The following is a 72,089-nucleotide window of genomic DNA, read 5'->3' as shown; positions in this document are numbered from 1 at the left end:
TGCTTATTATTATTTCATTCATCAGTTAATAATAAAAGGAACTTTGGTTTGTTACATCCCCTTTTCTTCATGTGGAAAGTGTGAGAAGTATCCTGATAGTTGTGATTATCTTCCACCACCTGCTATTGAAAGGAAATATACAAATGATGAGATTGCATCACATGTTGTTGTTAGGGATATTTTGAATGCACCTTGTCTTTCAAAAAATCCCAAAATTGCCTTCATGTTCTTGACCCCTGGTTCCTTGCCATTTGAGAGATTGTGGGATAAGTTTTTCCAAGTAAGATTTTTTTTTTTTTTAAACTACGTATTCTATTATGTCATTATTGTTTTTTTTTTATCAAAAATAGGAATATCCAAACCCGCAACCTTTTAGGTAAGTATAGAAAGACTATACAATTTGAGTTATAATTCATTGGCTATGGTATTATTATTGTTCCTAAGCAATTATTAATCGTTGAAATTCTAGTATATGTCTATAATTATCATGGTTAAGGTAGTTAAAAAATATTATTAAAATTAAAATCATTTTTTATATTTTAATAATATTTTTAACGATATTTTTAAAACATTATAGTCACTATAACTAACATAACATAAATATACTAAAATGATCCTTAATTAATAATTTTACTCTCTTATATATATGGTAGTAGATTATCGTTTTATGATAACGGGTAAACTACTAATGTAGTTTCTAAAATATTATGATCCCTTAAAAGAAGAAAAAGGCATGTGATCCCTTAAAAATAAAATGTATTTAATTAATTTGACAATATATTTTAAAATATAAAATGGCCATTTTCTCAAGCATTATTCTTATTTAAAGTACCATGCATAGGTTATTTCTGTTTTTTTCAAAGGTAAGACTAATTAAATTGTCATCATCATATATGTTTTGTGGGATAAATAATTAATGGTTTATTGTTTTACAAACAAAGTAATTTCCTGAAGTAATGTGTTGTGTATTTTGGAAGGGACATGAAGGGAAGTTCTCTGTTTATGTTCATTCATCCAAGACTAAACCACTTCGTATGAGCCGCTATTTTATTAATCAGGATATACCCAGTGATGAGGTGCATCCAATGTAACCTATAATTAAGATTTTTATAAAGATAAGCTTCTGATAATTGAAATTTAATTGCCTTACTTGTTGCAGGTGCATTGGGGCAATATTTCTATGTTTGATGCAGAGAGGAGACTGCTTGCAAATGCTCTACAAGATCCTCATAACCAACGCTTTGTTTTACTTTCTGACAGGTCAAATATAGCTTATCACACTTCCAATTCTCTTTCTCAAACACAAAATACAAAAACTTATTTATGTATGAAAATAGTATTGAAAAATTATCAAGTATTACAGAAATATTTTTAATCATTGGTTTTAATTATATATATTATAATAAAATTAAGAGTAAACTATATTTTTTTTCTAAAATTTAGTAAAAATTTTAAAAATATTCTTAAGTTTTATTCTGTTTTAATTTAATTTTTAAAATTTTCAATTTGTATCAACTTGAAAACTAATTCAGTAATAATACATGATAATTATATCTGATTTACTTGTATTAAATATTGTTCTTGTGAAATTATTACTAAATTAGTCTTTAACTTTTTTAAAAAATTAACTATTAAAAATATATTTTATACAAATAAAAAAATTTGAGATAAAATTAAAATAAATAAAAGTTAGAGATATTATGTAAACTTTTAATAAATTTTAAAGACGAAAAAAATATATATTATGCTAAAAATTAATGACTAAAATTTTATTAGAATATCTAACAACCTTCCAATAATTAGATACAGAATATTATACTTTTTAAATGGGAATAAAAATCTTTTACTTCTATCTCCCCATGTTTATATTTTTACATTGAGTTCAAGATTTAAAATTTAGGCGAAATCTGATTCTTATTTCTTGAGGGCTCTGATACTTTTAACATGGGTATTGCAGCTGTATACCACTGCACAGTTTTGGCTATATTTATGACTACTTGATCAATACAAATGTCAGCTTTGTAGAGTGGTATGTATTCCTTTTTCATTCTTCGGGTTCAAATATATTTGCGCTCCTTCCTCTTTAATTTGTTATAAATAATTTGGTTCCTTTCATACATTAGCTTTGAGGACATTGGTCCTCAAGGCAATGGTAGGTATTCACGACACATGCTACCTGAAATTCAGATGAAGGACTTTAGAAAGGGTGGACAGGTATATGTAAATTTTTAACTACGTAGTATATACTAAAAATTAATTATTAAATTATTTTTTTATAAAATATATTAAAATATAAAATATATATTAAAATAGATAAAATAATATATATTTATATATAAATATATTATAAGTAATTTTTATTAGTACGTATATGATATGATTGGTATATTTTTTGTGTTAAAAAAATATAGAGTAAAATATATTTTTTCTCATATTTATGTGTTTTTTTAAATATTTCTAATTTTTAATTTTATTTAGTTTTATTTCTAATATTTTTTATTTACGTCAAAATTGTTCTTAAATATTAACTTCATCTAAAATATTATAGATAAAATAAAAATTAGTTAAAAGTAGTTTTGATACAAATAAAAAATATTAGCAACAAAATTAAAAATTCAAAAATATTAAAAACAAAAATAAAAAAAACGTTATAATATTTTAAAAAAATTACAAATATTAAGAATCAAATATATACTTTATCCAAAAAAATATACTGTAGCTACTTAATTACTTGCTTGGAATATTCAATATTTGATAGAAACGTGTGTATTGATGTGGCTGGTTATGCGTGCAGTGGTTTACTTTGAAGCGGCAACATGCTCTTGTAGTTATCGCTGACAACCTCTATTACTCGAAGTTTCGAGCTTACTGTAAGGTGTAGTTTCTGAATTCAGCATTGTTGTTGTCATAAGAGAGTATACTTAATCAAGATGAAAACTTATATGCATTTATTTTTAATTTATGTGAAGTTAATATTGAGAATTTAGATAATAAATTAGTTAAATCTGTTGAATTATCTAACATTTCTCAAATACAAACTTTATATGAAAATAACTATCTATGAATTTCTGTCATTAATCAATTTTCTTAAGTGTTGTTGCATTTAAACATCTAAAGTTGTTTTATGTTTGATCTTTTCTCTGTAATATACGGTGTAGTTTTTGTTTTCCTACAGATCAGAGATAGAGATTTCTTTGATTCATTGGAAAAAAATTGTAGTTTCAACTCTTATTAAAAATAGGATTAAAATATTTATTATGTTGAAAAGCCTACTTTAGCATTGACTTCTATTTTAACATGTTGTCTAAGTAATTTATATATATAATGTGAATATTCTTGAAAATGCAGCTTGGGTTTGAAGGGAAATATTGCATAGTAGATGAGCAGTACTTACCTACCTTATTCAATGTAAGATTTTTTTTCCTTTTTTAAGAATTTAATGTAAGTATTTTAAAAGTAGTACTATTTATTTTTAACAATTTTCTGTGAGCTGATTGGCTTAAATCTTTATAGATTGTTGATCCTGGTGGAATTGCAAATTGGTCAGTAACACATGTTGATTGGTCCAAAAGAGGCTGGCATCCCAAGACATATGGGGTTGAGGATGTTACATACCAGCTCTTGAACAATATATCGGTTAGTCCTAAGTGAAAATGTCATCTTATTTTTTATACATCTAAAAAATCTATTTTTAATTAAAAAAATGGATTGAAAATGAGGTAATATCTAATTTAGTCTCTAAAATTTTTAATGTTGATTAGAATAGTCCTTCACTTTTAAAAATGACCAAATTTGTTTTTGAATTTATAAATTATGAGTCTTTATTGTCAATAATTCAATTGCGGTTAACATAGTGTCAATATGAAGTATTATAATGCCAGCATAGCATCTCTAATATGAAACTATAACGCTTCATGTTAGTATTTTGATGCATCAGTTAAATTAGAGACAACGTAATGGAAATTCGCAATTTGTAAATTTAGAGATGAATTTGGTCATTTCTAAAAGTTAAGAACTATTTTGATGAGCACGGTAATAAATTTCAGAAATTAAACTTAATATTATCTCGATTAAATACATTATTAAAAACAAACAGCATAATTTACTTAATTTATTATAAATGTTTATGCAAGCTTTTTGAGAAAATTGCAAGTGTTTGTCAAATTGACATATTTTGAAGCTTATATATATCATTTTATTAGCAACTCTTTGAAGCTATTACCACTCTTTCTATTTGCACAATGCAGTCCGTTGATGTCAGCATGCACGTTACCAGCAACATGAAGGTATATATATATATTAATAAAATGCACTCATTCATTATATTGTTGATGAAATTAACAAATTGTGATCTCATTCTCATGTATGTTTTACGTTGTTGTTACTACAGAAAGAAATTAAAAGACAGCCTTGCTTATGGAATGGAATTCAGAGGCCATGTTACTTGTTTGCTAGGAAATTCACTCCTCAAACAATAGACAAGTTGTTGCACATCTTTTCCAATTATTCAATCAACTGAAACACCATCATCATCTCATCATAAGAGTCAGCACTACTTCGTCAATAATACCAAATAATTACCTTACCTTCTTTATAGATGAGTGATTTCGCATCTAATTCTAAGGTCGAATTTGGGCCTCCGTCTTGATCTATCATATGACATACATCAAAGTTGTGTTAATTCAAATATTTAAAATACTTACAGCCATCAAATCAGCTAGTATGTATTATTACGTATTAAATCAGCTGAAGTTTAATATAAACTTAACATAATTGTTGAAACATTATGTTAGACTCTATTATACTAACCAAGTCTATAGATATATTAGGAGAGGTAAGTATTAGAAGACTGATATTGTCACTGATGAATTCGATAAAGATTTTTTTTATGTAATTTGTCGAAATTATCTTCTATTTTCATTATTTATTTTATTTTACATTTTGATTATGGAAAAAGACTTTTAAAAGGTTGAAAATAATCTAAACAATACAATACATTATAGAAGTGACATTATCAAATAATAATAATAATAATAATAATAATTTATTATTATTATTATTATTATTGGAAAAATAAAGCCTAGTAGTGCCAAAGATTTGAAATTAAGCAAAAATATTATTCGTATACTATAATTAGTCACTAATGCATTTGTATATAAATATATGTATGATTTAATTTATTTTTAATGTGTATTTATATTTCAACATATATTTTATCCTGATAATTAACTTTAGTAGTTAATTTTGGTGTATATATAGCATAGTCAAAAATTGAAAGACTAGTAAAATCTTTCTTCTTAGGTCAATAGCAAAGTATTAGTATATACTATGATCAGTTTTACTAGGTAAACAATGAGGGTGCGAATAACGTAAATAATGGACTGTTGCACTCCAAGTCCACTAAAACGAAAAACATTCTACCCCATTTATCCATCACAATCCTAGCCTCTCACCTTCCACTTTTCTCTTCTTTTACCATAGCTGCTTCATTCCCCTTCCCTATCGTGCCGTCACCAACGCACCTCACCACCGTTGTCACCTTCTGAAGAAGCAAGGCACTGCACGTCACTGCACCTTCTTCTATCATGCGTTGCGCCGCCCTTGTGCTCCTTGCAATCGACGCCGCCGCTGCACCTTATTTTTTCCTGCGTTGCGCCCCCTACTCTGGATGCTACCGATGCACCTTCTTCTTCTTGCCGCCCCTGTTCTCCTTGCAAGAAAAGCTGCCACTACGCGACTTCTTCTCCCCTCTGTGACGTCACACCATCGCAGAGCCAGAGGCCTTGTTCCACTACTACTTTAATGTTACCCCTTTGCTTTTGCTTCTACGCCGCTGCGTCGTGTCTTCACCAGGCAACTTTCATTGCGTGCCGCTTTGCTTCATTCACCCAAATGGTATAATCCAAATAAACATCCATATCTTAATGAAAAGAATCATCCACATATATAGTAAAATTAACATCCTGTGGAGCATATGCATGCAGAATCAAGCAAATCAAGTAAAATACTAATGGTATACCCAAATAAACATCCACTTTAGAATGAAAAGAACCATCTACATACATAGTAAAATGAAACATCTGACTTAGTTGATAAGAAACAAGTAACAAGAAAGCAGCTGCGGGGGGCACCAGGGTCGCGATACAACGGCGGCAGCAGTGGCACAGGGTTGCTAGAGAGCGATTGCGAAAAAAATAAGAAAGGATTCAAAATTATGATTAAACCTAATTAATTAAAAATTTAATTTTTAAAATTAAAATTAACTTTTTTTAACCTATTATTTACGTTGTTCAAAAAAAGCGTTGTTCTCCTATACTTTCTTATATACTATATAGTAATGTAGTGTGGTAAAAAGCCTCTAAAATAAAATTAGTTGGATAAAACTTTTTGGAAAGGTGCTTGTAAGCTTCTTATTTTACGTTGAAAAATAAAAAAGACAATGTCTTTGTGTTTATAACTTTTAAAAAATAGAAATACTTTTAAAAGCGTCTAATGTGGAGCTTTTCAAATATAACTTGTGCTTATCAATTTTTTTTTAACCAAAGTAGAATTTTCATTCATTAATGAAAATAAGTACAAAAAGTCCATTAAAAACACACATAAAACAAACATATTGAATAAAGAAAAGAAAAGGAAAAGAAATCATAGCATGCATGTATGGAGAAGGAACTCTTTATTTAATTCAACTGTTTCTCTCCACACAAATTCAAGAGTAGCTTCCGTTTTCTCAAAAATTCATTTGTTTCTTGCAGTCCAAATTTGCCAAATAAAAAATGCAATTAAATTTTTTCGATTTCGATTATGAGTCCATCCATTCATCCCCTTACTTACCTCCAACCACTAGACTCTAAAAATTTCCATCTTCTTCTTCTCTAAATATGGTTTGAACTCCTGCTAATTGTCATATTTGCTTTGAGTGTGAGCAAGCTACAAAGAAGTGCATGATGGATTATTGATTTTTATTGCAGTACGAACATATATTGAAAATTGCTGCAATTCTTCTTTTTAATTTTTGTTGAACTGGAAGACTACCGGAATAGCTTTCCATAGAGTCATATAGGCCTTTGTTCTTGAACCGGTCGTCTAGCAACTCAACTAAAGGATGAAACATCTGGAAGGCAGTTTTATATCCCGAGCTAACGATTAAGTCCCCTTCTTTTCCTGCTCCAGATCAGTTTGTCACCTTCATGAATTTGAATTTTGCAAATGACTTGTGAAATCTCTAATGAAAAACTGTTGCCAATCATTTTTGTGTTCCATTCTCCAATTTCTGTCATAAGTTGCGAAACCCATATTAGATTTGGTTGAAATTGGATGTTTTCACTAGCTAACATTGGTCTTTGTTTATCCACCCAATTTTTCTCCCAGATATCAACAGAGCTTCTCCTTCCAATTCGCCAGCAAACTCTTTTTTCAAGAATTTCTCTTCCTTCAAACAGGCTTCACTAGGCCTATGATAGATTACTCCCCACCCCTGTCTTCAAAAAATTTGATTGTGCAAAATATATGCTTTTGAAAACTTTATTAATTAAAGCAATAGGTTTAGTGATGAATCTCCATCCTTGCTTGCCCAGCATTGAAAGATTAAGCTCTTTGAGATCTTTAAAGCCCATTTTTCCTTGATTTTTTGGTCTACACAAGGTGTTCCAACTGATCCATTGCATCCTTCTTTCATTTTGTCTCTGTCCCCACTAGAATTACATTAGCTATCTCTAAATGTCTTCTATGAATTTTTCAGGTAGTTTGAAATAGTCCAAGGTGTAAATAGGGATGGCTGCTCCAACCGTCTTAATCAGAATTTCTCGTCCACTCATCGGCAATAATGACCTCTTCTACTGCTATAATTTCTTTGCGACTTTCTCTTTGACATAAGTAAAAGTTGATGTTTTGGATCTCTGCACTATTGTAGGAAGGCCCAAGTACTTATCCTGTGCTCTAACATTTGGCACTTGGAGTAAATATGCCAGACGGTTCCTCTCTTGTTGTGGAGTAATGCAACTAAAGAAGACAGCTGACTTTCTCAAGTTAAACTGCTGGCCACTTAGTCCTCCATATTTCTGTAGAATACTCAAAACATTTTGACATGAGGTAGGATTTGATTTTGTAAAGATAATAAAGTCATCAGTAAAAAATAAATGACTAATAGAAGGGCAACCCCTGTTAAGTCTCAAACCAATCAACCCATTATTCTATTCTCTTTTGTGAAGCAAATGGCTAAGGCCATCTGCACAAAGAATGAGTAGGTAGGGAGAAAGAATTTCAATATGGCAGAGACATCTTATAGGTTTAAACAAATTCTTTAGTTGTTCATCCACAATAATAGAATAGGAAACATTAGTTACACACTTCTTAAGCTAATTAATCCACCAATTACAAAAACTCAATTGTTCCATCACCTTCTATAAAAACTCCAGTCCACCCTATCATACGCTTTACCCATGTCCAATTTAAATGCCATATCCAATCCCCATTCTTTTTATTCTTTAGATAGTGTATGTATTCATGAGCAATTAATACATTATCACTAATGAGTCTACCCTTATTGACAGTTCTTTGATTGTCACTGATCATTTTATTCATAATAAACTACATACGATGTACCAATATCTTCAAAATAATCTTGTAAAACATCGAGCTAAGACTTATCGGTTGAACCTGGACCATAGTCGAAGCATTAGGGGTTTTTGGAATCAAACAAATATGAGAATGGTTGAATGATTTGAGCATTCTGCCACTTGAAAAAAAACTCATCACTACCTTCATTGTATCTTCTTTGATAGTATTTCAAAAAATTTAAAAAAATTGTGTCGTGAAACCATCATCTCCTAGAGATGAAAATGAATTCATTGAAAAAATAACTTTCTTCACTTTGGCCTCAGTTACTACCCTAGTAAGCATCCAGTTATTCTGTCCTATTATTTTTTCTCATAGTAGATATAACATTTGTAGGGTCCTCCACGACATCTGAATGAAATATAGATTCAAAATACCTCTGGGCAACATTATGAATTCCTTTCGAATCTAAATGCAAAACTCTATCTTCATCTTTTAGGTTCTAAATTTTATTATATCTATTTCTAATATGTGCTTTTGAATGGTAAAATATTGTATTTTGATCTCCATAGTTGAGTCATTGAACTTTTACTTTTTCACACTAGGAGCTTTCTTCTTTTAAGTATGCTTCTGCCAATTCCTCCTCCAGCACCATGATCTGACTTTTGTCTGCTTGAGCACCTTTTTTTTTCTTCTTTAAGGTGTTGTTTGGTATGATTGACTTTGTCAAAGAGTTATTGCCTTTTATTTTTTGCCATTCCACCAATTGGTGTTTGCATCTTTTCAGTTTGGAGAACAATTGGAACATTGGAGACCCTTGTACACCTACTTTCCACCCATCTCGGACAATCTGCCCTACTTCTTCTTCCTCACACCTCCTCTCTTGGAACCTGAAATGCCTTTTTATTTTTCGATGCTCCTCCTTTATGATTAACATGATATGTCTATGATCGGATCTTTGATCATTTAAATGGATGACAACAACTCTGGCGAAGGCTTCCAGCTAGCTTGGGGTGGCTAAACATTTGTCCGACTATTCTCTGACTAAACTTTCTCCATGTTGTCGATTATTCTAAGTAAATCTACATCCTTTAAATTCCATATCCACCATTCCTCCCATGTTTATGAAATTACTAAATTATTCAATAGGCAATCTTATTTTCATTTGCCCACCTTCATTTTCATGGTACGCTGTTATAGCGTTAAAGTCTCCTAAAACCACACATAGTTACCTTCCAAGGTTGTCAATAGATTTAACAGCTCCTCATATTGTTAGTTTCACTGTCCTTCATCACCATAGAAGTGTATCCCAACCATATTTCACACCTTCCCTCCTACCCAATCCTTCCACCTCTAATGAATAAAGTAGTTTTCATACCTCTGCAACTATGTCGGCATTATTCTTCCAAGCTAATACTAAGCCTCTCACATTTTCTTGTGGTTCCACACAATGCATAAATTAAAAATCCCATTTCTTACAATGACTAGTCACCAACAAGTAATTGTTTTTAGTTTCGCATAGAAACAAAATCTCAAAAAAATGAGATCTTTGGATCTCTTGTATGTTGTAAACTGTTAGAGAATTTTTTAAACTCTGACAGTTTCACATCACTGTCTTCATGTGCCTTAGGGTGCCTTATTTGGATTGGCATCCTCTATCCATTTTAGCTAACTCTCATGTTTATTGGATTGTTTCTTCAGCTTTGCTTCTTCTTTCACACCAGTATTTTTTCTTTTTTCACCACTCAATTTACTACTACTTCCCTCTCCTGACTTCCTCGCTAGATGTTTCATTTTCATCGTTCTACGTTTCTGATTTTTTTTCATTGAATTTTTTACCAATATGAAAATCAGGGCTTGCTGCAACTTCTAGATCTATCACCGCCTGTATTATACTTTTTTTGGGATTGGTGGAGCCACAATTTTCTTGTTGGTTGCTTCATTCAATTCAATAGTACGCTCTCCCAAAATCTGACTTTCATTAGAACCCTCCTATCCTCCACTTCCCATTTCTCCTGCACCTACTATTCAGCCAGTTGATAAGCGTTATTCAACTTCTTCTCTTCCTTTACTCTCCTGCAAAGATAAATTAGCAAACTCTTTTAATAGATTGACTGGTGTAGGTCTATAAGACTTTTCTTTCAAGCTAGTCTCAATTATTGGCCTATTAGAATTTGAGTTCTCCTTTTGACCCATTATTCTCTAGCCCATTTGTTCTACTTTCAGCTAGCTCCTACCTTTCTTCCATAACCACCCCCTCCACCGAATCCTCTAAAAACTTCCGACAACTCCTTACTTCGTGGCTTAAATGTGCATAATAATTGCTCTGGAATCTCCCATAATTGTACCCATATCGGAACCAGAAATGTCATTGTGTTCTGTACCAAAGTCTTCAGACCATCTCTTCAGATTAATCAAATAATTCTTAAATAACCAGAGAACTCTTCTTTCAATGCTTAATAATTCAGTTTTTTTTTTCAAAGAAGAATTGAAAGACATTCTTCCCTAAATCCAGTACCTTAAAACTCTCTTGATGAGACCATATTACTCTCATTGCTCCTTTAATTATACCCTCACAATGGCTTATTAGCTGGAACTCTAACTACTAAACTCTTGGCACAAATTTTTTAAACTCTCCTCTACTTTTTTTTCATTAAAAAAGTTAACCCTTTTCTCATCTTTTCGTACAGCATCATCTCTCCCCACATTCCTTCCTTCTCCATGAACATTCATTATTCTCTATTGGAGTACAATAAAATTTGAATTTTAGAAATCGATGTGAGATCGGCTGTGATGAGAAATTCTACTAGAGAAACTCTAGCAGAGCATTTTTTAACCCCAAAGGGCTTTTTAGTAAGCTTTATATGTGATTTTTTGTTGTGTTTATCAAAATTAAAAAATCTAATATAAAGTCATACATTAATTAATATCTAAATTTAATTCTTACATTAATGTCTGTTATGGTATTTTTAAAGTTTAAAAACTATTCTACTAAATGCACTTATTGTTGCTTGTGCTTATTGAAAGCTGTTTTTAATTTAATTTACCAAACATAGATATTACAATGTTTAAAAAACTATATTTTAAAAATTAATTTTTATAAACTATTTTTAAAAAATAAAAACTTTATCAAATCAAACCACAATCTAACAACTAAGAATAAATAGAAATTGTGCCAAGGCACAAGCATCATACCATTTTCTTTATTGTATGCATTATTTTTATGTGAAGTTAATAATTGAGAGTTATTAAATAATAATAATTTAGTCAAATTTGTTAAATTATCTAATATATTCAACCAACAACTTTATATAAAAATAATACTACATATGAATTTTCACTTTTCTTTTAAGGGTTGAAGCGTAGAAAGTAAAAACTTAACTTCTAAGGTAAATAAAAACTTAACTTCTAAGATAAATTAACTACAATATCGGCTCCAAAGATTTAAAATCTTCTTATATTCTCTTTCTTATATCTTTTATTCACCAAAATCCCCTAAAATAAGTGAAATAATTATAATTTCAAAATTTAAATTTCATAAAAAAATTTGGATAATATTATTCGTAGAAATTATTTCTTTTATATTACAAATTATCCAATTATCAATAACACAATGATTAATTAGAAAAATTAAAATATTGTTTCCTCGATTAATAAAAACATTCTTAAACAATACTACTATAGTATATATAAATAAATTTTCTTATTAAGTTTTTGTTTTTACATATAATATGATCATTTTACTTTTTATTTATTAAATAATTTGTGTTATTCATGTATAATCTTTTTTATTTACTTAAGCTACTCTTATTTTTTAATAAAAAAAGTACTATTTATATACTAAAATCAATCACCAAAATTAGCCATCTTATATTTATGTATAAATACATTTATTGTTTATATGATTTTTAATATGTATTTTATATTCTAATATATATTTTATAGTAGTGGCTGATTTTAGTATGCATGTAGTATAGTTGTTTTTAATATTCAAACCTTAAATATTTACTAAAAAACCAAACATCAAACCCAAAATATCTCAACACTTTTGGAATGATCCTAAAATTTTAGCTTCGCACAAATTTGGATGATCAAGTGTATCAACCTAGAGTCAATTCATGAATCTTTGTCTAATAAAATGAGAAAGTACCCATCACTTGGTAACCAAAATATATAATGGCCCATCCATGTAATGAAGATTCTTTTAACGTATCATGTTATATGCATTATAACAAAATCTAGCTAGATATATACCCTCCAAACACCATAGAATGAGAGCCTTTCAGCCATTCCGCAAGTCATGAAATAGTATAATGATTTTCTTGATTATAATTCCAAGGATCACAAGTGTTGTATCAAAGTAAATCTTGGCCATGGTTGCAATTTGATTCATATAAGGCTTAGCATAATTGTACATCTCCTGTCAAGAATTACAGACAATATTGGTAAAATTTCCACCATATAATAATTATGTACAAAAAAAAGGGGGCAAATATTTGTATGTAACTTTATCTATACCTGCATGAATGATGTTGCTGATCTCTCTAACTTGTTAATATCTGTAGGGAAAAACTTCTTGGATGCATAATAGGCTTCAACAGCTTGAGAACTTATAAAGTCAAAGTAAGACTTGAGATTATACATGAAATTCAGCACATGATGCTTCAAAACTGGTATCAGTTCCTTCCAAGAAAAAAAAAAGTTAAATAAATAAATAAAGTGTTTTAATCAAGCATATACAGTGCGTTTAGATTTTTAGTTCTTAACGAAGACTTACAAGGGTAAATAAGATTTTTAGTTCATTACTACTGCATCATGCTTAGCTATAAGAAATTGAAGAAGAAAAGAGGTATAATTTAGATTTATTCATACCTGCATGAAGGGGGTGGCTGCTCTTTGCAACTTCACAAAATTTGATAGTAAAATGTTCTTGGACGCTTTATAGGCCTCAACAGTTTCAGCACTTAGAATATCATAGTGAGACTTAAGATTGGATTTGAATGTACACACTTGATTCTTCAAGAATAGCATCCACTCCTTCAGATAAACCAATAAAAAAAAAAATAAGCAGTGATTATTTTAGTCTTGGAATTTATTGCGATTTACAAGTCATTGACCACAAACTCATATATCATGAAGGTTTAGAAACATTTTGGTCAACCTGGTTCTAACTATAATGAGCAAAACCCCAAATTTTTCCTCAAAAAATCCTTGTGCTATTGAAAAGTTTAGGAGATCGATTTGGTTTTCGAAAGAGTTGCTAAAACGTTAATTTAGTTCTCTAAGTATTTGTGACATCATTTTTTAGTTGTTGAATGATTAAAATTCATTATAAATTAATTCTAAAATTTTTGAACTTTTGGACTAAATCTAACTAAATTGATGTCACATATCTTTCAATGACTAAGTTGAAGAACTCTTCTGATTGAAGTTTTCTAACTTGATATAATTTGGATAAAAATACTACATCTATTATAAAGTAAACTTAGACAATAGATTGGTTAGTCCTGGCTACAAATTTGAAATACGTTTAAGTGTTTTCCTCTTTGCTGTTAGCCTGTTATCACATATTATTCCAAACATCTTAGGAAGGGAGGAATCTCAGAGCAACAATTGTGTTGTTTCAATGTGACCTCAATGTCACGCCGGATTTCAAGTTGTGAAATTAGCCATTAATACTTGCATCAGGTTAGGCTGTTTACATTACACCTTTTGGATGCGGTTTTTCTTGGACCCTACATATACTACGAATGCTATGAAAAGGACTGCCTTTTTGTTCGAAACATCTTAGATATATGAATGAAAATCATTACCATCAAACCAAGTAGTTCATTCAAGAAGGATAATCATATCCCCAAAAAATCAAACAGAAACTAACATACTCAGTGTTGCCTATTAGTTGACCTTGATGAAGGAACAAAAAGATGAAGGAATTAATTGAGTGAGATCAAATCCTTTTAACTTCCATCACCATAAAAATATTGGTGACGCGCATTATATGGTCTTCATTCTAGACATTATGTTATGACAAATACCAGTTTTCCAAGCTTGAAATGAATAAAAACTTCACTCGGACAATTCATATGTGGAGCAAGTAATTAACAAGTATTAAGCCATAAATTACTTACAGTCTTAACCATTTCAATGCAAAGGCCAGCATCCCTTAGCACTTGAGACATTTTCAAGAAGATCTGGGAGTTAACCAAATGGAAAAGAAGAAACATCATCAAATCATGCAGTTTTCAACAACAACAATAACAACAAAGCCTTATCCCACTAGGTGGGATCGGCTACATGGATCAAACGAAACCATTACACCCTATCATGTATCATGTCTACGGTGAGACTATTGACTCATAGATTTCCTTTGACCACCTCATGTATGGTCTTTTTAGGTCTTCCTCTCAAATCATGCCCTTTTCAAGTTGTAATTAAATAAATAAACAAACCATTTGAAAGCATTTGTCCAAGTTTGGCCTCCAATAGTTGTTCCACTCAGCCAATATGAAAGACTGCAGCTTAAGCGATTAATTAGTCAATGGAAGTAAACTCTATTTCTTCATGGCTATGCATACACTACAAGCTAAAAAGCTACCTGAAAATGACTTAAGTTGACATCTTGATACTCAGGAAGCCAACCTTGAAAATCCTGATTAATATATAAATCATGATTAAATTGGAACAAAGTTGCATACAGAAGAAACTCTTCTTGAAGATATGATGCTGATAGTAATGCTTAAATAAGCAATCACTAGTCAGTTAAAGTAGCTCAAAAGGTCAAATGTGTTTAACACATTGATATACTTTAATCCCTCTTTAATCTATGTATAAACTTTCATAGTTGCATTCCTGTTTTTTTTTTATCCGTTTACAAGGGATTCATCATATGTCGTCAACCCAAACTGACAGGGAAAATTGGACAATAATTCGTTCTTCGTGGGAATCAGACCTCCTTGAGCGACAACTAACCTAAACTACACTGATTCGTTAAAAATTTTCTTCTCTTCATGTTGCCTTAGACATTCTAGAACATTCTCAAGTGGCTACTTAACTACTTTATTCTTTTTACATTTTAATTTATAAAATGGTGCAAAAATAAGTGATTGTGCTTGATAGGAAAGCATTGTAATACACAACAAACCTGCTTCTCAGGCTCAATATCTGGAGAATCTAGTCCCCTCGTCTCGCCTTCTTCGGAACCTTTTGGCTAAAAATTAGCAAAGATGATTAGCAATGTAAGTTATCCAATTTCTCTACAGAAAGATAAACCAGTACACTCTCAAAAACATGCTCATAAAATTTGTTTTTTCATTATCATCACAACAAAACCTTACAACTTTCTTTCAATGATAAACTCAGCTAATTATTAGATTTGATTCAGTTGATATCCTTGAGATTGGTATACCATAGCGATTCCCCTTCTTAACCCTGAAGTTCTGGTTAGGTAGTAACCTATCTCTGATTCTTTGACTCACGCTATCCGTGGTTTTTGAATAAATATAGTGCAAGTGAGAAATATTTTTGTCTATACTATTGAAGATTGATTAGAGTTTTCTTAACTTAGTTAGAGATTTAATGAAATGACTTAACCATTTGTACAAAGTTAGTTTCACACTCAATCTATGTAAACATGCTCTTCACTTGCATTACTTCTTCTATTATTAGTAAAATTAAAAATCACATTCTTCAGTTTTCCTTCCATTCTCTAAACACTCTGGTTATATTTCTCACCAGTTTGCCTATATCTCTGAAATATGTACCTTATGTTTTCCTGTCTTTGGATTACAAAAGAAATATACAATTGAGTATGTATAATTATTATTTACATTGAAAATATCCACATTTTACTGTATTGTCTTCCTATGAAGTTGACAGGTTTGACTAAAATACCATCTAAAGCTTCTCATCTGTCAACTTCCAACTGCATGCGTGTGAGTTTTCACCAATGTTTATAATATTTTTAAGGCTCTAGAACATTACTTAATCTGATAAATATACAAAGCCCACCTGAATAGAATCCATCGTATTCTTTATGGATGCAATATTTTCTTGCTCCAAAATCACATTCTCCATTTGAGCAACATCATCCTCCTTACTCTGCAATTCATGGTTAATCTTCTCAATGGAGGATTCTTCCATGATGTAAAATGAAGAATAGATATCAAAACAACAATCACAATTAAGCATGCAATAGAAAAAAAATTAAGAAGAATGCAGATACTATTTGTTTTTAAAGTGCTTAAAAAAATTATTGGCTTTCACATATGATCGTTGCTCGGGTGACAAAATCTGCAGAAGAGGGGAAAAGATTGACCTAAAAGTGAAAGCTTTGAGTTGAGTCGATGAAGCTGAATGGTGAGAGAGAAAAGATGCTGTTGGTGCTGACGCTGTCGGTGGAGTAACATTGTGATGGGTACGAAGGAGACGAATAACACAATGAAGATTATTGAGAGCATGAACGAGGGCGTTGAAGAAGAACAATTTTTCTTTTTCATTATGATGTGAAGAAGAACCAGAAGACGAAGAAACAGAGCAATGAGGCAGAGGAACAGGCAAAGATGAACCAATCTTTTAAAATTTAAATTGTTTTTCTTTTTACAAATATCAAAGTGGTGTTTGAGAATTTAAATAGGTCCTTCCCGTTTTTATATTTAATTTTTCGAAAATTTGAAAATACATTTTAAATTTTTAAATTTTTTAAAATTTAGATATATTAAATTAAATGTGACTCCTGTTGTATTAATTTAGTTGATATATTAGATAAATTAAATTCAGAATTAATATGTTCAAATTTTGAAAAGGTCAAAAATTTAAATATATTTTTAAATTCTCAAATACTTAAATGTTTGCAGGTCAAAACTTAATAATCTAAAAAATATAATAAAAATAATAAAAAATAATTTTATACAAAAAAAATTAACATTACCTACTTTTTGGTGCATATTATTTATTGAATATTTAAAATATTTGTTATTTCACCTCAAGCAAATTAGATTTTTTTGTAAATTAAATTGAAGGGACAAACATAATATAATTATTCAGAATAAATTTGACTATTTATAATTTACTCCACAAAATACGCTTTTAAATTAATTGGCATCTAATATTACAATATTATCCTATTTTAATTATCATTTTCAAATTGTCTTTATATAAATCGATGTAAGTTAAAATGATTAAATCGTTTGAGTTAAATTGATTTGTTATATCCTACTAAATCATTCTAAGATAAATTGACTAATAGGAACATACATTTCTATAGTCATTCAGTTTATCTTAAACCTATATATTAAGGCTAAAAAACATAAATAAATTAAGTGTTAGGTTGAATTACAGTTTGTAAATGAGAGTTTGTATAAAATTAATTTTATAAATTTGATTTTGATAAAAAATAAGTTGGTATTAAAGTGATTTATATTTAATCATTTTTATATCAAAATTGATTATAGTAAAATAAATGTTGTTTGACTTATACTATTCAAAATCACTTTTAAATAAAAAATTACTAAAATAGACCTCAACTTAAATAATTTTTTTATATTATCCTATCATTTTAATTTAGATATTTAAATAGATCTTATTAGTTAATTTTATAATAAAATTAATATTTACTTACTAAAATAAAAATAACATATAAAAATAGATAAAATATATTTTTAAATAAAAATAAAACAATATAAATTTTAGATATATATATATATATATATATATAAAAGAATATTTAATCAAATATGTTACATTTTTTAAGTATTAACTAAGAATGTACTTTAGTATTTTTTACATCGTACTCTTATTCTAGTATTTTCAATAATCTTATTCTTAATATTAATTTGGAATCCAACGTTTATGATTTTATTATTATCTATGATTAATTTTTATTTAATTAATTTTTTTTAATAGAAACATAATCTATATTATAAAAAATTATACTAAAACATAGTATATGAGAATTACAATTATAAAAGAGAATACTAAAAATAATAAAAAATTAAATATTTACTTTATAGTAATTGAAACAAATCTAAAAATTTTTTATGATCTTTTTCTATAGTATATTTTTAGTACTCTTTTTTTAGTATGCTATAATTTTTTACTATTATTATTATTTACAGTTAAATTTTTGTTTAATTTACTTTACCTAATAGAATCAATAGATCATATTATAAAAAAATAATAACAAACATAATACACAAAAATCACAATTATAAAAGTGTATAATATCAACCAGATAGTTAAAAAAAATAAAAAAATAAAAAAATAGAGCTCATATAAATAAAAATAACAAGAATTTTATAAATAATATAATAACATACGTAAAGGATAAATTGTAAAAGATAAATAAATGGTTCAATGGCTAAAAGCCCGTTAAAAAAACGAAAAAGCTAAAAATAGTTGCTTTTTATAAACGTTGGTTTTGGTAGCAAAATCACTTATGGATTCATGAAAAAAAAAAATTACCAAACCAAAAGTTAAAGCTTTTAAGAAGTCTAAACGTATTTTTTCTCTTTCATCGAGTTTCCAAACACACCCTAATTCAACTTAAACCAATTTATTAAGAGGTTCAACGTTTATATAAACTAGTCTACTACATCACATAATTATTATTCCACAATCAATATGTTATACCTAACTAATTAAAAAAAGCATTCAAATTATAAAAAATTATTTAATATTTATAAAACTAATCTAATTCGATAAATACTAATAATATGATGAGACTACATATGTATTTGACTAGAACAATAAAAAATCTTTTTATCTAGAATCATTTAATTCGATTATATCCAATTCGGAAAAATATTGAATGCAATTATTTATCTGTATAAGAGAAAATTTAAATTTTTATTTTAATAAATATAAAATAAGTGTTTTGAAAATTTAAATTTTTTTATGTTTTCTATAAAAAGTTTTCATTAGTAACCTCAATATAAGCCCAAAAAAATATCATTTAAGAAGATTATCACTTAAAATTCTAAAAAAATAAAACAGCCAACAGGCCACTAGTATTGTGATTTCTGTACAATATTAGTCAAGAACTATAACCTATCAACTTTGAATTTTTATTTTTATTTTTTTTTTAATTTTCGAGTGTTCTTGATCTACTTTAAAGGAAATTAATGATTAATTTCCTCTGTTGCGAATAAAAGTGAAAAATGGGCCAGTTTATTCCGTCCTGCCAAAAAATCTGTCATTAAATGGGATTTTCGCTCGGCCTCACTTATTTGAATGGTCCAAAAATTCATGTCCGCCTTGTCTAATGGTTCTAATGGTGGCTGGGCTGACGGTCCAAGCCTGTCACAGTGCATGCGTTATATTTTTCCCCTCATTCTTACCTAGAAGAATAAAAAATTATGAAAAAGTTGCTAACAACAAACCAAATAAAACTCGTATATGAATTCATGAACAATAGTCAAAGAAAAAATAGTAGGAAACAAATAAATAAACAAATGAATACACAAATAATCTGGATACATGAACACAAGTGAATAAAGCTATTTCGTTATTAGAGTTTCTTTCCTTTTTTTCGTTCTATTTTTGTTTCTCTCTTCCTTGTCCTTTAATATAAATGTTACGCATTATGGAGAAAGAATATGTACAAATTAAACGTACAAAATATCAAACCAATAAGTCCAAAATTCATACAAATAATTCGTAGGAATCAATTTCAATATACAATATTTACATAAAAATTAACAAGGTCAGAAGAATCATTATCCTGAAAAGGAACATTGTTAGTGAATAACATTATTTCTTTGAATCAATGGTCATTAGAAGAGTTTTTAATTTAAATAAATTTTTAAACAATTAAGGTTCAATCATTTTTGTTTTGAAATAAAGGCAAATTAAATTTTACGCTAAGTATTAAAATTTGAATAAATATCTAATTTGATCTCTTAAATTCAAATTTTGCATCAATTAAATTCTTAATTTTCGTAAATGACCAATAACGTCGCTTAAATTGAGAAACGTAAATTTACGTTCATCCCTGACTGCACTGTTATGTACTGTGTTTGACATTCTAGTTGTACACTAATGTACTCAAATTGGTCTCCAAATTTGTTTTCTAATATCAAATTAGTCCATTTTGAATTATAAAATCCTGACTCCCCCTTCGCCCCCAATTTTCATCATCTCTTCTTAAAATTTAAGATGGTTAGAGTTTTATAATTTAAAATGGACTAATTTGGGTATTAGAAAATAAATCTAGCGATCAATTTGAGCCAGATTCAACTTTTATCAATTGGAATATCAAGCTGGTACTTAACAGTACACATAAGCTCCGTTAAGTCGACAGTTCATTCAGATTTCTCAATTTAAGAAATGTAGTTGGTCATTTACAAAAGTGAGAGTTTTAATTGATATGCGATTTAAATTTTGAGGACCAAATTGGACATTTACTCATTAAAATTTGTTTTGATTTCCTAATGCACATATGAGAGAGGTTGGAGAGAAGTTGGAGAGAGCAGATGGTGTCGAAAAAAGAGTAGACGCGTGCTTGGTTGACAGTGGTATTGGTGACACGTACGTAGCGCAAGTGATACTGGCGACAGAGCTAGAACGTACCAAAGACGAGGAGTGGAGTATGGTAGAGGACACCTTTCTTTACTCTTGTGGGAAAAAGTTTGAGAATGAGAATAAGCTAAGGATTAGTTTTTTTTCCTTCTCTACAGTATTCTTCCATTTAGCAAGTTAAGGGCTAATCTATTACGGATCTAAATTCTATTTAAAGATTTATCGTTGAAGGTTTGATGCATATATATACGTGGAGTACGAGGAGTACGTACTATTTTAAATTACTCTGTTAGGTTTTTCCTAAAACAGAGTTCATGTGCCGTCTAGGTCAATATTTGACTTTTGTCATGACTGGATAATAGAACAGAATAACAGAAATTTTGTTAGAGTCACTTAGCAATTAGTTAGTAACTAGTTAGTGGTAACAGGTGCAGCTTAGTAACTAGTTAGTGGTAACAGGTGCAGCAAGTCACGTGTCTCAACATATGTATATAAACTCTTATCAGTTGTAGCTGCTACACAATAATCACATTCTCATTCTCTCATTCATTCATCTAAGCTTCATCTCTCTCACAACACTCTGAGTTATCGATACCATTTCATGGTATCAGAGCTCTAGGGTTTATGGCAGAAACGTCTCAAGCCATGGCTATTCCACCACACGTAAGTGGAAGCATTGCTGTAAATCAACCAGCAGCAGTGGTGCACAGTTTTTCAATTCCGATTTCAATCAAGTTAGATGAGGAAAACTATTTTTCTTGGAAGGATCAAGCTGAAGCTTCCATCGAAGCTCATGAGCTTGTGGATTTCATCAATGGAGTGAATGTTCTAACACAATTTCGATCTGAAAAAGATAAAACGTGCTTTGAAAAAAATGGTTTTAAGACAGAACTTTCAACATTAGATATTTGTAAGGCATTACCATCACCCACAATTATTTGCTCATTGCCATTGTAGCCTGTAAATTCAGAGAAGTTGCTTCTGTCAGGAGTCATGTGGTGTGTTGCGCCAGAATCCGGGTACCAATTTGGATCATAAACTGTTGCTTGATTTAGAGGAATGTTGCTCGTAGCAATATTAGCATTAGTTCTGCCAGTTGACTGAGTGCTTCCACCTCCACTACTGTTCTGATTATTGTATCTATACCAGCAATCACGAGCACTGTGACCTGCCTTGTCGCACACTTGACAAACTATTCTATCATAATTTCTTCCATAGCTGCCATAGTTTCCTCTTCCTTGTTACGGATTTGCTCGACCAGAGTTCATTCTGCCATTTTCTCATCCTCTTTGCAAGAAACCGCCTCTATTGCTTGAAAAATTCCTATATCCTTCTCTATCACGATAGGTAGATTCAGAATTGTATCTGCATTGTTGAGACGAATGAAATTGTGCAACATTTGCCACCATTGGTTCTGGTTTCTTGAATTTCTCTAACCACTCTTCTTGTGCCATCAGCATTGCTTCCAATGCTCCAATTTGAAGAGGCGTATCTCTGGTGTTGATTGATGTGATAAAGGAGCTATATTCTTTAGAGAGGCCTTCAAGAATGGCTTCAACATGTGCTGATTCACCAATTTGAGCTCCCACTAACACTAATGCATCCACATTTTTCTTTATTTCTAACAAGTTAATTTGCCATTATACCTTCTTTCTTTGTGTTACTGAGCTTTGCTCTCAATTGCCTGACCTTGGCTTTCATTTGTGCAGCGAAAAAGCCCTGAAGTCTCTGCTAGATCTGATGAGAGGTTGTACATCCTACCATTCTTGCTGCAAATGATGGAGTCTTTGAGGCTAGGAGCCAGGTTTTCAATAAATAATCTTGCCTCTTCCAGATCTTGAATTCTGCAGTTACTATACCATTTCATGTCAATTCCTTTCTTTATTTCTTTTTTTTACTCTCTTCTTTATTCCTTTCCTTTAATTCGCCATGAGAGTTCTTTCATGGAACTGTCGGGGTTTGAGGAGACCCTTGACTAGCCATAACCTTAAAGGGATGTATCGATCCCTCTCCCCCGAGATTGTGTTTATATATGAAATAAAAAACCAATCTCATCTGGTAAAAAGTAAGTTGAGTTCTTGTCATTTTACGGATTAGAGGATTGTTAGTCTGACAGGTACAGCTGGTGAATTTGGCTTTAGCATGGAAGGAGGGCACAGCAGTTGAGATTCTTGTTAAAAAAGAGTTTTTCATAGCTACCAAGAAAATTGATCTTGCTTTGAACTATTCTTAGGGGCTGATTGGAGTACATTTAAATAGCTTGGATGGGATTTGGTCTACCCAATACATAGAACGTTCCTCTTTTGTACATTTTTTTAAAAGATTGTCATTATAGGTGATTTAATGCTATAGTGAGTCTCAATGAGAAGGAATGAGGGGGGTTAAAATCAATTTCATCTATTTCTGAATTTGTGAATTTTATTGATGGTGGTGGACTGAAGGACTTGGGTATGATTGGGAGAAGGTTCACCTGGACTAATAAGTGAGGAGGGCAGGACCAGATCAGGGAGCAGCTTGACCGTGCACTTGCATACGGTGAGTGGATGCATCATTTTTCATCAGCATCGCTGTCTCGTCTCGCAGAAAACGGTTCAGATTATGTGCCTATCCTCCTTAATACAAATCCGGCCATAGAAAAATCTAAATGGTGGTTTAAGTTTCAAGAGAGGTGGTGTGGTTCAGAAGAAACATGAATAATTTTCACTGAACCTTGGAAGGAATGGGTGGATTGCTCAGTAATGTTTGTTTTGGCTAAAAAATTTAAGCATTATAGGCACCATATTGTTCAATGGCAGTGACAAAATAAATTTAATTCGAAGAAGAACATTGATGAACTCACATCTCAACTTGAAATCTTTAAGGAGGAGGGTATTACAAGGGGAGAATAGATTGAAGACTTGAAAAATAAACTTAAAGATGCATACTTTAGGGGAAAAAGCTATTGGAAGGAGAAATCTCGTGTAAAGTGGCTAAAAGAAGGAGATAGAAATACAAGTTTCTTTCACCAATCATTCCAATCTAGAATCTGGAGAAATAAAATTTAAAAACTAGAAAAGAATGATGGTACGCATGCTACCACCCGTGAGAAAATTGCACAAGTAGCTGAAACATACTTCAAGGATATCTTCACATCGATTGACCAAGCTAATCTGACACATGCATTCGAAGATTTTGAAACCAAAGTTTCAACAACCATGAACATAAAATTAATTAGACCGGTCCATTTTAATGAGGTAAAACATGCGGTCTTTAGTGTTCACCCCTAGAGCGCCCCTGTTGATGATGGATTTGAGGCTAAATTCTTTCAATTCTATTGAAGATTAGTAGGGAAGGATATTTTTAAGGCTGTCCGCAGTTTCTTTGTCAGTGGTAGACTACTCAAGAGCTTCAACTATACACAAATCTGTCTCATTCTTAAAATTCCTGATGCAAAGAATATGACACAAGTTAGACCCATCAAACTTTCTTCAGTTGTGTATAAGATTATTTCTAATGTACTAGTCTATCGACTACAGAAATTTGTGACTTTGCTGATCAGCCCTAATCAGAGTGTCTTCATTAAGGGTAGATTGATTTCTGATAATGTCCTAATTGCTTATGAATGTATGCACTATCTAAAGACAAAGAAGAAAGGCCTATCGATTGAAATGGCTGTTAAATTGGATATGAGCAAAGCCTATGATCATGTTGAGTGGCATTTCTTTTGGTTCATTTTGGAGAAACTGGGATTTGAATCTAAGTGGATTGGTTAGATATAGGAGGTGGTGACTATAGTTTCTTAATCTGTCGTTGTTGAAGGTCAACCTTTTTGTTTTTTTTTTAAACTAAATAGAGGTATCCATCAAGAAGACCCTCTATCTCCCTACTTTTTTCTTTTTTGTGCAGAAGGATTATCCTTTTTTCTAAATAAGGCAGAGCAAAATGGTCTCATTGAAGGTATTCAGATCAACTGAAGATGTCCTACTGTTAATCATTTATTATTTATGGATGACTCAATCCTTTTTTGCAAAGCATCAGAAAATAGTTGTGAAAACATTCTCAGTCTTCTTCAGTCATACGAGGGATTCAGTGGCCAAAAAGTTAGTTTGCATAAATCAGCTCTATTTTTTAGTAATAATACTCCTCCTGCTGCTCAATTACTACTGGCTCGGAAATTGAAAATTGCTCATATTGGTGAATAGGATAAATATTTGGATCTTCCATCTATAGTCCAAAAGTAAAAAAGGTCACCTTCAGAGAAATCAAGAACAAGGTGAGAAAGCAAGTTCAAGGATGAAAAAGGAAACTTCTCTCCTCTACAGGCAAGTATGTTCTAATCAAACCTGTTAGGGAGGCTATCCCAATTTATTCATTATGATTTTTTTTATCTTCCTAACACTTTAATTAGGAAGATTCACAACATACTCTCCAAATTTTGATGGTCAAAAAAGGTACAGAGTGAAAAATAGCATGGGTTAGTTGGGATATTATGACAAGACTGAAATCGAAAGGTGGACTAGGTTTTAAGGACCTATGGAGTCAGAATTTAGTGCTATTAGTAAAATAATATTGGAAAGTTGTCTCTCAACCACAATCACTCCTATTTAGACTCTTCAAAGGTAAATATTTTCGATACAGTTCTATAATGAATACAGTACCTTCGTGGGGGGTGGCGTAGCATATTGGAAGGGTGTAAGGTTGTTGAAAAGGGGTTGGTTTGGCAAGTTGGTAATGGTCCAGTATCCGAATCTTCAGAGATCTTTGACTTGCTCCTCCACATCCTTGTGTTGTCTCTCCATCTAAAACTTTCAATCTGTAAAATCAACCACTGTTGATGGTCAATGACTTAATACTTTCTAATGGTCTGTGGAATCAAACTCTAATTTCTGAGGACACTAGTCAGCGTGTGCTAGCAACAACAATTGGGAGTAGAGAAGATAAAATTTATTGAGTCCGTTAATAAAAGTGGATTGTATGAAGTGAGTATTGGGTACCGTGTGTCTTATGGGTTCTCGCATCCTCCCATTGAATTTTGTCCAGAGATTATGAGACAACGAAATTTGTGGCGAGAACTGTGGAAGTTGAAAATCCCAACGAAGATTAAGATTTTTCTCTGTAGGGGCTTCTATAAAAAACTTCCAGTGCTACAAAAGTTTCATCATCACATCTCATTGATTCAACTTACCTGCCAAAGATGCTTACAATTCCCAAAAACAATCAATCAGTGTATTTTCCAGTGTGAAAAATCAAAGGATATTTGGTCAAAATGGGTTTACCAGCTGCTAGAAGGGGCACCGAAGACTCTGATTTCTATGTTAAGTGGAACTCGAGAATAGAGGTCTTGCGTACCCAAACCAATAGCACCTCTCAAAGGATGATGATGGTGATTTTGAGCTCGTCTTTATAGAAGGTAGGAACAAATTCATCTTTAATAATGTATCAACTAGTGTGGAAGAGATAATAGCGTCAACTTTAAAGTTGCGAAAGGAGCTTCAACAAATTCAAAATTTCTAATTGATGAGCATTTTACTTTTTTTATTTTTTTATTAAATTATTATATGATGTTATATCTATAGTAGAACATTAGAAGTCCTCTTTTTTTTTTTTGCTTGTCCTATATATAAACACCTATATGTCTTTTACATTTTATGTCAAGTAAACTAACTATTTGACTAATCTAATTTGTTTTTGAAATTAGGGAAATTTTTTTATTCAAAAGTGGTATGATTAGGTTGTGTTGGTAAATAGAAAAAAAACTAAAAGATAAACAGATGAGTGCCTGCCAGACTTGTCCGCACGGTGCCTATGCCCAAGCTTACGGAACAAGCAATGTAAGTTAGGTAAACAATTATTGTTGGCGGTCAAAAAAATCTAGTCCAACCCACCTTATTAGCGAGTTAAACAGACCAACCCAACTAGTTTACCACTCCTAATGGCAAACACTCTATTTGTAGAGCATTGTTTCTTTTGAAAGATTGTATTAATCATTAAAGGTATAATCATGCATTTATGTTTAGTCGCTATTTTTTTAACTTAGCAACCGAATTAACAACGAAAGTAAAAAAAACATTTTAAAGTATGTTGGTGGCTAAATCGGTTGCTATTTTTAATTTAGCGACAAATATAAAAAACAAGCTTAATGGTAGTTAGGTTCTAAATCGGTCGCTAAGAAGTTGGTCGCTAAATCGGTTGCTAACTGTTAAGAGAGCGACCGATTTAGCGACCAACTATAAAATGTTGGTTTTAAAGCATTTGGTCGCTAAATTAGTTGTTATTTTATAATCTAGCGACCGAATAACAATTGACTTAAAAAAATGTTAATAAAATAGTCGGTCGCTAAGGTATCTGTCACTAAATCGGTTGCTAAGGGTTAATATAGCGACTAATTTTAGCAACCGTAAGAACCGGAGTTTTTCACGTAAAACCGTTTTAATAAAAATAATAATTTTAGTGTCCGTAATAGATTCAAAATTTAAAAGTTTTAATTTGAAAATATAAAGGTGAAATTTTATTTCAATGAATTTTTCTGAGTTGGAAAATGTATATTTTTTGAAAAATTTTTTGTAAAAATGAATACTAGCGCTTAAGCTGGCAATATCGGCTCTAACCTGTCAAGTACTGCGTATTTTGGAAAATTGATTTATTGTTTTGAAAGGACAAAAAAATAATTTAGAATTGAAAACTGAGCACTAATCTTAAAGGCTTTGGCCTAAAGTGAGCAAAACGAACCTAAAACGCTAACGAGTTGGATCGGGCCCAACATATATATGGTCTATTAATGAGCAATCAGCTCATTTTTCACCCCCACATGAGAAAGAGCTCGGATTGAGAGAGGAGAAGTGAGGGTTGGTGACATTATTCATCATCATCTTCCGGGACCCATAACTTGAGCTACGGCACTCCGATTGAGGAGCCGTTTGTGACCACGCAAAACTCTCGTTGAGATCTTCATTTCTATCTAAGAAAATATGGTAAAAAAATTGTGTCTCAAGCTCCAATTTCCAGCCCTTGAATTCTGCATTTTTGGAGTTATAATTTTGAGTAGATTTTATGGTTTTCCTTGTTTAGGTGATCTCTAGTAGTGGGTAATTGTTAGATTTTATCCCTAATCTCGTTGGGTAAAGTAAGGTTTCACTAAACTCTTGTGTTTAGTTGTTTTGTGTATCTTAGATTTTGATTTTGATATATATGATGTTAGTTTGAGTTTTGGTGGCTTGTTGGTGAGTTGAAAGCTTGTTGGACTCCAATTTTTGTGCGGTGTGCATTTTGGGGAGTGGCCAAGGTATGGTTTCGGTCTCCTCTATGTAATATGTAATATCGCTTGACACTTAGGCTAGTTGACCTTAAGATAGGTTCAAAGATGTGATCGTATGATTAATTGTATATAAATGTATGCTTAATGAAGGTCTGGATGTAGGATGAATGGGTTTGAATGTGATGATATACATATTGTTAGATGATGATTATTGATGAGTTGTGTTGATAGGTATTGAGATTTGAAGATGGATGTTGATAATGATTTTGATTGTTGGTTATTGTGGTTGATGATGATTGTTGAGAATTATTGGTGTTGATGAGTTTTATGATAGATTTGGTTAATGTTAGATATTGTTTGGTAATGATTACTGGAATTGATGATGATTTATTTTGGTTGTTGAGGTTGTTGTTGGTTGATGATGATTATGAGTGCAAATTTATGATTGAATTGGAATTTATGGATTGGTAGTCAGATATGGTGTAATGGTTGAGTAATTTAGGTGTGAAATTGAGGAGAATGATATGAAATGGTAAGATGTTGGGTGTGGTAGTGTTTTATGATGATTGAGCAGGTTTTGGTTTGGTTTTGAATTGAGAGTTGGTTAAAATTGAGGTTTTGAGGTTTTTGGTAAAAACGGATTTTTGGTGAACTTTGACGGATCATAACTTGAGCCTCAGTTTTCAAAATTTATTGGAATTTGCTTTACATTAAAGTTCATGAAAAAATCTTTAAATGAATATAAAGTTTGTATGAAATGGATTCTTGTAGAGGAAGTTATGATCATTCAAAGTTTGGTGTCAAAATCTGAAATTCTGTGCATGCTGCAGAATTTGTGATTTCTGGTTTGTGTGCGCACGCACAGCCCTATGAGTTTTTGAACCTGTGCGCATGCACAGTCCTGTGCGCATGCACGCACAGGGGAAGACTTGCTGTTGAGAGCGCTAGCACACCCTGTGCGCGCACACAACCAACGAAGTTTTGCAACCTGTGCGCAGGCACACGTTCGAAGGTGCACTCTGTTGAGGGCGTTCGCACGCCTTGTGCGGATAAACAGAGTTGAAATTTTACTACCTGTCTGTACGCACATCTCTATGAATACACACACATTTGAAAACTTTCTTGGGCGTGCGCGCGCACACCCTTGTTCGTACACACATGCCCTATTTTTCAACCAAAATCTTGTTTTTAACTGTTTCACCTTTCCAACAAGCTTGTAAACTTCTGTGACACCTATTTAATACTCTTTGGCTTATTTTCGGGTACAAAAACAATGGAAACGTCCTAGGAGATTTAATTTGGGTTTTACTTTGAAAAGTTAGATACGAATGTTTAGGTTTCTGATGTATTGATGATGAGTTTGGTTGAGAGAGAAGGAAGAGTAGTGAACTTGGTGATTACTGACAACGAATTGAGAAACTGATGAATTGATGAGTTCGGAATAGAAAATTATGAATTGGCGAGGGTTGTGATAAGTTGAGAACTTGGAAAGGAATAATGAGGAAATTGTTGGATCATATAAGAGTGTGCGGAGCCTATATCTCTAGCGTAGCAGATTTTTTTGCTGCATGAGAAGTTGTTGTTGAGAGTGTGCAAAGCCTATATCTCCGACGTAACAGATTTTTTTGCTGCATGAATAGTTGTTGTTGTCTCCATCTCTGCTGCATGAAGTGTGCGAGGCCTATATCCCTGACGTAGTAGACTCCCTAGTGCATGAGTGTGTAGGGAACTATATCTCTGGCATGGCAGAAAAGGCTACATTCGGAAGGATGTTTCGGGTTGGCATTTACGGACCGACAAATGATATCACAAGCCAATAGGACAAGCATTCATCATATGCATCTCTTATATGCTTGTTTGCTTTGATTACTTGAGTTTGCCTAATTGTATAATTTGCCTACTTGCTTCTTGAATTAATTGTGATATATGAATATTACCTGTGTTTTACTTGATTGCATTATTTGTGACTGTCTAGTGTTGAGGAGGTTAGGTAGACGGTGGCGATGGGATCGCACGGAGGGTAGGTTGGTGAAGGCTGTGGGACAGCGGTGACTAGTTTTAGTTAGAAATCCCCTAAGATTAAATACCTTGTCTATTATTTACGGTTTAAGTTATTTATTTTGTTAAGCTTGACTATCTGTTTGGTATGAAGTTCTAGGATTGCCTCTAGCATCCCGGGGTCTTACATCTTACATTACTGGATACCGTTACCATACTGAGAACCCCGGTTCTCATTCTATACGTTGTTGTTATTTTTTAGATGCAGGTCGCAACCCACCTCGAGTTGCTTGATGATAGCAGAGCGAAGGATCTTATTATATTTTGTTGTTAGTAGGGTTGTTTTGAATTGTACTCTCACTTTTGTATTTATTTTTGCCTTAGAGGCTTACTTTGAGAGTGATATTCTATATAAGCCGTTTACTTTCAAAACTCTGTATGTCAGTATTTAACTATTCGGCCCAAACTCCGCGGGCTGTGGCTAGTATTTTATGATTATTATACTCTTATATAATTATATATATCTTGTTACTTGATGAGCGGATAATTTGTATACTTTTTGGCATTGTTTTTAGTATGTTTTTAGTATGATCTAGTTAGTTTTTAGTATATTTTTATTAGTTTTTAGTTAAAATTCACTTTTCTGGACTTTACTATGATTTTGTGTGTTTTTCTGTGATTTCAGGTATTTTCTGGCTGAAATTGAGGGACCTGAGCAAAAATCTGATTCAGAGACCAAAAAGGACTGCAGATGCTGTTGGATTCTGACCTCCCTACACTCGAAGTGGATTTTCTGGAGCTACAGAAGCCCAATTGGCGCGCTCTAAACGGCGTTGGAAAGTAGACATCCTGGGCTTTCCAGCAATATATGATAGTCCATACTTTGCCCAAGATTTGATGGCCCAAACCGGCGTTCAAAGTCACCCTCAGAAATCCCAGCGTTAAACGCTGGAACTGGCACCCAAATGGGAGTTAAACGCCCAAACTGGCACTAAAGCTGGCGTTTAACTCCAAGAAGAGTCTCTGCACGAAAAATGCTTCATTGCTCAGCCCAAGCACACACCAAGTGGGCCCGGAAGAGGATTTTTATGTCATTTACTCATTTCTGTACACCTTAGGCTACTAGTTTTCTATAAGTAGGACCTTTGACTATTGTATTAAAAATCTTTTGATCACTTTAGATCTCTAGATCATCTTTGGACATTTTAGTTCTTAGATCATTGGGAGGCTGGCCATTCAGCCATGCCTAGACCTTATGCTTATGTATTTTCAACGGTGGAGTTTCTACACACCATAGATTAAGGTGTGGAGCTCTGCTGTACCTCGAGTATTAATGCAATTACTATTGTTCTTCCATTCAATTCCGCTTGTTCTTGTTCTAAGATATCACTTGTTCTTCAACTTGATGAATGTGATGATCCGTGACACTCATCATCATTCTCACCCATGAACAAGGTGACTGACAACCATTCTTGTTCTACAAGCGATCAAGGCTCTAGTGAATATCTCTTGGATTCCTGATTGCACGATGCATGGTTGATCGCCTGACAACTGAGTGCTCGTCTGACAAACGAGCCAACCATTCCGTGAGATCAGAGTCTTCGTGGTATAGGCGAGAACTGATGGCAGCATTCAAGAGAATCCGGAAGGTCTAACCTTGTCTGTGGTGTTCTGAGTAGGATTCAATGACTGAATGACTGTGACGTGCTTCAAACTCCTGAAGGCGGGGCGTTAGTGACAGACGCAAAAGAATCACTGGATTCTATTCCGGCCTGATTGAGAACCGACAGATGAATTCCGCTATGCTGTGACAGAGCATATGCAATCACTTTCACTGAGAGGATGGGAGGTAGCCACTGACAACGGTGAAACCCTTGCTTAAGCTTGCCATGGAAGGGAGTAAGAAGGATTGGATGAAGACAGTAGGAAAGCAGAGAGACGGAAGGGAAGGCATCTTCATGCGCTTATCTGAAGTTCCTACCAATGAATTACATAAGTATCACTATCTTTATCTTTGTGTTATTTTCGTTCATCACCATTACCATTTGAGTTTGCCTGACTAAGATTTACAAGATGACCATAGCTTGCTTCAATACTAACAATCTCCGTGGGATCAACCCTTACTCGCGTAAGGTTTATTACTTGGACGACCCAGTGCACTTGCTGGTTAGTTGTGCGAAGTTGTGTAATGCCATGGTATTGAGCCACCAAGTTTTTGGGGTTCATGACCGGGGATTATGAGAGTTGTGAAAAAGTATTGTTCACAATTTCGCGCACCAAGTTTTTGGCGCCGTTGCCGGGGATTGTTCAAGTTTTGAGCAAGCTTTTGGTAACATCAGTGCCAAGATCCGGCAACAACACCAAGTTTTTGGCGTTATTGCCAGGGATTGTTCAAGTTTGGACAACTGACGGTTCATCTTGTTGCTTAGATTAGGTATTTATTTTTTTCGAAATTCTTGAAGATGATATCTAGAGTTTCATGATGATTTGTTGAAATCTGGCTGGCTGAGAAGCCATGTCTAATCTCATTGGACCGAGGTTTCAACTTATCACCACAAGAGCTTGTTGATTTTTATCAATCTTGCTTTTGGAGCAATGATCTGCTAAGGCTTGGCTGGCCTCTGGCCATGTCTAGTGTTTTGGACCGGAGCTTTCTTTGAAAGCTTGGCTGGCTGTGAAGCCATGTCTAATTCCTGGACCGGAGTCTTAGACTAGCATTGCACTGATTCCTGGAATTCTCATTAAGAATTTTGATACCTTTTTCCACTTGATTTTCGAAAAACACAAAAAAATTAAAAAAAATCATAAAATCCAAAAATATTTCTTGTTTGAGTCTAGTGTCTCATCATAAGTTTGGTGTCAATTGCATGTATTCATTCATGTATCTTAGTGATCTTCAAGATGTTCTTGATGATTTACTTGCTCTGATCTTTGAATTCAATTGATTTGATTGTTTTGTGTGTCTCATATGCATTTTCATTTTGTTAGTGTCAGTAGTTTACAAACTGCTAAGTTTGGTGTCTTGCATGCATTGTTATTTGATTCTTGTTGCATTTTGGTTTGTCTTTATTATTAAAAATCCAAAAATATTTTTAATTTGTGTCTTTTCAAGTCAATAATACAGAGAATTGAAGATTTAGAACATACAGCAGAGGAATTGCACAGAAAAAGCTGGGCGTTCAAAACGCCCAGTGAAGAAGGACAGACTGGCGTTTAAACGCCAGCCAGGGTACCTGGTTGGGCGTTTAACGCCAGAATGTGCACCATTCTGGGCGTTTAACGCCAGGATGGCTAGAAGGGAAGATTTTGTTTTCAAATCAAATTTTTTTCAAGTTTTCAAAATCTTTTCAAAATCAAATCTTTTTCAAATCAATTTTCCAATCAAATCTTTTTCAAAATCAATTTCTTTCTATTTTTAAAGATACTTACTATCAATTAATGATTTGATTCAACATTTCAAGTATATTACCTTCTCTGTTGAGAAAGGTTTAATGTTTGAATCATATCTTTTCTTGTTAGTCAAGTTTTAATTTTCAAATCAAATCTTTTTAAAATGTTTTTCAAATCATATCTTCTCAATCACATTTTTTTAAATCAATCATATCTTCTTAACCACATCTTTTTCAAAATAGTTTTCAATCAAATCTTTTTGATTTCTAATTTCAAAATCTTTTTCAAAAATCACTTGATTTCTTTTCTATTTTCATTTTCGAAAATTAAGTAATGTTTTTCAAAAATGTTTTCAAAATTTTTCACTTAATTTTCGAAAATTACTTCCCTCCTTCTCACATCCTTCTATTTATGAACTAACACTATCCCTTAATGCAAAATTCGAACTTCATCCCCTTTGTTAAGTTCGAATTTTCTACTTCTGTCTTCTACTCTTCTTTTCCTCTGACACCTAAAGGAATCTCTATACTGTGACATAGAGGATTCCACATTTTCTTGTTCTCTTCTCTTTCTTATGAGCAGGAGCAAAGACAAAGGCATTCTTGTTGAGGCTGACCCTGAACCTGAAAGGACCTTGAAGAGAAAGCTAAGAGAAGCCAAAGCACAACTCTCTTTAGAGAACCTGAACGAATTCTTCAAGGAAGAAGAACTCATGGCAGCCGAAAACAACAACAATGCCAACAATGCAAGGAAGGTGCTGGGTGACTTTACTGCACCTACTCCCGACTTCTATGGGAGAAGCATCTCTATCCCTGCCATTGGAGCAAACAACTTTGAGCTTAAGCCTCAATTAGTTTCTCTAATGCAACAGAATTGCAAGTTCCATGGACTTCCATTGGAAGATCCTCATCAGTTTTTAGCTGAATTCTTGCAAATCTGTGACACTGTTAAGACTAATGGGGTTGACCCTGAGGTCTACAGACTTATGCTATTCCCTTTTGCTGTAAGAGACAGAGCTAGAACATGGTTGGATTCTCAACCTAAAGAAAGCCTGGACTCTTGGGAAAAGCTAGTCAATGCCTTCTTGGCAAAGTTCTTTCCACCTCAAAAATTGAGTAAGCTTAGAGTGGAAGTCCAAACCTTCAGACAGAAGGAATGAGAATCCCTCTATGAAGCTTGGGAAAGATACAAACAATTGATCAGAAAGTGTCCCACTGATATGCTTTCTGAATGGAGCATCATAGGTATTTTCTATGATGGTCTCTCTGAACTGTCCAAGATGTCTTTGGATAGCTCTTCTGGAGGATCTCTTCATCTGAAGAAGACGCCTACTGAAGCTCAAGAACTGATTGAAATGGTTGCAAATAACCAATTCATGTACACTTCTGAAAGAAATCCTGTGAACAATGGGACTAGTCAGAAGAAAGGAGTTCTTGAGATTGACACTCTGAATGCCATATTGGCTCAGAACAAAATATTGACTCAACAAGTCAATATGATTTCTCAAAGTCTGTCTGGAATGCAAAATGCACCAAGCAGACTAAGGAAGCTTCATCTGAGGAAGAAGCCTATGATCCTGAGAACCCTTCAATAGAAGAGGTGAATTACATGGGAGAACCCTATGGAAACACCTACAATCCTTCATGGAGGAATCATCCAAATCTTTCATGGAAGGATCAACAGAGACCTCAACAAGGTTTCAATAACAATAATGGTGGAAGAAACAGGTTTAGCAATAGCAAACCTTTTCCATCATCTTCTCAGCAACAGACAGAGAGCTCTAAGCAGAATACCTCTGACTTAGCAACCATGGTCTCTGATCTGATCAAAACCACTCAAAGTTTCATGACTGAAACTAGGTCCTCCATTAGGAATCTGGAAGGACAAGTGGGTCAGCTGAGCAAGAAAATTACTGAACTCCCTCCAAGTACTCTTCCAAGCAATACAGAAGAAAATCCAAAAGGAGAGTGCAAAGCCATCAACATGGCCGAATTCTGGGAGGAAGAAGAGGCAGTGAACGCCACTGAGGAAGACCTCACTGGACGTCCACTGGCCTCCAATGAGTTCCCCAATGAGGAACCATGGGAATCTGAGGCTCAAACTGAGACCATAGAGATTTCATTGGACTTACTCCTGCCATTCATGAGCTCTGATGAGTATTCTTCCTCTGAAGAGGATGAGTATGTCACTGAAGAGCAAGTTGCTAAATACCTTGGAGCAATCATGAAGCTAAATGACAAGTTATTTGGAAATGAGACTTGGGAGGATGAATCCCCTTTGCTCACCAAAGAACTGAATGACTTGTCTAGGCAGAAACTACCTCAAAAGAGGCAGGATCCTGGGAAGTTTTCTATACCTTGTACCATAGGCACCATGACCTTCAAGAAGGCCTTGTGTGACTTAGGGTCAAGTGTAAACCTCATGACCCTCTCTGTAATGGAGAAATTAGGGATCTTTGAGGTGCAAGCTGCAAAAATCTCACTAGAGATGGCAGACAACTCAAGAAAACAAGCCTATGGACTTGTAGAGGATGTTCTGGTCAAAGTTGAAGACCATTACATCCCTACTGATTTCATAGTCCTAGAGACTGGGAAGTGCATGGATGAATCCATCATCCTTGGCAGACCCTTCCTAGCCACAGCAAAGGCTGTGATTGATGTTGATAGAGGAGAGTTGATCATTCAAGTGAATGAAGAATCCTTGGTGTTTAAGGCTCAAGGATATCCCTCTGTCATCATGGAGAGGAAGCATGAAGAGCTTCTCTCAAAACAGAGCCAAACAGAGCCCCCACAGTCAAACTCTAAGTTTGGTGTTGGGAGGCCACAACCAAACTCTAAGTTTGGTGTTGAACCCCCACATTCAAACTCTAAGTTTGGTGTTGGGAGGTTCCAACACGGTTCTGAGCATTTCTGAGGCTCCATGAGAGTCCTCTGTCAAGCTAATGACAATAAAGAAGCGCTTGTTGGGAGGCAACCCAATGTTTTATAATTAATTATTTTCTTTTGTTATTTTATCTCTTTTGTAGGTTGATGATCATAAAAAGTCACAAAATCCATGAAAAAAGCAAAAACAGAATGAAAAACAGGAAGAAAAATAGCACACCCTGGAGGACGCACCCACTGGCATTTAAATGCCAGTGAGGTTAGCTGGTGGGCGTTTAACGCCCAGTCTGGCACCATTCTGGGCGTTTAACGCCAGAAAGGGGCACCAGACTGGCGTTAAACGCCAGAAAGGGGCAAGATGCTGGCGTTAAACGCCAGAAATGGGCACCAGCCCGGCGTTTAACGCCAGAAATGGCACAGAACGTGATTTTGAATGCCATTTGGTGCAGGGATGACTTTTCCTTGACACCTCAGGATCTGTGGACCCCACAGGATCCCCACCTACCCTACCACTCTCTCTCTTCTTCACCAATCACCTCAACACCTCTTCCCCAAAAACCCCTCACCTATCAAATCCCATCTTTCTCTTCACCACTCACATCCATCCTTCATAAACCCCCACCTACCCCACCATTCAAATTCAAACCACTTTACCACCCAAACCCACCCTCAAATGGCCGAACATCTCTCTCCCCCTCTCCTATATAAACCCTCCTTCACTCCTTCATTTTCACACACCTTAAACACTACTTCTTCTCCCTTTTGGCCGAACACAAAGCCCTCTCCATCTCCTCCATTTCTTCTTCTTCTACTCTCTTCTTTCTTCTTTTGCTCGAGGACGAGCAAACATTTTACGTTTGGTGTGGTAAAAGCATTGCTTTTAGTTTTTCCATAACCATTTATGGCATCCAAGGCCGGAGAAACCTCTAGAAAGAGGAAAGGGAAGGCAAAAGCTTCCACCTCCGAGTCATGGGAGATGGAGAGATTCATCTCAAGGGTGCATCAAGACCATTTCTATGAAGTTGTGGCCTTGAAGAAGGTGATCCCCGAGGTCCCTTTTTCACTCAAAAAGGGTGAATATCCGGAGATCCGACATGAGATCCGAAGAAGAGGTTGGGAAGTTCTTACCAACCCCATTCAACAAGTCGGAATCTTGATGGTTCAAGAGTTCTATGCCAATGCATGGATCACCAAGAACCATGACCAAAGTGTGAACCCGAATCCAAAGAATTATCTTACTATGGTTCGGGGGAAATACTTGGATTTTAGTCCGGAAAGTGTGAGGGTGGCGTTCAACTTGCCTATGTTGCAAGGAGATGAACATCCTTACACTAGAAGGGTCAACTTTGATCAAAGGTTGGACCAAGTCCTCACAGTCATATGTGAAGAGGGCGCCCAATGGAAGAGAGATTCAAGAGGAAAGCCGGTTCAATTAAGAAGGCATGACCTCAAGCCCGTGGCTAGAGGATGGTTAGAGTTCATACAACGCTCAATCATTCCCACTAGCAACCGGTCCGAAGTTACCATAGACCGGGCTATCATGATCCATAGCATCATGATTGGAGAAGAAATAGAGGTTCATGAGGTTATAGCCCAAGAACTCTATAAGGTGGCGGACAAGTCCTCTACCTTGGCAAGGTTAGCCTTTTCTCATCTCATTTGTCACCTCTGTTATTCAATGGGAGTTGACATAGAGGGAGACACCCCCATTGAGGAGGACAAGCCCATCACTAAGAAGAGGATGGAGCACACAAGAGATCCCACTCATCATGAGATCCCTGAGATTCCTCAAGGGATGCACTTTCCTCCACAAGACTATTGGGAGCAATTGAACACCTCCCTAGGAGAATTGAGTTCCAACATGGGACAACTAAGGGTGGAGCATCAAGAACACTCCATCATCCTTCATGAGATTAGAGAAGATCAAAGAATCATGAGGGAGGAGCAACAAAGACAAGGAAGAGATATTGAGGAGCTCAAGCACTCCATAGGATCTTCAAGAGCAAGGAAGAGCCGCCATCACTAAGGTGGACCCGTTCCTTGATTTCCTTGTTCTTTATTCTTCTGTTTTTTTCGAATTTTATGCTTATGTTTATCCATGTTTGTGTCTTGTGATCATTAGTGTCTTAGTGTCTATGCCTTAAAGTTATGAATGTCCTATGAGTCCATCACCTTTCTTAAATAAAAATGTGCTTAATTGATAAAAGAAAGAATTGCATGAATTTTGAATTTTATAACAGTTAATTATTTTGATGTGGTGGCAATATTTTTGTTCTCTGAATGTATGCTTAAACAGTGCATATGTATCTTGAATTTGTGGTTCATGAATGTTGGCTCTTGAAAGAATGATGAAAAAGGAGACATGATACTGAGGATCTGAAAAATCATAAAAATGATTCTTGAAGCAAGAAAAAGCATTTCTATTCAAAAAAAAAAAGATTTTCGAAAAAAAAAGAGAAAAAGAAAACGAAAAAAAAATAGAAAGAAATAAAGAGTTGTGATCCAAGGCAAATAAGAGTGTGCTTAAGAACCCTGGACACCTCTAATTGGGGACTTTAGCAAAGCTGAGTCACAATCTGAAAAGGTTCACCCAATTATGTGTCTGTGGCATGTATGTATCCGGTGGTAATACTGGAAGACAGAGTGCTTTGGGCCACAGCCAAGACTCAATAAGTAGCTTTGTTCAAGAATCATCATACTTTACTAGGAGAATCATTAACACTATCTGGACTCTGAGTTCCTAAAGAAGCCAACCATTCTGAATTTCAAAGGATAGAGTGAGATGCCAAAACTATTCAGAGGCAAAAAGTTAAAAGCCCCGCTCATCTAATTAATACTGATCTTCACAGATGTTTTTGGAATTCATTGCATATTCTCTTCTTTTTATCTTATTTGATTTTCAGTTGCTTGGGGACAAGCAACAATTTAAGTTTGGTGTTGTGATGAGCGGATAATTTGTATACTTTTTGGCATTGTTTTTAGTATGTTTTTAGTATGATCTAGTTAGTTTTTAGTATATTTTTATTAGTTTTTAGTTAAAATTCACTTTTCTGGACTTTACTATGAATTTGTGTGTTTTTCTGTGATTTCAGGTATTTTCTGGCTGAAATTGAGGGACCTGAGCAAAAATCTGATTCAGAGACCAAAAAGGACTGCAGATGCTGTTGGATTCTGACCTCCCTACACTCGAAGTGGATTTTCTGGAGCTACAGAAGCCCAATTGGCGCGCTCTAAACGGCGTTGGAAAGTAGACATCCTGGGCTTTCCAGCAATATATGATAGTCCATACTTTGCCCAAGATTTGATGGCCCAAACCGGCGTTCAAAGTCACCCTCAGAAATCCCAGCGTTAAACGCTGGAACTGGCACCCAAATGGGAGTTAAACGCCCAAACTGGCACTAAAGCTGGCGTTTAACTCCAAGAAGAGTCTCTGCATGAAAAATGCTTCATTGCTCAGCCCAAGCACACACCAAGTGGGCCCGGAAGAGGATTTTTATGTCATTTACTCATTTCTGTACACCTTAGGCTACTAGTTTTCTATAAGTAGGACCTTTGACTATTGTATTAAAAATCTTTTGATCACTTTAGATCTCTAGATCATCTTTGGACATTTTAGTTCTTAGATCATTGGGAGGCTGGCCATTCGGCCATGCCTAGACCTTATGCTTATGTATTTTCAACGGTGGAGTTTCTACACACCATAGATTAAAGTGTGGAGCTCTGCTGTACCTCGAGTATTAATGCAATTATTATTGTTCTTCCATTCAATTCCGCTTGTTCTTGTTCTAAGATATCACTTGTTCTTCAACTTGATGAATGTGATGATCCGTGACACTCATCATCATTCTCACCCATGAACAAGGTGACTGACAACCATTCTTGTTCTACAAGCGATCAAGGCTCTAGTGAATATCTCTTGGATTCCTGATTGCACGATGCATGGTTGATCGCCTGACAACCGAGTGCTCGTCTGACAAACGAGCCAACCATTCCGTGAGATCAGAGTCTTCGTGGTATAGGCGAGAACTGATGGCAGCATTCAAGAGAATCCGGAAGGTCTAACCTTGTCTGTGGTGTTCTGAGTAGGATTCAATGACTGAATGACTGTGACGTGCTTCAAACTCCTGAAGGCGGGGCGTTAGTGACAGACGCAAAAGAATCACTGGATTCTATTCCGGCCTGATTGAGAACTGACAGATGAATTCTGCTATGCTGTGACAGAGCATATGCAATCGCTTTCACTGAGAGGATGGGAGGTAGCCACTGACAACGGTGAAACCCTTGCTTAAGCTTGCCATGGAAGGGAGTAAGAAGGATTGGATGAAGACAGTAGGAAAGCAGAGAGACGGGAGGGAAGGCATCTTCATGCGCTTATCTGAAGTTCCTACCAATGAATTACATAAGTATCACTATCTTTATCTTTGTGTTATTTTCGTTCATCACCATTACCATTTGAGTTTGCCTGACTAAGATTTACAAGATGACCATAGCTTGCTTCAATACTAACAATCTCCGTGGGATCGACCCTTACTCGCGTAAGGTTTATTACTTGGACGACCCAGTGCACTTGCTGGTTAGTTGTGCGAAGTTGTGTAATGCCATGGTATTGAGCCACCAAGTTTTTGGGGTTCATGACCGGGGATTATGAGAGTTGTGAAAAAGTATTGTTCACAATTTCGCGCACCATTACCTTACATAGTGGATCTTATCCTTTACGCTTGTAGCTTCATGTGAACGTTCATGCTTTGTAATTTCGTATTTGAGCTTATTTCCTTCATCGGGTTTCTAGAATTATTATTCCTTCTATATATATTTATGTAGGAGCCTTAGAATTGTCGTAACCCTTGATTAACCTTTGCTTTACGGCATGAGATAAGGCTTAAGGTAATTAGGGTGTTACATTTAGTGGTATCAGAGCGGTTCGTCCTCATGAGCCTGAGGGATGGACCGATTGTGCTTCATTGCATACTCTGTGCCTTTTTCTTTCAAGCTATTTAGGTTATCTATTTGATATATACATAGCATGCTTGTTTGTGAGTGCCGTTTAGGGATAATTGACACACTAGACTTTTGATATTGAGACTGATCACCTTGATATCGATTGATTGGTGTAGACAGGAACCCTAATGGCTACTCACGGATGAGGTCATACACGTTCATGAGGAGAGAGTATGAATGAGCAACCGGCCGACAACTATACCGAGTTCATGGCGGCAATGGAGAATCTTGTGAACACCCTGGAGGCAAATGCTACTGCGACTCTGCAAGTTGTGCAGAGGTTAGGCCAATCGGCTGGAAACGGAAATGGAGATGGAAACGGGAACGATAATGCGGAAGGAAATGGTGATAACATGGAATGTTCCGATGACCTTGGATACTTTTTTCAAGGTTCCTCCGCCAAGTTTTAGAGGTTCAACCAATCCCACGAAAGCGGATATTTGGTTCTAGGCCATGGAGTGTGCGTTACAAGCACAGCATGTTCCAAACGACCAGTATATGGAGTTTGCTGCGTATAAGCTTTTGGGAGAGGCTCAGCATTGGTGGCAAGGAGAATGCCACTTGCTACAGCTTCAAAATGCTGACATCCCTTAGGAGGTATTCCAAATAGCTTTCTACAAGAAGTACTTTCCTGAATTTGCTAGGGAAGTGAAAGAGATGGAGCTTTTACAGCTAAAGCAAGGTACCTTATCTCTGGCGGTCTATACTAGCCAATTTGTGGAACTCTGTAGGTTCTCTAGGGTGTGTCAGGGTGCCCCGGAGACCTATGAAAGTTAGAAGTGCATTAAGCATCAAAGAGGCCTCAAGGACGACATTCTGACTGCTATTGCTCCTTTGGAGATTCGGACCTTCTCCGATCTTGTGAACAAGGCGAGAGTGGTTGAGGAATACGCAAAGACGGTAGCCTCGTCAAGAGATACTCATGAAGGAAACGCAAATTGAAGACGTGGCGATTACCTTGGACCTAGGGGGCAAAGCTTTAAAAGAGATGGGAGTTTTGGAAGGGACAACGATCCTCAGTTTCACCATATGTGGGTAGGTCATCTGTGTTTTACTTGTGGGAAGCCTGGACATATATCTAAGTATTGTCACCGTGGGAGGAACCGAGATGAGGGTCAGAATCCACAGCCAGGCCGAGATTTCACCATGAATGCAGGAGAGGCGATGGAATCGGATCCGCTGATAAGAGGTAAGCACATAAAGTTGTTGTAAAATGTCATTAGGATCCAGTTGGCTTAGCTTTATCTTATGGAAGGTTGTCATAAGTTTGGTCAAACTTAGATATTCCTTAGAAAGACCGATGGAGAAGGAAGCTTTTGATGCATGTAGTTGAGTATCTGGATTCTTAATGACGATAAATCAGAGTGGACATGCTAGAATGGTTATCGAACATGACTAAAAATCTTGTGGACTCCCTATATGGGTGATGGGTGCGGTTCAACACTAGTGGCAACGAAAGTACCGATTGACGCTTTTGTGGTTTTTAACTATGACTTTGTAGTTTTAAGGTTTAAAATGATTTTCAAATCTGGTTTGGAACTTTGGTTTAAATGAATTGGCTTTGAAACTAAGTCAAAACTCTTAGTTTGAATATTATGGTTTACAGAAAAAGTGAGTTCCGAGATTTTCTTAATTTGTGAATTTGGTCTGTAATTTAACTTATCGAAAATGATTCAAATTGAAAGATCCTGATTTAAGAATTTCAATAAATCTATGAAAAATCATGCTTTGAAGTGATTGATTTACAAATAAATGATTTTTTGAGAAGGTTTTAACAATGGACTCATTTAGGTTGAACATGTTTTAAAGATTTTGAAAAATATTACAAAATCGGTATTGGTTTAAAGAAAATTTTCGGATTAAGAATGACGATAATCAGAGTGACGTAGCGAAAAACAAGAGAGAACATCGACACGGTAGGATGATAATGAATGAGATGCTTTGGCAACTTGTTGAGTTGATAACGTTGATAGTAGAATGCTTCGTAGAGAATATAAGTATATATATATATATATATATATATATATATATATATATATATATATCGCGTGATTTGAATTTTTGAGGGCAAAAATTTTATTAGGAGTGCAGAGTGTAAGAACCGGAGTTTTTCACGTAAAACAGTTTTAATAAAAATAATAATTTTAGTGCCCGAAATAGATTCAAAATTTAGAAGTTTTAATTTGAAAATATAAAGGTGAAATTTGATTTCAATGAATTTTTCTGAGTTGAAAAATGTATCTTTTTCGAAAAAGTTTTTGTAAAAATACATACTAGTGCTTAAGCTGGCAATACCGGCTCAGTCTGTCCAGTACTGCGTATTTTAGAAAGCTAGATGTTGAAAATTAATTTATTGTTTTGAAAGGACAAAAAATTAATTTAGAATTGAAAACTGGGCACTAATCTTGAAGGTTTTGGCCCAAAGTGGGCAAAACGGACCTAAAACGCTAACGGATTGGACCGGGCCCAAATCGAGCCCAAGGCCCAACATATATATGGTCTATTAATGAGAAATCAGCTCATTTTTCACCCTCATATGAGAGAGAACTTGGATTGAGAGAGAAGAGTGGTGAGGGTTGGTGACACTATTCATCATCACCTTCCGGGAGCCATAACTTGAGCTACGAAACTCCGATTGACGAGTCGTTTATGACCACCCGAAGCTCTCGTCAAGATCTTCATTTCTATCTAAGAAAATATGGTAAAAAAATTGTGTCTCAAGCTCCATTTTCCAGCCCTAGAATTCTGCATTTTTGGGGTTATAATTTTGAATAGATTTTATGGTTTTGCTTGTTTAGGTGATCTCTAGTAGCGGGTAATTGTTGGATTTTATCCCTAATCTCATTGGGTAAGGTAAGGTTTTACTAAAATCTTGTGTTTATTTGTTTTGTGTATCTTAGATTTTGACTTTGATATATATGATGTTAGTTTGAGCTTTGGTGGCTTGTTGGTGAGTTGAAAGCTTGTTGGACTCTAATCTTTGTGCGGTGTGCATTTTGGGGAGCGGCCAAGGTATGGTTTTAGACTCCTCTATGTAATATGTAATATCACTGGACACTTAGACTAGTTGACCTTAAGATAGGTTGAAAGATGTGATCATATGATTAATTGTATATAAATGTATGCTTAATGATGGACTAGATGTAGGATGAATGGGTTTAAATGTGATGATATACATATTGTTAGATGATGATTATTGATGAGTTGTGTTGGTAGGTGTTGAGATTTGAAGATGGATGTTGATAATGATTTTGATTATTGGTTATTGTGGTTGATGATTATTGTTGAGAATTATTGGTGTTGATGAGTTTTATGATGGATTTGGTTAATATTAGATATTGTTTGGTAATGATTACTGGAATTGATGAGGATTTGTTTTGGTTGTTGATGTTGTTATTGGTTGATGATGATTATGAGTGTTGATTTATGATTGAATTGGAATTTATGGATTGGTAGTGAGATATGGTGTAATGGTTGAGTAATTTAGGTGTGAAATTGAAGAGAATGATATGAAATGGTAAGATGTTGGGTGTGGTAGTGTTTTATGATGATTGAGCAGGTTTTGGTTTGGTTTTGAATTGAGAGTTGGTTAAGATTGAGGTTTTGAGATTTTTGGTAAAAACGAATTTTTGATGAACTTTGATAGATCATAACTTGAGCCTCAGTTTTCAAAATTTATTGGAATTTGCTTTAAATTAAAGTTCATGGAAAAATCTTTAAATGTATATAAATTTTGCATGAAATAGATTCTTGTAGAGGAAGTTATGATCATTCAAAGTTTGGTGTCAAAATTTGAAATTCTGTGCATGCTGCGGAATTTGTGATTTTTGGTTTGTGTGAGCACGCACACCCCTGTTAGTTTTTGAACCTGTGCGCACGCACAGTCTTGTGCGCACGCACGCACAGGGGAATGCTTGCTGTTGAGAGTGCTAGCACAACCTGTGCGTGCACACAACTAACGAAGTTTTGCAACCTATGCGCACGCATAGCCCTGTGCGTACGCACACGTTGAAAGGTGCACTCTGTTGAGGGCGTTCGCACACCTTGTGCGGATGAACATAGTTGAAAATTTTACTACCTGTGCGTACGTACATCTCTATGTGTACGCACACATTTGAAAACATTCTTGGGCATGCGTGCTCTCTCCCTTGTGCGTACGCACATGTCTTGTTTTTCAACCAAAATCTTGTTTTTAACTGTTTCACCTTTTCCACAAGCTTGTAAACTTCTGTGATACCTATTTAAGACTCTTTGGCTTATTTTCGTGTACCAAAACAATGGAAAGGTCCTAGGAGATTTAATTTGGGTTTTACTTTGAAAAGTTAGATACAGAGGTTTAGGTTTCTGATGTATTGATGATGAGTTTAGTTGAGAGAGAAAGAAGAGTAGTGAACTTGGTGATTACTAACAACGAATTGAGAAACTGATGAACTGATGAGTTTGGAATGGAAAATTATGAATTGACGATGGTTCTGATAAGTTGAGAACTTGGAAAGGAATAATGAGGAAATTATTGGATTATATGAGAGTGTGCGGAGCCTATATCTCCAGCGTAGTAGATTTCTCTACTGCATGAGAAGTTGTTGTTGAGTGTGTACGGAGTCTATATCTCTGGCGTAGCAGATTTCTCTACTGTATAAATAGTTGTTGTTGTTTCCTTCTCTGCTGCATGAAGTGTGCGGGGCCTATATCCCTGACGTAGTAGACTCCCTGCTGCATGAGTGTGCAGGGCACTATATCTCTGGCGTAGCAGATTCGCTACTGCATGAGTGTGCAGGGCACTATATCTCTGGCGTGGCAGAAAAGGCTACATCTTGGAGGATGTGTCGGGTTGGCATTTACGGACCGACAAGTAATATCACGAGCCAATAGGACAGGCATTCATCATATGCATCTCTTATATGCCTGTTTGCTTTGATTACTTGAGTTTGCCTAATTGTATAATATGCCTACTTGCTTCTTGAATTAATTGTGATATATGAATATTACCTGTGTTTTACTTGATTACATTATCTGTGACTGTCTGGTGCTGAGGAAGTTAGGTAGACGGTGGCGATGGGATCGCACGGAGGGTAGGTATGTGAAGGCTGTGGGACAGCGATGACTAGTTTTAGTTAGAAATCCCCTAAGATTAAATACCTTGTCTATTATTTACGGTTTAAGTTATTTATTTTGTTAAGCTTGAATATATGTTTGGTATAAAGCTCTTAGATTGCCTCTGGCATCCCAGGTTCTTACATCTTACATTACTGGGTACCGTTACCATACTGAGAACCCCGGTTCTCATTCCATACGTTGTTGTTATTTTTCAGATGCAGGTCGCAACCCACCTCAGTGAGTTGCTTGATGGTAGCAGAGTGGAGGATCTTATTATTTTGTTGTTAGTAGGGTTATTTTGAATTATGCTCTCACTTTTGTATTTATTTTTGCCTTAGAGGCTTGCTTTGAGAGTGATATTCTGTATAAGTCGTTTACTTTCAAAACTCTGTATGTCAGTATTTAACTAGTCGGCCCATACTCCGCGGGCTGTGGCTAGTATCTTATGATTATTATACTTTTATATAAATATATATATCTTGTTACCTTACATAGTGGATCTTATCCTTTATGCTTGTAGTTTTGTGTGAACGTTCGCGCTTTGTAATTTCGTATTTGAGCTTATTTCCTTCATCGGGCTTCTAGAATTGTTATTCCTTCTATAAATATATACATATATATTTATTTATGTAGGAGCGTTAGAATTGTCGTAACCCTTGATTATCCTTTGCTTTACGGCATGAGGTAAGGCTTATGGTAATTAGGGTGTTACAGCGACCAACTAAAAAATCTTAGCATTAGAGCAGGTGGTGACCAACTAAAAAAATAAAAGTTACAAATTAATTAGTTGCTAAATCGGTCACTATTTTAAATAATAGGAACAAACTAGATTTCAAAATAAATTAAAAAAAACAATCACTTTTCAACCCTAAGCTCTCTCCTCACACAGCTTCCCTCTCGCTGCGTCCCTCACTCTCCGGTGGAGTGGAGAGAGAAGTCACTTTTCGTTGTTCTTTCCTCAGCGTTGTCTCCTGTGGTAACTTCTCCGGTAACAACAACAAGAACAATCTTCTGGTTAAGCTGATTTTCTCCTTCAGTCAAGGTACTTCAACTTCGTATCTCTGATTTTGATTCATCACTGTAATTTCAAAGAATGTTTCTATGTTTTGATTTTGATTTAGTTTTATCTTTTAGGATATTAATTATTTTCATTGAATTAATGGTGCGGTATTTTACAACCCACACTACTAACCGGCAAGTGCACCGGGTCGTACCAAGTAATACCTTACGTGAGTAAGGGTCGATCCCACGAGGATTGATGGATCAAGCAACAATAGTGTTTGATAGGATTAGTTAGACAAATAGAAAAGAGTGTTTTGGTGTTCAAAGAGCATTAAACAGTAAATTAAGAATTTCAGAAAGCAAGCAGCGATGAATTGGGAATAAAATATTTGAGAAAGCAGTTAAGGTTTTAGAGTTATCTATTTTTCGGATTAACTTTTATTAATAACTAATTTAATCATGCAAGATATAATTTCATGGCAAACTATATTTGACTAGACCCTAATTCCTTAGACCTTCCTAGTCTCCTATAAAATTCATTAACTGCCAATTCCTTAGTCAATTAATTCCAATTAGAGGGTGATGATCAATTTCTAGTTTATATACCAAAAGAATTCTAATTATCCAAAAATAAAGGGATTATATGTCACGTATCCCGTTAAATACAAACAATTAGAAATTCAGTATAATATGTTTTCAAGCTGTTGTTCAAGTAAAGAGCTTTTCCAAGTTTTACAAGAACTCAATTAGAACATGGGTCATACTTCCGTTCCACTCATATTCATAAAGTAAAGAGCGAAAACAATTATTGAAATATAAATCTAAACATGGATTAAATTAGAAAGATCAAACGAATAAATCCATACAAATAGACAGAGCTCTTAACCTTAACAGTGGAGGATTAGTTGCTCATAGTTCAGAATAGAAAACTAGGATTCTGGTAACAATATGGTCCCTTGTCTAAATGTACAGAGTTTCTATTTATAGCTAATCCTAATAAATCTAAAATCTAATTATCTAAAAATAAAATAATATCTTTTCCTAAAAGATAAGATTTGTATTTAAAATTGAATTAATTAACAAATCTTCAGTTGATGGGTGGGGACTACTTGATTTGTCCATTCTGCAGCTTCTAGTCTGTGTTTTCTGGGCTAGAAACTGGGTCGAAAAAGCCCAAAAATTGCCCCCAGCGTTTTCTGTATTTTTGCAGAACGCGCTGGTGACGCGTCCGCGTCGTCCACGCGCTCGCGTCATTTGTGCAGATTCCAGTCCATGCGTTCGCGTCATTGCGATTTCTCCATTCCGCGCGGTCACATGAGCCATGCGTCTGCGTCGGTCTTCGCTGGTCATCTCTTTGGTTTCTTCTTTTTCTCTGCAGAAACTTCATCAAATCCCTCCGAATGCTACCTAAAATAAACAAAATTGCATAAAACTCAAAATAGCATCCATAGTGGCTAAAATATAATTAATTCTTAATTAAACTCAACAAATTAGATGCAAATTCACTAGGAAAAGATAGGTAAGATGCTCACGCATCAATTAACACACAACACAAAACAACTCAATAATAAGTTGAACTTGCAGATAGAAGCTACGCTAAAAAAAGCTTAGTTGATTTAATATAAAAAAACTAGCTAAATTTTCTAACAACTCTCATAAAGAATATTGTTCAATTGTAAAATAGTTTATGTAATAGCATAAGGATCATTACTCTTAATAAGTATGTCAGATACATAGGCAAAAAAATATAGAGCTGAAGCTTACCGGACTTCTTTATAAATAGGGATGGATCATATCATTGAGTATTTATTGAGAATGAACAACAAGAATATGAAGTAAAGTTAGAATAGAAAATTGAACTATGAATGAAAAGCCTTATATTGATTTTGTTCAGCAGATATCATATACTGTGATGAATATTTATACAATTGATGGTTGTACTCTTCTTACATTGCAGACTTTCCTAGCTCTCACAACTGCTATAACTACCAATAACTAATTAACAAAATTGCTAACAAACTGCTAAGAGCCAGAGTTAATTGTTTTGTGAGTGAAAAAATCTTCCAAACTTCATTAATTATGAGCAACCAATTATCTAAAGTTTTGATCGTGATATCAGTGAATAGAAAACGGGTCTAGTATTATAACTAAGCTCTATAATAAGCTTTCAATATTGCTCCACCGTTGCAAATTTATGTTTCACTGCATTTTAGTTAAGTGCTAGGTTTCTTGGGAGTTTAAGTTTGGATTTGTAATTTATGTGTCAATTTATTCTCGTTATGGATCTGTTTGTGGATTTGAGCGAGCTTAGCTTTCTATTATTTCAACTTTGGGGGATTTCTTTCTATGAAATTGTCCATACTACAAGATAATGATGATGGTTAAAAAAATGGAAAAAAAAAGAAAAACAGAAAAGTTTTTGCTTATTAATGTGATGATTTTGTAGGTTGGAAGTGTTCAAGCAACTGCTTCTCAAAGAGTACTTTTATAGAATACGGATTGAATCAAAATGAAGAAGCAAGAACAGAGTTGAGAGCAGCAGATGCGTGGATACTGACTGACAAGTCTTACTCTCATTAATCCATTCATTCAGTAAGCTTCAATCTCCATTCCCAGTTCTCACCCATTTATTTTCATCCCTTGAGCTTTCAAAGTTTTGATGATTGATGAATGTAATAAGCTGCGATCTCATTCAATTTTGCTTCAGATTTATTCAGTATACCTACTCTAAATAAACCCAGATTTCAAAATTCTTTTTTTTCCTTAACCGTCAAGTTCTCCATTTCGCCGTTTTAAATTGTGTTTAAGATATCTTGTTATTATTTTGGTTCTTCCTTTTACTATCATTTTAGAAAATGATTTTCTGCTTCTCTAATGATGTTTGATTTCATGCATCTTGCTTACAAATATCATGTTCTTTAGTTTGCTGATGCTAGTTTATTGTATATAATTTAGCAATTTGTTTCAATCAATTGATTATTTCATTGACTTTGGGTCTGGTTGATTGATAAATGTTTTGATGTAAAAGAATTTGAAGTCAGCCCTTTCTTTTGTGGCATATGGTGCTAAAACCGATCAATATAAATTTGAAAGAATGGACCTGATGTCATGTTTTTACCCTTGTTGTATGTGGCTGAATCTTTCAAATTACAGGTTGTATATATTTTTTTGTATGTCATCTTTCGTTTACTTTTTCTTTCCCCTTAATCTTATTCATTGCAATTGTTCAAATTTCTACAAAAAATTTAGCACTCATTTCTATAACTGACAAGGGTCTTAAGTGGTTTGTGTGGTAATTTATTTTGATTCTTTCTAAATTTTTTAATGTACAATTCAACCTTCTGGTTTAGCTTAGGAAAAGTGGTGGTTGGGTCGGAGTTTGGATGACAATTGAGGTTCAATATTTTCTGTTGGTACAAAGTTGAAGCATTTTATCTTTAATTTTTACGATTGTTCTTGATAAGATGACCGCCTATTTCATCCACCAATATATATTTGAAAGTTTAGAGGTTGATGTCTTGATGAGTGCCAGGTTCTGATGTGCAAAATCTATTTCTATCTTGACCTGTACATTAGAGCTATATTAGCCTGTTGAAGCATTTGTATTTACCATAATCCATATATAATACTAGCCTATGTAATTTGCCTAGATCTCTTCTGGTGCACACATGCAATATTTGATATGAAAAATCTAGCATCATGACGTATTCTAGTTTCTATGATGTTTGTTTTGAATTTTGATATTTTGGATGCACTCTACTATAAAAAGTAATAACTACTTGATAGAATATAATGCAGGATACTATTGTTGGATTTCTGCTGGCTCGAATGGGTAATATCGACTTGCGAAGAAAGACAAATGATCTTATTGTAGATTCAAGCAGCTGCTATTTTTAATGATTTTGTATATTTTCATGTTAGTTGCTAGTGTTTTCAAAATAAATGAAGTTTTATTAGAATTGAATAAGAATAAAAAAGTTTTTACTATCAAGAATTTGGTATACAATGCATAAAATAAGCTTTTCAATTAATGTGGTTATTTGGAAATATTCATGTTGTCAAGTTTTTTGTTTTAATTTAATACAAAGCAAAATAGCTCATTCTATTTGAGATAAAGGAAATGTTTTTTGTTACTAATAATGCTTGGTTGCTAATTAGCGACCGATTTAGTGACTGAAATGTTGGTTGTTAAAATACAGATCTCCAGTTAGTGACCGAATTAGAGACCGAAATATTGGTAGTGAATTAGAAATTGAAATGTTGGTCGCAAACTAGCAACTGAAAAGTTGGTCGCTATTTAGCGACCCATATACTCAGCGAGCGATTTAGCGATCGAAAAATTTGGTTACCATTTAGCGACCGATTATATTAGCGACCGATACTTTATGGGGAGGGTTTGGTATCTTTGTTCAAAAAACAGTCGACGGTTAGTAACCAAGATTTTAGCGACCACTAAAATTGTTGGCTAAATCTGTCGTTAAATCGGTCGTTATTCTAGTAATTTCTTGTAGTGTTTAAGTGGTGTGAAAAATAGTATAATATCAATTAGAGAGTTTGAAATACGCTTATAAGCTATAATCCTTCAAGAAAGGTATTAGTATATATGCTGCCATCTTTCTCTCTTTATATCTAAGTGGTATGAAAAACATAACTACGTTTAAGAGTTTGAAATTTGCTTATGTACTTTCTAAAAGTATAATACAGTTTCATTTGCATATTTATTTTCTATTCTTTATATTATTTAAGCTGCTTTGCAAAAAAGTACAACTACATTTTTATTTTAGCAAAAGTTTATCTTTATTTTTACAAAAATATTATTTACATATATATAAAAAATAATTATTATATATTTGTATATAAATATATATAATTTAATTCATATTTAATGTATATTTTATATTTTAATATATATTAATAATTAATTTTAGTATATATTTAACATATTTAATATTTTTATAACTCAATCTACTCACTCATATCTTGATTTATTTGTGCATATAGAATAATAATAACCATAGATCTTTTATTATTTAATGTATATAACAAGTAATAATAATATCTTTCTGCTAAGATTATATTGTTTGCTATTATATTTGGTTACAAGATATTTTTTTAAGTACACTTTTTTACCAATTAAAAGAATACTAATTAAGAAAAATTTGTCAATATATTTCTATTCTTTTTTTAAAATATTTTTTTATTATTTTTAAAATAATATTACATGATCAACAAAAATGATATTTTTAGCTAATAGTTAATTAACTAACTCTAAATACAGAAGATTAAACTCTAAATCCTAAATTCTAATAGCAAAAATTAGGCAGTCAATATTTTGTTTATATTTATTTTATATGAGAATTAATATTAGTTAATTCTTTTCTTTTAGTTAAAGTGATTATCTTTTAACATTTTGTCATTTTCCAATCATATATATTCCATTTGAAGGAGATTTTAATTTGGAGAAAAAAACAAATGGCAAATAGATATATATATAACAAGAAACATTATTACACAATCATCAACAAACAGTTACGTTGAATTGTACATTTGAACATCAAAAGAGATTATTGATTTAACAAAAGAAAAAAGAAAGACAAATCCAATTTTACTTTACCAAAAACAAGGGTATATTTTACTTTTATCCTAACACCAAGTAGCACAAGACAATGAGTCTTTTCTTTAAGATTCCTACATAATTTGCGTCAACTGTATTACTGCTTTCAATTGGAAAAAATAATAAACAAATAAAATAATATGCATAAATAAACAAATGTTTATGGAAACATTGGAGAGAGATGTTTATGTTTAACAATATATGAAGGTTTAATTTTTAATCATGCATTAGTTACTGTTGCCATGAACAATGTAACAAAATATTTGTCAATTAGTATCAGGTCAGAGACATATACATGTCTTTATATATCTTACCAGCCACAGAAATCATAACAACAAGATATAATAGAGCATCTAACACTAGATATTCATTTTGCCAAGCTTCTCTAAAGCTGGATCTCCATGAGATTTTAGCACATACAACTGAGCTGACATTTTATGTTGACATGCATCCTTTTATTTGTAGCATTAATGTTCAAATATCCTACATAATAGTTAAATATTAAAATAAAAATTATGAAAAAAGATACTCACTCATCAAGATAAGAGTGTTGTTTCATCAATCCAGAAGTATACCATAATTTTGAGAAAGAACTCAACATATTTGATTCTTAGATAAGCTTAATAATAGGTCATTAGAATCTCACATAAGAAGAAGAAAGTCAAATATAGCCACAGGATGACCTGCCGGCTAAATCAAACAAAGTTAATTTCACTTAGTAGCAAGTGATTGCCGGCAAGTCATCCTTGGCTTAATTTCACTTTCAACCACTTCATGAGAGACCCTTAGACCAATAAACGAATGCATTATCATTGATATGTTGACTATATAACTATGTTCAATCTTAACGCCATTTTATAGCCAAGAGGGGGGTATAGAGACTAGTGGTGCCAAATGCACTTGTACATTGTACAATATTCTCACTTTGACAAACCACCCTTCACTCCTCTTTAAGGGCAAGTGATGGTTATTCTTCTCAAAAGGGCTATCCAACACCCTGTCTGATGCATGGGCATCCATTTGTTATTTAGTCTGTGTTTGTTTGTAGAGACAGAACACTGAGATAGAAACATTGAGACAAAAAATCATGTATAACAGAAGAGACATAGATAGAGATAATGTGTCCAGAAAATACAAAATATAAAAATACAAAATTTTGTGTCTCTGTCCATCAGTGTCTTGTCCTGTCCTGTTTTCAGTGTTTTATCTTATCCTGTTCTTAGAAACAAACGCAATCTTAGGTATTTGAATTGAAAAAATATTTTTTTCCCTACATTTACAATATTATATAATAAATAATTTAATTTTAATATACTTATAGTATGATAATATAAAATATTTAACACATTTTAATCATATTTATTTTTTTAGGATAACTATTCAAATGATTAATAAAAAGAATAATTATTTTTACTGACATAATATTACGTAATTAGATACACGTATAAAATTATTCTATACTATTAATATATCAAAATTAAATTTGTGTATTAACAATATTTATTTTATTATTGTTAGATTTTAATACGAATGTTCTTTGAAATTGGCATTTAAACTTTCAATTTTCATCCTTAGATTAAAACAGTTATGATTAAAAAAAATTAGATATTATAATCGCAACTATTTTTGTGCTCTATGAGGATTATATATTTATATTAGATGTTGAATTAATATGTTCCTATCACATCACTTATTTGAATTTCTTCTTCTCAAAGATTTCCTTCATCATTTGGGTTGGCCACTTTCTAGCACTGACAAGTGACAACAATAATTCTGAGGTCTCCACCTTTCCCTCAATCAACTGGCCTCAGTAGTGTGCTAAAATTCCCTTCAATGTGGGAATAGAATCTTTTATGGGGGAAAACAACAGATAGAGAGGGTATGGAATGAGGATTTGTGCTCTGCTATGGTCATAATACTTATCCTCAAATGACATGTCAAAGGCTTAGCATATATACATTTTAGGCCATGGTTCTACTTGACTACTTAGGCTATTTATAATTAAGAGTGGTTTTAAAACAAAATTATTTCTTGTGATGTGATTACTGAAAATTAAATTTCAGGGAAAAAAAGGTATATATGCCTAAGATTATAAATTCAAATGTCATTATCCTTGATAATAATAATAATGATAATGATAAGTGGACATATCAAATCACCACGTCATCACTATCTAGAGCAACATTATTCTGGTTGCTCTTTACAAAATTACAAGTTAGTCAAAATGAGTTGAATTTGTTGGACTACTCCGTCGTTTAACACCTTAAATTGATGGATTTTCGTCTCAAAAAATAGGTCTATGAAAATTAAACGTTTAACAATCTCAGTCTATTAACCGATAAAATAAATGGGATGGTCCATGAAATAAAATGGCTGACCTATTTAGTTTGTTAAATGTTTTTTTTTAACAACTTTTTAATAATCCAACCCAAATATCTCAAATTCTAACTAAAATATCTCAAGTTTTAAGTCAATAATCTAAACAACAACAATAAAAGTCTTGTTCCATTAAGTGGGATCGGCTACATGAATCAAATGATCTCATTGTGCTCTGTCATATATCATATATACAAAGAGACTGTTTACATGTAAATCTCATTTGACCACCTCATAGATGGGTCCTCTTAGGTCTTCCTCTGCCTTTCGCCCCTTGTCCATCTTCCATCTCATTCACCCTCCTGATTTGATGTTCTATCAGTCTTCTTCTCATATGTCCAAACCACTTGAGACACGATTCAACCATCTTTTTCACAATGGGTACTACTCCAACTCTCTCCCTTATATCTTCGTTCCTTATTTATCCAATCGTGTATGACCACTCATCCATTTCAACATCTTCATCTCTGCCACACTCAGCTTATGTTCGTACTCCCCTTTAGCCGCCCAACACTCTGTATCATAAAGCATAGCCGGTCTTATAGCGGTGCAATAGAATTTACCTTTAAGTTTTAAAAGCACTTTTTTATCGTATATAAAACAAGATGCACTCTGCCATTTTGACCAACTTACTTGGATCCTATGATTTACATTCTGTTCAATCTCTCAATTATCCTGTATGATGCACCCAAAATATTTAAAACTTTTAACTTTTTGTAGGATGTTTTCTCCAATCTTCACATCTATATTAGGGTTTTCCCTTCTCAAACTGAACTTACATTTCATATATTTCGTCTTGCTGCGGCTTATGCGCAGACCATACACTTCTAAAGCTTCTCTTTGGTTTAAAGTTAATATATATTTCAATCTAAAAGTTGATTTTCTTTGGTTTTTTCATTTTAAAACTATTTAGACAAAAAAATAAAAATAAAAAATAAATAAATTGACTTATTTCGTTTGACAGATCGATATCTCTTAATTGGATCTGACTTTCATTTTAAACGTCTGTATATACTTAATATATAATTAGTTTGCCATTTATACCTGAACAGACTAAAATGAACTAAGTCAGTCCATTGACATTCTTATTTTACACCTAATTAATAACATCAATTTTTCTTATTCTTCTTTGTCCTCTGCTAATAATAATAAATTTATTATTAAGAATTTAACTAATATTATCTGAATAATTATTACTACCTATTTTAGCATGAGTTTTTTTTTTTTTTCAATTTATAGTATTAGAGTTCAAATTTATGACCGTTAAAAAATTTAACTACAATGCGATTAACGCACCCGCAATATACAAAGAAAGTTAGCATGTTTAATGACCTCGTCATTAGTTTTCAAAACAATTATTTTAGTAGAGCCTTCTTAGTTCTTAGAAGCTATTTAATTGTAAAAAATAAAATGTTAAAATACATTTTTGGCTTGATTGTCAAAGGTTAAAATGCGTAAACCTTCTAGTGTTCATTATTTGGGAGCTCATTATAAAGGGTATCGCTAGGTAGACAATAAAAAATTTTAACAACGTGAATGATGAATTAATTTTTTAATTCATTGAGAATTAAAAAAAATTACCCCAAATAATCAAATTAAAAAAATTCTTTTTAATTCTATCATTGGAAATTTTAACTATTCTCATCTCTTTTAACTCTAATTACACTTTTTTCTAATTCAAATTCCTTCCCCACTGTCGTTATCTTCTGCGTCACCAACCTCGAGTACTGTATTAAGAACAAACATTCCATTTACATAAAAAACAAACATTTCATTTATATAAAGAACAAATATCTCATTTGTACGAAAAATAAACATCCACGTACGTATATAAAATTTCCGCCGCCTACCTTCTCAATGCACGTCCAGCATGTTGCCGTAGACGTAGCCTTTTAGATCCATACTGTGCGGCATTGTGAGGTTTATGGAGAAGATGGTAGAGGAAAAAGGGAAGAAACAAGCGAGAACCGCCATAAAATCTTACGGTCGAAACCGTAGCAGGAGAGAACGGAATGAAAATTCTACATGACTTTGAACAATACATTGGCATCGTGGTGGTTGTCCTTGTTGTCAACGATGGTGGTGAGCTGCAATGGTAAAAGTGGGGTTGCGGGGGTGCACGATTGGCACGTGGATGGACAGTGCGAAAGATGACGCACAGAGCGATTGGACGTTCGCGGAGATGTTTGGGCGGCGTCAGCAGGCGAATGAGAGCGTCGGCTGGAGGCTGGATGGCGTCAAATCGGAGAGAGGAAAAATGAAGCGGCATTTGGAAGTGTTTCTGCAGACCAAAAATAGCAAATGGAGGAAGGAGATTAAATTTAAATTGGAAACTAATCTTTATTTATTAAATTTTAAATTTTAAAATTAAAAATAATTAATTAATAATTTAATTTATAATCTAAATTTTTTTATTCTATTATTTACATTATTTACTCATTTCATTCTCTACCTATATTTTTTCAATAATAAATCCTTAGCTTCGTTCTTGTCTATCTTATAATGGATAGAGATAAGAGCTGTCATGAAATCATTCACGCTATTCTTAAAGAACAAATTCGAGAAATGCAACTTAAACAATCTAAACAAATTTCTTTTGTACTAGGTCTTATGATAAAACAAAAGAGAAACAAGGCAAAAAAAAAAGACTTTATTGATAAAATTTGATAAAGGATGCTTTTTTATCTTTAAATTTTTCAAAAACTTTTAAAAGTATCTTTAATGGTTTAACTTATTTTAATTTCACTTCTAACATTTAAATAGGGCATCACTTTTATGGGGACGCCAAAAACATCTTGTGATAATAAAGACAGTAATATTTTTTCAATGACTATCAATCGTATCCTAAATTAATTAACGGTATGTTAATTCTCAAGAGTATAATGAAAACATATTTAAAAGGGCACCACTCACATGCAGACGCTAAAAACATCTTGTGATAAAAATAATGATATTTTTTCAATGACTATCAAATGCGTGTCCCAAATTCCAATTAAGCAAGTATCATTGTATTAAACTAATCGGTTCAATCTTCATTAGTTTATAAAAAGACTGATTTAGTGATTCATTTTGCTCATTAATTTTATATTATTATTCAGTTTTTATTTTATTTTTTAAATTCAATAAAAAATATTTTTTATATAATCAAAATATTATAAAATTTTAAAATATATTCATTATTTTTTGAAATTATATTTTTTATTAAAATTAATATAAAAAATATTTTTTATTAAAATAAAATCATAAATTTCGAAAACATACTCACCACTCTTTTAAAATTATATTTTTCACTAAATTTTACAAAAAAAAAATTTCAAAGCACACAAATTATAAATTTCTAAAACATTCTTATCACTCCTTAAAATTATAATTTGCGACAAATTCTAAAAAAAATGATCAAAGTAAAATATTATAAATTAAAAAATATCCTAATTATTCTTCTGAAATTATATTTTATACCAAATAAATTTTTAAATATATCCATTATTCTCTTAAGATTATATTTTGCTTAAATTCTACAGAAAATAATTTTTTCATTGAAGTAAAAAGTTGTAAATTTCTAAAATATACTCATCACTTTTTTAAAATTATATTTTGCATTATAAATTATACTAAAAATGATGTGTATATGATCACGATTTATTTATGATAAATAGAAGTATCACCTTGAATATGTTATAAAACTTAAAAGAATGAAAAATACTATCTTTTGTTCTTAATAAGTATTTAGTTTTAAAACTTTATTTGGTTCCAACAAGAAGAGACTAACTAAAAGAGTTAAGTAAACAATATTTATTATTGTTTTCATTACATGGAGTGGAATAAAACGGTTCACAGTGCTCATTGGTCATCTTTTTTCTTTTTTAAAATTAAATGTAAAATAAAAAATACTTTTTATATTAATTAATTTTGATCTAAAATATATTTTTAGAAAAGTTATGGTTATATTTTATAAATTTATAAATTTTGAATTTTACAATTATTTTGTAGACTTTGATACAAAATATAGTTTTAATAGAATAATAGTATTTTTAGAAATATATAACTTTATTTTAATAAAAAATATTTTTAGTTTTGATTATAGTGCAAAATATAATTTCAGAAGAGTGGTGAATATGTTTTAAAAATATGTAACTTTTTATTTTGACAAAAAATTCTTTTTTGTAGACTTAGGAAAAAATATAATCTTTAAAGAATGCTGTGTATTTTTAGAACTTTATTTGGTACAAAATATAATTTTAGGAGAATAATTAATATATTTTTTAAATTTATGTAACATTTTATTTTTACACATTTTTTATGGAATATACCACAAAGTATAATTTCAGAGGGGTGATGAGAATGTTTTAAAAATTTATAATTTTTGTGCCGTAAAATTTAGTGAAAAATATAATTTTACAAGAGTAGTGAGCATGTTTTAAAAATTTATGATTTTATTTTAATAAAAAATATTTTTTATATTAATTTTAATAAAAATATTTTTTCAAAAAATAATAAATATATTTTAAAATTTTATAATATTTTAATTATATAAAATATATTTTTTATTGAATTTAAAAATAAAATAAAAATTGAATAATAATACAAAATTAATTAGCATAATGAATCGTTAAATCAATCTTTTTATAAATTAATGAGGATTGAACCGATTAGTTTAATACAATGATACTTGCTAATTAGAGACACGCATTTGATAGTCATTAAAAAATATCATTATTTTTATCACAATATATTTTTGACGTCATGTGAGTGGCACCCTTTTAAATATATTTTTATTATACTCTTGAAAATTAACATACCGTTAATGAAAATTCTAATATAATAATTATAGGCTAAAGTATTACTTATGTATGCCAATTTTCGACTAATTCAATGGTATAACTAAACATATTAAAATTAAAATTAAAATTAAAAGAAAATGTAAAGATCGGAGACAAAAATAATATTTACTCTTCAGTAATTTTTTCTAAATAAAATTTATATTAATAATACTTTTAAAATGTAAGTTTTATTGAGACCCACTTTAATATAATAATATTTTTTAAAAAATAAAAATAAGATAAGTATCACATATACATGATAATAAATTGTAAAAAAAATATTATGAAACATATCACTTTAATTGTATGAAAATAATTTGGAGACTTCAAATAGATATCTTTATATAAATAATTTTTTTTTTGAATTGATAGATGCATTGTGCAACTGTAAAATGCTAATTGAGAACAATATATAAAATTTGATAATGCAGTGCGTGGGAGTCAGTAGTAGTGGCCCTGTGTGGAATATTTTCCAAATTAAGAATGAGATACTCTAATGGGATAACTTGAACCAATCATCACCAATTTCAGCAAAAAGGTACAGAGGAATCAATAAAGTTGCCGAATAAATTTTTTTGCATCTCATGCAGAAATCCAATAATCTAACCGAATAATTTGGCATCTTATTTATGGTCAAAAGAAATCTCTATAAAGCATTGAGTGCGTTGTTGTCTAAACAATGGGTAAAACCTCGTTAATGTCTCTACTGTTTTACACTGTTTTTCACTTTCCAATCTAACCCTAACACAAATTTTATTCTTCTACTTACGTCTTCAAGACATTTTCATTTTATGTTTTATCATCATTGCATATAGTAAATGAAAAGAAAAAAAAATGATATCAATGTTAAATCATGAGACTAGTGATCTTCAAATGTCACCAATCAAATTTTCTATCTTATTTGTTTATATAACTAAAAAGAAAATAACAAGTTACACAGGCCTTAGAAAGGCATTTCCCCACTTAAATATGATATTGTAAAGTAAACATTTAAATTAAATCAGTCTTAAAAAAATTTAGATTAGATATTTTATTGCTTTTTCGAAAATGATCTCTATTAAATTGATTCTTCGATATTTTAAAAGAAAATTAATTTATTTTATAATTATATTTTCTGAATTCCAATTGTCTTATAATAATAAAATTTGTTATAAATTTATTTGTTCAACATACATTAAAAATTTGATTTAAAATAAAACATACTAGCTAATCTATTCTACAAAAATAATTCTTAAAAACTTATAAAAAATGAAAATTATTAAAGTGTTCGATTTAAAATTTATTGAAAAAAAAATGCCTTTATTATTCTATCATTACTGGAACAAGTGGTTATGGCGAGAAGCGAGTGATTTATTCACTAACGATGGTTTTTATATATATAAAAATTACAGAATAAAGAGCTTGTAGTAGCTTGAAATAGATAATTAACTAACTTTCTAAAATAGATAATTAACTCTCTAAAACACTAATCCAGCTAATAAGAATAACTACCTCTAACCGACGAAAACTAACTCTATACTACTGGCCTACTGGGATACATTCATTGATTCACATAATAAGCTCTCATGTTCATTTTTTGGTACAAATTGGAATCTCCACGCCAAAACACTCCCCCTACTAGCAACAGAATCAAGAAGTTAGTTAGTGATGTTTCTCACAAAATATTTTATGTCTATTAAAAATTAATTATTATATCAATTATTATATATTTGTGTATATTTATATATATTATTATATTTTTAATTAAATAATTACTAGCCACCAAAATAATCAAACATGTGATAATAGAATAATCAAACATGTAATAGATAAATAATTGAATTTGTTTATAACGATATAACAAATGAGAACCATTTAGATGAAGACGTTTAAAATGTCTTTTTTTAAAAATACTTTTTAGTAATTAAAATTCAATACATATAACTAGTGCTGGAAGTGAGTTAAGCCAACTTATGAGCCAATTCGAGCTCGACTCGTTAATAGCTCGATAAGCTAAACTCGTGAACTGATGAGCCAAACTTAAATCTAGAATTGAACTCATAAATTAAATGAGCCGAACTTGAGTTTGGATAAGTTTAGCTCATTAGCTCGTGAGTTGGCTCAATTATATATATAATTATTAATACACATATCCTTTATGCATTTAATCTATACTTTTAATATTATATATATACATATGAAATAGTAATATATAATTATATATATATATATTAATGATCTTAATTATTTAAAATTTTATATTTATTTTTTATATATAATTTTGATGTAAGACATAAATAAAAAATTTATAATTTATTAATAGATAAATAATATATAAAATTAATTTTTTTTAAATATTTTTTAAAAAATATAAGTTATATATACTTTATTGATATAGAATTATAGACTATGTTCCAATTATTTGAGCCACCTTTTGAGCTTTCGGTGAGCCGAACTTACGTTTAAGAAATAGGCTCGATTGTTAATAAGTCAAGCCGTGAGCCAAGCACAATTTTTGTGAGCCGAACTTGAGCTTGGTCTAACTCGACTCAACTCGACTCACTTCCAACCCTACATATAACTTATTAAACCGTGTTATTTTTGTCGAAATTAAGTTAGACAAATTGATTTGGCCAAAACATCAATAAATTAAATTTTAAATTCGTCTAAATTAATATTTTTTATACAAAATGACTATAATATCTTAATTATAGAAAATAACAAAATATTATTATTATTATTATTATTATTATTATTATTATATAAATTTTAAAAATCCTAAATCTTAATCCTTCTCTCTACCTTGCCGTCGTGGGATTAAGATTCAAAATTAATATATATATATATATATATATATATATATAATAGAGATATTGTAGTCATTTTTTATAAAAATAAAAATTAATTTAGACCGGTTTAAAATTTAGTTCATCAATTTTTTAGTTAAATCAATTTGTCTGATCTAATTATGACAGAAATAATATGGTTTAATCGATTACATATATTAAATTTTAATTGTTAAAAATATTTAAAAAATATTTTAGACATCTTTATCTAAATGACTCTCATAACAAATTTTGTTATATACAATGACTGGTTGGTGACAAATTTTTTTTGTATATGCAACATAAATTGGATACAATCATCCTCAATAAAGAAAATAAGAAAATAAACAAATCACCAGAAACTTATAAACAATATCTAATAATTAACAGTTACCTCAAAATAATTTCTTTAATTCATCTACTTTAAATCTTAAAATTTAGGGGAAACATATTAGAAATAGATATGACATTAAACTAGCCCGCATATATACAAGAGGAGCAAGCAATAATAAGGTTAATAAGATTAATAAGAAATGTTGTGGATGTACATAAATTGTTCATAAGTCATCATATATTCATAAGATAAATAATCTAACAGAATTTATGTTTTGAATTTTCATGTGCATGCAACCAAGCATACCATATGCATTTATAAAGCACACACTTAATTAATATTCTTATAACACTTGTAATTTTATATGAGATCATTAGAGTCTTACATGAGAAAAAGAAAGCAAAACATAGCCAAAGAACAACTTGCCGACATAATATCGCAAATGATGAAGCTTGCCTTTTTTATAGCAAATATAATTATTGCCGACAAGTCATCCTTGGCTTAATTTTACTTTCGACCTCTACACGAAAGACCTTTAGATCGAAAACTTCAGTTCTAAATTTCATCGTATGTTGTTTCCCTTAGCTCTTGTATACATGGTGAATCTATCACTTGCTTATCTTGCATATATATAGATATATAATTGGTTGATATAGCAAGAAGGAGGGCCGGGGCTTAATAGTAATTATGTGAATGAATTTGATGCTTGCATATATGCAAATCCCCAATACCTCATTTTGACTCTTTTGACATTTCACTATCATATACCTTTAGAGACGTAATGATAGATTTTTTTTTTCCTACTAAAAGGGTATATAGTAATCATCATTCATTAATCATTATATTCTTTGGAGCATCCACAACTTCTGAGATTATATGGCTCTATAATTTATTAATTTTCTTTTTCGGTTGTGTAACCAACTTTATTATTTACCAAGTTAGTTGTATTAACAGTAATTGTTGAACTCCTTTCCCCCCTCCTTTATAAAAAGCACATAAATTAAAGATACATACATTGGATATTTGGATTTGGCACTATGGATAACTAGCATATAGACTAGGTTTGAATATATGGTATCCACCTCATCCCTATATATACTTAGAATTTGTTTGGTTAAACTTTTTAACTAGGGGCTTGTGTTTTTTCTAAAAATAATTAAATATTTTATTTTCCATTTAATAAATTAAAAAATTATATGATTATATTTATAGTTTTTAAAAATTAAAATTATATTAAAAAATATTTTTTAAGATTAATTTGTATTTATTAAAATTTAACAATTTAATATAATCTCGTATGTTAATAAATATATAAATTTATTCTTATATTATAACTATTATGATTTTTTTAAATTTTAAAATTATTTTATCAAATACAAATATTATTATTTATATTTATTAAAAATAATTTTTAATTTGATTTATTGAATATAAGTATTATAACTTTTAAAAAGCTATATTCATAACAAATCAACTTTAATATACTACTTTCAAAAAAAAAAAATTATTTTACAAACTAGCCCTTAATCAATCAACGTCAGTGCGAAATTTCTTTTCCGAGGGAATAATATATAAGCTTTGGGATAGAGCAAGAAAAGGAGAGTGGAACAAGAATTTGTTCTTTAGAATTTTATTTTATTTTATTTTATTTGACTTTTTCCGAACATATGGGATCTTTTATAGGTTTGATTTATTTGAATAAATTTATAAGATATATTCTATGCAACTGTGAAATTACAAGGTTAAACTAGTAATATATTTGCGAGAACTGCTCCCTTAAAAGTTGCGCTCACTCTTTTATATTATGAAATCAAAATTACTCCTCACTTTAATGAATTCTGGCGTAATTAATTAATTAAATAATATTAAGGAATAAGTATTATTTTGATCCTGATGTTGAAGGTCAGAATCAAATTCGTTCCCAACATTATTTTGGATTTAAAATCGTCCCCCACGTTTTAAAACGATATTAAAATCGTCCTTTTTAATAAAACTTTTTTTTTTAAATGACAAAAATACCATCTTTTTTTTTTACCAGTTCACTCTTCTTCTTCTTTCATCATTAATAAAATGCAAAACTATAAATCATTCTTCTTCCTTCTTCTTCCATTAATAAAATTTAAAATTACAAATCCTTAAATACAATTAACAACAACAACAACAATTCCAAATCCTTAGAAAATTAGGGGTTGTGATAAATATCAAATTTTTCAAATCCAACAACAACAACCACAGATTCAGAATTAAAAAAAAAACAAAAAGAATGAAAAAAACAACATCAAGCAATTCAGATCTTCATCTTCTTCTTTAAATTCTTTAAATCCAACAACAACAATCACAGATTCAGAATTAAAAAAATGAAAAAAGCAACAGCAACAAGCAACTCAGATATTCTTCTTCAAATTCTTCAAATCCAACAACAACAATCACAGATTCAGAATTAAAAACAAAAAAACAAAAAACAAAAAAGAATGAAAAAAGCAACAACATCAAGCAATTCAGATCTTCTACTACTACTTCTTCTTCTTCAAATTTCTCAAATCCAACAACAACAACTACAGATTCAGAAAGGTTTGTGATGAATTTGAAAATTAGGTTTTATGATGAATTTGAAAATTAGGGATTCTGATAAATAAGAACAGGAATTAGGAACTTGAATCTTAACTTACCTATGATGGCAGTGACGGTGGAACTGCGTGGTGGTGGTGGTAGTAAATCTGGATAGCGGAGATTAGGGAGGGAAGAGAAAGGGAGGCATGGCGGTGATACTGGAAACACGAGCAACACAACTACCACCACCACCACCACCACCACCTCCCCGACGACGACGAGAAACCAGAGGCGAGGGCGAGGTCCAGGTGCGGTGAGGCAACGCAAGGCGAGGCAAGGGCAAGGCGCGGTGAAGCAAGAGTGATGGGAAAGTCGAGGCGCGGCGAGGCGAGGTCGAGGAGGAGGGTGTCGGTGTTGGTGACGGAAAGACTTTTTTTCTCTCCTTCTCTCGCTTTCTCTCTGAGTCTTTACTCACTTTTCTCTCTCTCCTTTAAAGAATGAGACTCAGAAGAAATGAAGAACGAAGAAGCAAGGTTGCTTCTCTCTTTGTCTTGTGTTATAAGGGTAAAATTGTCTAAAAGGACGATTTTACTCCCAAATAAAACGTTGAGGACGATTTTAAATCCAAAATAATGTTGAAGACGAATTTGATTCCGATCCTCAACGTTAGGGACCAAAATAATACTTATCCCTAATATTAACATCAATAAATTCAAGTGCTACCTATAAAAATGAAAATTAATTTTGAGAGCGCACTATACTTTCTGATCGATATATTCTTTTAATGTATAAATAATTAAAATGATTTCCTATATAAAAAAAAAAATTAGGGCAGGTGCGTGTTCCATGCTGACCGAGTGCCTATATGCATGGTGATTATCACTAAAAGAGATATGGGAATTTGCGAAGGATTTTTTTGCTATTCGCAACGGCTTCAAATTGCTATAAAATAAATTACCAACATTTCAGTGAATGTCATCCTTTAAGACGTGGAGATTAAGATTTGAAACAATTTTCAACAATCGTTAATCATTGCTAAATGATAAATTTATTTGCAGTGATTTTGAAACTGCCTCTATTTGATAAAACAGTTTTAAAATATAAATTCTTCACTATTCGGAGAGAATTTTGGACTATGCCAAATCTAGTGGATGGAGTACCTATGGAGTTAGAAAAGAATTTTGTCTCCAACTTGGATATTAATTTTGAAAGAGTAAATTATCGAAAACATGACAAATTATCTTTGAAAGATTAATACACACAATTAAAAATAAAAATCTAACAAAAATAATTAAAAAACAATTATTTTATAAACGGCAAATAAATTTTGTATTTGATAAGAGATTTGTGAACTTAACATAAATTCTTGCGTCAATATTTAGATAATTATTTAAAAAATGTGTACAAAAAATTGAGTGAAATTCAATTTATAGCCTTTCTATAATTTTTTTAATTAGGTCATTGTTAACAAAAACAAAACTTAAAAAAAATATTTTTTAAATAAATGATCAAAATTCAAGAATAAAAAATCTTATTTTTTAATCAATTAGTAATATATATATTTGCAAAAGGCAAAATTAAAATTTAATCTCTAAAACAATTTTCGAGAGTACATATATAATATTTGGTTGTTTAGGGCATTTATTGTCTTTTAAGTTGATTAACTCATTAAACCAATATGAATAAGGTACTAATAAATTCAATTGTTTGTGATGGAGAGAATGAACAAGAGAAATCAATTACACATAATTGTTGTTAGTATCTATTAGTGTTGTTAAGTCTCTACTGAATCGGCTAAATTAGTTGTATTTTAAAGGCTTTTAATCTCTGTTTATAAATAATGTAAGAGAAGAACCATAACTTAGTTCTGTGGTTCAATTCATCATCTCCAATACAATAGCTAGTACTCTCCAGTACCCTATTCTCTCTTTCTGATTTCTTGTTTCTCTTGTTCTCTCTCACTCACTACTCTGGTTTGGCAAGCTTAGACGCAATGGCTGCACCACCAGATTACAGCTCAGCTCAAACGGCGAGCACATCAGGGTTTACAACAACACCATTTATATGAAATTAGATAGTGATAACTTCCTGCAATGAAAAGATTAAGTTAAAGCGATGATTGAAGGAAATGATCTACTGAATCACATCACTGAAAAAGGGATTCCGTAGCAAACGCTCATCAATGGAGAAATCAATCCAGATTTTCAGAGATGGAAGAGACAAGACACGCTGCTCAAGTCGTGGCTCTTAGCTTCGATGACAAAGCCTTATGCTACCCGTATGGTTGGATGTATTTTCACTTATCAGATCTGGAACAGGTTAGAGATGCAATTTGCCTTCCAAATTAAAGTTAGAGTTATGCAATTAAGGAACAAGTTAAGTGTAACTAAAATAGGCACATCTGTGAATGATTATGCGTTAGCAATTAAAGGTACAATTGATGCATTAGTTTTGGCAGGATAGATAGTGAGTGAGAGTGATTATGTGAATGCTCTTCTTTACGGATTAACTAAAAACTATGCGCCACTGTTAACGTCACTTTTGAAAAGATCACAAGGAATCATAGTAGAAGAATTAGAAGCAATACTATTTGTTCATGAGAGTATGTTAGAAAGGTTTAGAAAAACAGAAATTGATCACCTAATGCATGCTAATGTGGTTGAATTCAACTATGTGTCTCAAGAAAATCAAGAGAAGTCCCAAGAAAATTTCAAGTATCAAGTAAATCTAGCTCAAAGAAGAAATTTCAGGAGAGGTTTTAGAGGAAGAGGAAGATTTGCAAGAGGAGGAAGGCAATTTTCGACTTATGGCAGGTCACAACAGCGATACTCTGGTGAAGGACAATTTACTCAGCATTAATTTAGTGATAGATCAAGACATTCTAGCAGCACACCGCAATTTAAAAGATTTAAATTTGAAAGACCTCAATGTCAACTCTTTAATAAGTTTGGACACAACCAAAACATGCTGGTACCGATATGAAAATGACCCGCATCAGTACTATGAGCGACACAATGGTGGAGCAGAGCAACCTGAATAGTCCAGAGCAAATTACAACAATGTTCTTGCCAATTAAGCCACCATGAATGATGCAATGTGGTATTCAGACTCCGGTGCAACACATCCTATAACATTAGAGTCTCACAATTTGGCTGAAAAGGAGAAGTATGATGGTTCAGACCAAGTAATTGTTGGTAATGGAACATGTTTGAGCATTAACTGTATTGGTAAAGCTTACTTTAAAACTGATTTGAGCTCTAAAAATCTTATTATGCAAAAACTATTGTTAGTCCCTGATATAATTGATAAACCCTAATTTTATGGTTTATCTTGTGTTGAATTTAGGGAATTTTACCAACTTATCTCACATTTATTCAATGAAATAGCATGGTTTTATGAATTTCTCCTAATTGTGCTTAATGGTTAAAACATGCTTTTTGGGCCTTTAATTTGCTAAATTTAATTCACTTTGATTTCAATCGATGCATTAATATGTTTGTTGAGTGATTTCAGGTTTATAAGGCAAGGATTGGATGGAAGAAGTGAAAAGAAAAGCATGCAAAGTGGAGAATTCATGAAGAAATGAGCATTTGGAGGATTCAAGGCCACGCGCACGCGTCACCCCACACATACGCATGAGGAGGGAATTTGTCAGCGACGCGCACGCGTCCCCCACGCGTATGCGTGAAAGAGAACTTTGCCAATCGACGCGCACGCGTCAGCCACGCACACGCGTGATGCTGTTCACGTGACCTCATTAAAGTGAATACGTTGGAGGCAATTTTTGAGCTTTCCAATCTCAAATCCAACTCATTTCTGAAACTATTTGATGCAGAATTTAAGAGAGAATAAAGGGGGAGCAATTAGATAGTGTAGGATCATGCTTTAGGTAGTTTTCTAGAGAGAGAAACTCCCTCTTCTCTCTAGAATTAGGATAGATTTAGGTCAAACTCTCTTAGATTTAGGTTTTATTTCTTGTTTTCATGTAGTTTTCCTTGCAATTTATAGTTCTAGCACTTTAATTTCCTTAGTTCCTCTTGTTAATTTCTCCTTTGAGCTACTTTCTAGTTTGATGAACTCTTTTTAATTTCCATTTTCTTTAATGCAATTTGATGTTTGTTTGTTTATTGTTGCTTAATTGAGTTCTTATTGATAATTTCTTGCATTGGGTAGTTGTAGAATTTATTATTCTTGCAATTTAATATGCTTTTCTTTTATGCCTTCTGGTGCACGAAATTGTGATCTTAATGGCGCCAACAACTTGGTACGCACAATTGTAATATCACTCTTTTCCACAACTTCGCACAACTAACCAGCAAGTGCACTGGGTCGTTGATGAGCGGATAATTTATACGCTTTTTGGCATTGTTTTTAGATAGTTTTTAGTATAATCTAGCTATTTTTAGGGATATTTTTATTAGTTTTTATACTAAATTCATATTTCTAGACTTTACTATGAGTTTGTGTGTTTTTATGTGATTTCAGGTAATTTTTGGCTGAAATTGAGGGACTTGAGCAAAACTCTGATAGAAGGCTAACAAAGGATTGCTGATGCTGTTGGATTCTGAACTCCCTGCACTCAAAATGGATTTTCTGGAGCTACAGAACTTCAAATGGCGCGCCCTCAACGGCGTTTGAAAGTAGACATCCAGAGCTTTCCAGCAATATATAATAGTCCATATTTTATTCGGGATTAGACTATGCAAACTGGCGCTCAACGCCAGTTCTACGCTGCATTCTGGAGTCAAACACCAGAAACACGTCACGAACCAGAGTTGAACGCCAAAAACACGTTACAACTTGGCGTTCAACTCCAAAAGAAGCCTCTGCACGTGTAAAGTTCAAGCTTAGCCCAAGCACACACCAAGTGGACCCCAGAAGTAGATTTCTGCATCAATTACTTACTTCTGTAAACCCTAGTAGCTAGTCTAGTATAAATAGGACATTTTACTATGGTATTAGACATCCTGGATTGTATTTTTGATCCTATGATCACGTTTTGGGGGCTGGCCATTCGGCCATGCCTGAACCTTCATCACTTATGTATTTTCAACGGTGGAGTTTCTACACACCATAGATTATGGGTGTGGAGCTCTGCTGTACCTCGAGTTTTAATGCAATTACTACTATCTTTTATTCAAATTCAATCTTATTTCTGTTCTAAGATACTACTCGTACTTCAACCTGATGGATGTGATGATCCGTGACACTCATCATCATCCGTCCCTATTAACACGTGCCTAACAACCACTTCCGTTCTACAAGCAAAAGCTAGAGTGTGTATCTCTTGGAATCCTGATGGACGACGCATGGTTGCCCTCGCCTGACAACCGAGCCTTCCATTCCGTGAGATCAGAGTCTTTGTGGTATAAGCTAGAATTGATGGTGGTATTCATGAGAATCCGGAAAGTCTAAACCTTGTCTGTGGTATTCCGAGTAGGATTCCGGGATTAAATGACTGTGACGAGCTTCAAACTCGCGATTGTTGGGCGTGATGACAAATGCAAAAGAATCAAGGGATTCTATTCCGACATGATCGAGAACCGACAGATGATTAGCCGTGCCATGATAGAGCATTTGGACCTTTTTCACTGAGAGGATGGGATGTAGCCATTGACAACAGTGATGCCCTACATACAGCTTGCCATGGAAAGGAGTAAGAAGGATTGGATGAAGGCAGTAGGAAAGCAGAGATTCAGAAGGAGCACAGCATCTTCATACGCCTATCTGAAATTCCCATCGATGATCTACATAAGTATTTCTATCTTTATTTTCTATTTATTTATTATTATTATTCGAAAACTCCATAACCATTTATTATCCGCCTGACTGAGATTTACAAGATGACCATAGCTTGCTTCATACCAACAATCTCCGTGGGATCGACCCTTACTCACGTAAGGTTTATTACTTGGACGACCCAG

The 72,089-nt window shown here is 32.7% G+C and overlaps 2 protein-coding genes and 1 long non-coding RNA gene across 4 annotated transcripts in view; 2 read left to right on the top strand and 1 right to left on the bottom strand.

Annotated features, from left to right (window-relative positions):
- LOC112794269 (glycosyltransferase BC10) overlaps positions 1-4,656 on the top strand; it is a 4,754-nt gene extending 98 nt beyond the window's left edge. The window contains exons 1-10 of the mRNA XM_025836362.3: positions 1-280; positions 978-1,076; positions 1,160-1,260; positions 1,958-2,029; positions 2,124-2,214; positions 2,795-2,875; positions 3,349-3,408; positions 3,514-3,636; positions 4,248-4,286; positions 4,391-4,656. The exon at positions 1-280 is cut by the window's left edge and continues 98 nt beyond it. Of these exons, the coding sequence (XP_025692147.2) occupies positions 1-280; positions 978-1,076; positions 1,160-1,260; positions 1,958-2,029; positions 2,124-2,214; positions 2,795-2,875; positions 3,349-3,408; positions 3,514-3,636; positions 4,248-4,286; positions 4,391-4,519 (1,075 nt within the window). The 3' untranslated portion in view covers positions 4,520-4,656. The remainder of the gene's footprint in view (positions 281-977; positions 1,077-1,159; positions 1,261-1,957; positions 2,030-2,123; positions 2,215-2,794; positions 2,876-3,348; positions 3,409-3,513; positions 3,637-4,247; positions 4,287-4,390) is intronic.
- Positions 4,657-6,629: 1,973 nt separating this feature from the next.
- Positions 6,630-8,172, top strand: LOC140184424 (uncharacterized). Its single transcript, XR_011881058.1, has 2 exons — positions 6,630-7,641; positions 7,739-8,172. It is a non-coding gene; the product is annotated as an uncharacterized lncRNA (long non-coding RNA).
- Positions 8,173-12,710: 4,538 nt separating this feature from the next.
- On the bottom strand, positions 12,711-17,131 carry LOC112796604 (uncharacterized). Of its 2 annotated transcripts, XM_025839142.3 has the most exons (9): positions 16,868-17,131; positions 16,561-16,685; positions 15,695-15,760; positions 15,149-15,202; positions 15,003-15,065; positions 14,682-14,744; positions 13,426-13,590; positions 13,072-13,236; positions 12,711-12,973 (listed from the first exon to the last, which is right to left on the bottom strand). In XM_025839142.3, exons 1-9 carry the CDS (start codon positions 17,046-17,048, stop codon positions 12,836-12,838), a joined length of 1,020 nt encoding a protein of 339 aa, XP_025694927.1. In that variant the 5' UTR covers positions 17,049-17,131; the 3' UTR covers positions 12,711-12,835. The 2 variants fall into 2 exon arrangements, with proteins under 2 accessions (XP_025694927.1, XP_025694929.1); XM_025839144.3 differs by lacking the exons at positions 15,003-15,065; positions 15,149-15,202.
- Between the last annotated feature and the right edge of the window lie 54,958 nt (positions 17,132-72,089).

The sequence above is a fragment of the Arachis hypogaea genome, chromosome 4 (genome assembly GCF_003086295.3).
Source record: "Arachis hypogaea cultivar Tifrunner chromosome 4, arahy.Tifrunner.gnm2.J5K5, whole genome shotgun sequence".
Taxonomy (NCBI): domain Eukaryota; kingdom Viridiplantae; phylum Streptophyta; class Magnoliopsida; order Fabales; family Fabaceae; genus Arachis; species Arachis hypogaea.
This window is presented reverse-complemented; position numbering and strand designations above follow the sequence as displayed.

Coding starts and splice junctions, on each gene's coding strand:
- LOC112796604 (XM_025839142.3), bottom strand. CDS start 17,048: ATGAAAAAGAAAAATTGTTCTTCTTCAACGCCCTCGTTCATGCTCTCA. Junction 15,203..15,694: donor ATATTGAGCCTGAGAAGCAG/GTTTGTTGTGTA, acceptor TATATTAATCAG/GATTTTCAAGGTTGGCTTCC. Junction 14,745..15,002: donor TGGACAAATGCTTTCAAATG/GTTTGTTTATTT, acceptor GTTAACTCCCAG/ATCTTCTTGAAAATGTCTCA.